The sequence below is a fragment of the Lepidochelys kempii genome, unplaced genomic scaffold, assembly GCF_965140285.1.
Source record: "Lepidochelys kempii isolate rLepKem1 unplaced genomic scaffold, rLepKem1.hap1 scaffold_29, whole genome shotgun sequence".
NCBI lineage: Eukaryota > Metazoa > Chordata > Testudines > Cheloniidae > Lepidochelys > Lepidochelys kempii.
In genome coordinates, this window is record NW_027621931.1 from 152,344 (window position 1) to 223,622 (window position 71,279).

Below are 71,279 nucleotides of genomic sequence, written 5' to 3' on the forward strand. Positions count from 1 at the left end.
TAAACTGGTCACTGGGAAGTTTACACTTGAAATTAGATGAAGGTTTCTAACCATCAGAGGAGTGAAGTTTTGGAATAGCCTTCTAAGGGAAGCAATGGGGGCAAAAGACCTATCTGGCTTTAAGATTAAACTCGGTAATTTTATGGAGGAGATGGTATGATGGGATAACATGATTTTGGCAATTAATTGATCTGTAAATATTCATGGTTAATAGGCCCAATGGCTGTGATGGGATGTTAGATGGGGTGGCATCTGAGTTACTAAAGAGAATTCTTTCCTGGGTATCTGGCTGGTGAATCTTGCCCAAATGCTTAGGGTTTAGCTGGTGCCATAATTGGGATCAAGAAGGAATTTTTCTGCAGCAGATTGGAAGAGGCCCTGGACATTTTTCGCCTTCCTCTATAGCATGGGGCACGGGTCACTGGCTGGAGGATTTTCTGCTCCTTGAGCTCTTCAAATCCTGATTTAAGGACTTCGATGGCTCAGACATAGGTGAGAGGTTTTGCACAGGAGTGAGATTCTGTGGCTTGCTTTGTGCAGGAGGTCAGACTAGATGATCATGATGGTCCCTTCTGACCTCAATATCTATGAATCTATGAATTAAAAACAGGGAGATTATAGCGGGTCCTGCTGAAAGGTGAACTGTCAGGCTGGAGGGAGGTTACCAGTGGAGTTCCTTAGGCATCAAGATTCTACAATCTATTCTGAAGGACGATCCCTCAATCTCACAGATCTTGGGAGACAGGCCAGTCCTCGCTTACAGACAGCCCCCCAACCTGAAGCAAATAATCACTAGCAACCACACAACAAAAACATTAACCCAGGAACCTATCCTTGCAACAAACCCATTGCCAACTCTGTCCACATATCTAGTCTAGGGACACCATCCTCGGACCTAATCACATCAGCCACACCGTCAAATGTGCCCAAATACATTTGTTAGTCTCTAAGGTGCCAGAACTACTCCTCGTTTTGTTTTTTGTTTTTGGGGTTTTTTTGCTGATACAGACTAACACGGCTCCCACTCTGAACTAAATGATTGCATCTCTCCCCAAAAGAGATCTATAAGCACAGAGAACACCCTGGAGACCAGGCCTTTAAACGTTAGGAAACATCAGAGTTAAGGTGACGTACATACTTTGCGCAGTGCTGTTGTGTATGTGTGTTATGATACAGACTCACAAGCGTGGCCTTGGGGTCAATTCCCTGCCCCCCACAGCATCAATTTCCTCCAGACTCCCAAGGGAAGTGGTGCTTCCTCCATCCCTTGATGAGATGCCTTTCTCGAGTCTGCTTTGGTCCAAAACTCGCGACTGCACCATGCAGGAGGCCTGTGATGTGTAGGGGGGCCAGATGAGATGATCTAACAGTCTCTTCTGGCCTTCAAGTCTCCAAATCTCTGCAAAACTGGGTGCGGCACATTGAGCATCCTCTGATGGTTCCACGTGTGGCCTGCGTGAACCCTTGCACGACCACTGAGTGTGTGGGGGTGACCCAGGGGGAGCAGCTCAAACATGCACAGGAGCCGGCTCGGGGCAGGACATGAGCCCTGCAGGGCAGGGGTGGGGGTGGCAGTGACATCACAAGGGCCTTTTGCAGCACCCAGCTGATTGGTGAAAGGCGGTTGGGAGGCGGTGACCTCACAGAGAGTCCACGACAACGGCCAGGGAGGACAGGCTGCAGGGCAGGGGGATCTCAGAGACCCCCAAGGCTTTGCTGCAGGGAGTCTCCTTCTTGAGGTGTCTCCTTGAGGACTGAGAGAGAATTCAGGGTCATGTATGTCTGATATCTGCTAGGAGAGCAATACAGCGGTGCACAGACAATCCAGGAAGTTTTTGGAAACTGTCGGGGACAATTTCCTGGTGCAAGTGCTGGAGGAACCAACTAAGGGCAGAGCTCTTCTTGACCTGCTGCTCACAAACTGGGAAGAATTAGTAGGGGAAGCAAAAGTGGATGGGAACCTGGGAGGCAGTGACCATGAGATGGTCAAGTTCAGGATCCTGACACAGGGAAGAAAGGAGAGCAGCAGAATACGGACCCTTGACTTCAGAAAAGCAGACTTTGACTCCCTCTGGGAACTGATGGGCAGGATCCCCTGGGAGAATAACATGACGGGGAAAGGAGTCCAGGAGAGCTGGCTGTATTTTAAAGAATCCTTATTGAGGTTACAGGGACAAACCATCCCGATGTGTATAAAGAATAGTAAATATGGCAGGCGACCAGCTTGGCTTAACAGTGAAATCCTTGCTGACCTTAAACACAAAAAAGAGGCTTACAAGAAGTGGAAGATTGGACAAATGAACAGGGATGAGTATATAAATATTGCTCGGGCATGTAGGAATGAAATCAGGAAGGTTAAATCACACCTGGAGTTGCAGCTAGCGAGGGATGTTAAGAGAACCAAGAAGGGTTTCTTCAGGTATGTTGGCAATAAGAAGAAAGCCAAGGAAATTGTGGCCCCTTACTGAATGAGGGAGGCAATCTAGTGACAGAGGATGTGGAAAAAGCTAATGTACTCAATGATTTTTTTGCCTCTGTCTTCATGAACAAGGTCAGCTCCCAGACTACTGCACTGGGCAGCACAGCATGGGGAGGAGGTGGCCAGCCTCTGTGAAGGAAGAAGTGGTTCGGGACTATTTAGAAAAACTGGACGTGCACAAGTCCATGGGGCCGGATGCGTTGCATCCGAGATTGCTAAAGGAATTGGCGGATGTGATTGCAGAGCCATTGGCCATTATCTTTGAAAACTCATGGCGACTGGGGGAAGTCCCGGAAGACTGGAAAAAGGCTAATATAGTGCCAATCTTTTAAAAAGGGAAGAAGGAGGATCCTGGGAACTATAGGCCAGTCAGCCTCACCTCAGTCCCCGGAAAAATCATGGAGCAGGTCCTCAAGGAATCAATTCTGAAGCACTTAGAGGAGAGGAAAGTGATCAGGAACAGTCAGCATGGATTCACAAAGGGCAAGTCATGCCTGACTTATCTAATTGCCTTCTATGATGAGATAACTGGTTCTGTGGATGAAGGGAAAGCAGTGGACGTGTTATTCCTCGACTTCAGCAAAGCTTTTGACATGGTCTCCCACAGTATTCTTGTCAGCAAGTTAAAGAAGTATGGGCTGGATGGATGCACTACAAGGTGGGTAGAAAGTTGGCTAGATTGTCGGGCTCAATGGGTAGTGATCAATGGCTCCATGTCTAGTTGGCAGCCGGTATCTAGCGGAGTGCCCCAAGGGTCGGTCCTGGGGACGGTTTTGTTCAATATCTTCTTTAATGATCTGGAGGATGGTGTGGATTGCACCCTCAGCAAGTTTGCGGATGACACTGAACTGGGAGGAGTGGTAGATACGCTGGAGGGTAGGGATAGGAAAGAGAGGGACCTAGACAAATTGGAGTATTGCGCCAAAAGAAATCTGATGAGGTTCAACAAGGACAAGTGCAGAGTCCTGCACTTAGTACAGAAAAATCCAATGCACCGCTACAGACTAGGGACCGAATGGCTAGGCAGCAGTTCCGTGGAAAAGGACCTAGGGGTGACAGTGGACGAGAAGCTGGATATGAGTCAGCAGTGTGCCCTTGTTGCCAAGAAAGCCAATGGCATTTTGGGCTGTATAAGTAGGGGCGTTGCCAGCAGATCAAGGGACGTGATCGTTCCCCTCTATTCGACATTGGTGAGGCCTCATCTGGAGTACTGTGTCCAGTTTTGGGCCCCACGCTACAAGAAGGATGTGGAAAAATTGGAGAGAGTCCAGCAAAGGGCAACAAAAATGATTAGGGGACTGGAACACATGACCTATGAGCAGAGGCTTAGGGAACTGGGATTGTTTAGTCTACAGAAGAGAAGAATGAGGGGGGATTTGATAGCTGCTTTTAGCTACCTGAAAGGTGGATCCAAAGAGGATGGATCTAAACTATTCTCAGTGATAGCACATGACAGGACAAGGAGGAATGGTCTCAAGTTGCAGTGGGGGAGGTTTAGGTTGCATATTAGGAAAAACTTTTTCACTAGGAGGGTGGTGAAACACTGGAATGGGTTACCTCGGGAGGTGGTGGAATCCCCTTCCTTAGAAGTTTTTAAGGTCAGGCTTGACAAAGCCCTGACTGGGATGATTTAGTGGGGATTGGTCCTGCTCTGGGCAGGGGGTTGGACTAGATGGCCTCCTGAGGTCCCTTCCAACTCTGTTATTCTATGATTCTATGAGTCTATGATTCAAATCCCTGACGTAATCCCACTCCGTCCAGTAGCCCCAGGCACATTCCAAACGTTGGATTCGAGACAATGAGTCAGCTTCCTGCAGTGAGTTTCAGCCTTCCCAGAGGTAGTTTGTGGGGGCTCGCCATTTTCGGATGTTCTTGTTTATTTCCCCTCCATCCAATTCAAATGAGTTTGAAATTACTCACGGCAACATTCTTTCACCTACTTTGGTAAACAGAACAGTTATCAAATGTTGTACTGAGAGACCAGTCAGTGGGGAACAGAGCGATAGTCATTTGTAAACCAGTTGCATTAAGAACCACAGGTCTCTGGATGGGGGTAGACCACCGTGGGGATGGGAGTGTCACAGAGAATTTGGAGGGAGGTGGCGGAGTAGAGGGTGGAAGAGGTTGAATTAGGGTACATTTTCCCTTGGCCCCGAAAGGGGCAGCACGACATGCCCAATTAAAAGGGGGTGTCACGCCTGAAGAATTTACAATATCCACCAAAATAACAGTAACAACAAGACAAACACAGAACACAATGTTTTGTTGCGACAGGGGACCCACGGCGTTCTGGGTTTTCTTCCACTGGCACCAGCTTGCCCAGAAAGTGTCTGAAAAAGAAAATAAACATTCCCCAGCCCCTGGGTGGGGACAGATGATTGCTTAAAAATGCCCCTTTCTTTTCACATTTTTTTTGACTGACTGCAGGAAAACCAAAAAATTACCTTTATATTTTGTTTGTTTGTTTTTTCATTCAAAGGATACTTGCTGCATACCTAGGCAGAGGAGGCCTGTCTATGTAAACACGGTCTGTTCCTGAAGTCTTTCCCCCAGCTCATCACTAGATGTGAGGGGGGAGGTCATTCAGGCCTTCCTTACACTTCGTATTTAAAAACTCCTTATTGTTCCTACCTCTGCTGGCCTTAGATTTCTCCTCCTGTCCCTTCTTTGGCAGCTCGTAAGAGGTGGCCAAGTGGTTAAAGTGGTGGGCTGCTAATCATTGTGCTTTGCATGCATGGGTTTGAATCCCATCCTCATTGTGTGCATTTTGTCTTCTCCCCTCCTTCACAAACAACCATCTCCCCTTTGGTACAAGCCACATTGCTTCCTGGAAACAAAAACCTTCTCAGGAACTCAGACCTCCCTTGCTGTCAATAAAACACGTCTAAATCCCAGATTTCTCAAAGAGTTCTTTGTTTCTTAGTATTTATCTCAAAAGGTAACAGCCTCATAACGTCCCCCAAACACCCTGGGACCAGCCCAAATAATTAAAATGCCCCCACCTCAGCCACGACAGTGACCCACAGCTAGCGTGTCTAGGTCAAGGTGCTCTGGAGGAAGCAACTCAAACATTTTCTCTCTGCTTCCCTTGGCGAGGTCTGACTGGGAAAACAAAATTGAAAATTTTCTGCTGGGAAACCAATTCTAGTCTGTTTGGGGACTTTCATTTGAATGGATTATTATTATTCTCTTCTGATCTCTGAATTATTTCAGTTCAGTCTTTGTCCTCCAGATGTGTTGCCAGGTGTTGAGCAGAGTGGGAGTGAGGCCAAGTCATGACGTCTCTTCCCCTCTTCCAACTTGCTAGGAAGTTCCGCTGCCTTGATGTGAGTCAAGCAGTGTCCATTGTCTCCGGGCTTTCTCGGAGGTGTCCGCATTGTACACGGTTCCTGGGAGAGTCCTTGGGAGCGTGGATACCTTTACTGGGCCATCTGTCTCCACTGTCATTTTGTAGCCCTGCAGCCCCAGCCCCAGAAGCCTGAGTCAGCTGCCCCGGGCTCTGAGACAGGTGCCCTGGGTGTTTTAATTGCAGTATAGACATAACATTAGGATACATCTACAGTGCAATGAATCACCCACGCCTGGCCCGTGTCACATTAATCCAGGACACCGGCTTGGGCTGTAAAGTAGCAGGGTACGTGTCTTGGCTCAGGCTCAGGACCCTGCTCTAGGAGCCCAGAAGGTTGGGAGGGAGTTTGGCAAGTGAAAAAGGTAAAACCGCAGTGAAGTATTCCCCTGGACTCAATGGCATTTCTCCATTTCTCTGTCTGCTTCGGAGCAGTGACAAAACAGGTCCTGCTGCATTCGTTATTTCAAAGGGAGGTTTAGGATTTTCATTCTCAGACACGGTGCACAAAGCAGGACTCAACCCTCAGCATAAACTGAATGAGCCGCCCACAGATTCTGGCAGCCCCAATGAGCCACTTGGTGTGAGAGCTCGGACCTGCCCCTGTCCCAGAGGGAGGGGGTCATCTGCGAGGGGACTGGAACACTGGCCTATCAGCCCTTCACACCCAAACTTTCAGTCACTCTATTATCAGTGCCTATGAGTGTAATTTAAACAACAAGAACGGCTACACTGGGCTAGACCAAAGGTCCATCTAACTCTGTTATTTGTCTTCTGATAGGAGCCAGTATCAGGTGCCTTAAAAGCCACTACTGGGAGTTGAACCCAGGATCTCCTGTTTAGAAGACAGGTGCCTTAAACCAGCTAATCCATGGTGCTTTCCTCTGGCTAATGTATGGTGTCTGCCCACACCTGACTCCCTGCCAACCCGCACTGGGCCCTGACAAGCGTTTCTTGTGTTTCGATTCTGTAAAGCACAGAAGCGGGTGAAGTTTTACTCCCAAGGTGTGTGTGTGATTCTTTGGACAGGTCTATCCTACAAAATTAAGTCAGTAACAACATTACTTTGGGGTGTTAAAAATTTTACCTTCCCTGAGCAATGCAGTTATATCAGCCTAATCCCGGTGTAGATAGCACTGGGTTAACAGGAGGACTTCTTCCCACCCCACTCTGCCTCTTCGGCTGAGGCCTGCTGGTCCACCTTTCACTCGCTCCTCTCTCCCCGAGGCCTCCTTGCCGGCTGCTCATTCCTCTCCGCCCCCTACCCCAAGGTCTGCCGGCCACCCACACCTCTCTGACCCCTCCCCTGAGACCCACCATGGCCGCCGCTCCCACCTCTCAGCCCCACCCATGAGACCCACCCAGCCTGCCACCCGTGCCTCTCCGTCCTGCCCTGCCCACCACTTGCACCTCTGTGCCCCTCCCCTGAGGCCCACCCTGCCCACCTCTTTCTTCATGCCGCTGTTGTTATTCCATGACACATTAAAGATGGAATGAAAAGCTGAGTTTCCTCCAGGGTGAGGAAAGGAAGGAGACACCAACCCCCTGGCAAAGCTCTGTGCCCCACAGAAAACCTGCCCCCTGCTATTACAGTCACTGATGTACTGGGGATATGACGGGAAAGGGACTGTCTGAATTATCGAGGCAGGAATTTTACAACAATCTACAGCAACATCACTGGCCACAAACACACTCTCCTCATGCTCCAGCCAGAAGGGAAACGAGCAGGAATTCTTGTTCAGCCCTGGGCACACTTACACAACAGCACAGCAGTGAGTGTGTTGTGGACGCTGGTCTGAGGAAACAATTGGAAACGATCACTAAGTGAGAACAGAACTAGAGTGTCGTGAGAGCGCTCTATAAAGCAAGTAGTTGTGGCTGAGTGGTTAAGGTGGTGGACTCGAAATCCCTTGCGGGGGGGGTCTCCCTGTGCAGGTTTGAATCCTGCCAACTACGGAGGAAGTTGTGGCTCTTCAGTTTCAGTGCCTGAGCATCCTTGGCCCCAGTGGGAGCCAGGCTACGTCTACACGACAGAGTTATGCTGCTTTAGTTAAAGCGTTTTAATTAAGCCGCTGTTGCATGTCCACACTAGGCTGCTTGTGTCACCGGAGCGCATCCAGGCTAGCAGCTCTTGGATCGCCACAGAGAGCAGTGCATTGTGGGACGCTATCCCACTGTGCAACTGGCCGCAGGGTGCTTTGGGAAGGGTTTGCAATGCCTCGTGGGCAGCCACACGAGGCAGGTTTCTCTATCCCATTGTTCCATGGGCATCCGACTCGATTGCCAGCTGCTTTTCAGCTGCCGTGGGCGTGGTGGGCAGAGTGTGTGTGTGTGTTGGGGACAGACAGTGTGTGTGTTCGGGGAGCGTGTGTGTTGTGGAAGAGTGAGTGTGTTGGCACGCTGTCCCTAAGTTCAGACAGCTGCTGGAAGCAACCAGTCCTGAGTCAGGCGGAGGGGGACACCCCGGTCCTGAGTCAGGGGGAGCAGGACAGCCCCGACATCAGCCCCCAATTCTCGCACTGGCTCAGCACAGCTCAGCAGTCTCTGTCACATACACACACTGCTGCCTGCCTGGCTGTGTGTCAGGGTGCAGGACGAGGGGGGTTTAGAGGGCCATGGGCCCAGCACTTTTTAGCAGCCCTAAGAACGGACGACGGAGGGGGGAACAAGGTGGAGCCTTGGGGGAAGAGGCGTTCTGTGGGTGTGGCCTAGGAGGGAGGGGTGGCATCAGGGAGAAGGGGCGGTGTGAGATTGGGGCCTCAGGGAGAAGGGGCAGAGTGAGTGAGGGCTGGGGGGAAAGGGGTGTCATGGGGGCGTCACAGTTCGGACGCCGGTGGCCCCCCCACTGTAAGGAATATTCCACCATCCCTGCTCTGGGTCCTAGGTGTGGTGAATTTGTCAGGTCTGTTGCCGGCACCCAGTGCCGAGAGGCTGAACAACAGCTTGAGTTGGTTCGTTACCCGGTGTGCTACACCCAATAATCACAACGGGGTGGAGAAGCAGAAAAGTTTATTTGCAGCTGCAAAAAGGTACAGGGAGAATAAAATCTCAAATCCTGCACAACAGAGCAGGAAGTTACACAGGCTTTTATACATCCTTTTTCCCAGCATACTTATCCAATAGCAAGCTGCCCCAAGTATCCATATAGCCAGCCAATCCAGTTCCCAGCTAGTTCCCTGATTCTCTGTATCATTTGTTAAACTATACATAAAGCTGCTTTATTCAGCATTGTTCTTCCATATCTCCCCTGTTTGGCCTTGCTTAGTTTCAGGCAGTCTGACTCTGCAACATACTGTTGCAGATTCTCAGCATAACTGCTGTGTGTGCCTCCAGGCGGGCGGGGGTGGGGTAAGGACACCTGGGCCTAGTGCAAGGGGGCTTCATAGACACTCGTGGTCTTCCATCTGCTCGAGTTACCTAGTGGCCATGCCCCAGTGTCCCCAACAGGTCTGAGACAGGAGTTGCTTGTGAATGACAGTGACCCCTTTGCCAATTGGCACCAATAAGCTTTTGTCACACATTGCCACGGGGCAAGGCAAGACGGCTATAGTTAAGTAGTGCGGAACAGGTATTTTAGCCCCAGGCTAAACAAATCCTTGGTACTATGGTAACCAAATGGCAGTTGTTTCAGGTTAATCAAGACACCTGGGGCCAATTAAGATCCTTCTAGAAAGCAGTGGAGATAGCTAGGTTGATTGGAATACCTGAAGCCCATCAAGGCCTGGCTGGAACTCGTGAAAAGCCTCCCAGTTCGTCAGTGAGGCGCATGTGTCAGGATCTGTAGGAGGAAGCCGTGCTGTTGGAGGAACCAAGCAGTGCAAATCCACATCAGGTGCAAGGAAGGAGGCCCTGAGGTAACAGCAAAGGAGATACTGAGTGGGGGCTGCTGTGGGGAAGCGGCCCAGGGAATTGTACACGTCCTATTTCCCAAAAGTCAGCTACCATAGCTGCTACTATTAGGGTCCCTGGGCTGGAGCCCAGAGTAGAGGGTGGGCCCAGGCTCCCCCCTCCCCTCTCCTCGCCTTTCCTCCCCTCCTTGATTAATCATGGATACTGGGAAACAGAGATTGTGCGAGGGAGGGTTGCTTCTCCTCACCTCCCTTGCTGGCTTATGATGGCTCAGTAAGCTGTGGCCCTTGCCTCTAGAGAGAGAGAAGGGCTATGTGGACGGTCACAGTGAGCCTCTGAGGCTAGCAAAATCCACCAGGAAACGTGGGACCCATAGAGACAAGGACAGAGCTTTGTCACAACATGCACTGAGCTATACCCTCACACCCTGATATAATAGAAAGACCAGCAGAAAAAACAGAGAAAGGAACAATAAGATACTAAAATAACAACAGTTGGAACTCTCCATTTCTCTCAGTCTTTGGGTGGATGGGTACGAAGAGCTGTAGCTAGAGTTGAGGAACCAGGCGATCGGACAGCTGGCCCAGCCCTCCATACTAGTACCTCTCTGACATATAGGGAAATGGGTCAAAATTGGAATTCATGTCATGACTCACTTCCCATAGGGGATCGGTCTGTCTCAGGCTCTGTCTATACTTCAAACACTGGAAGTATTCTTCTGACAACCTAACACTGTCTACGCTGGGGCTGAGGTCACATTAACTACTTCTCTCAGTGGAGTGGACTTTTCACACCCCTGAGAGAGGTGGCTACGTCAACATCGCTTTTCAGCATAGACCAGACTTTAGATGGCTTCTTGACCTAAAAGGTAATGGACTTCAGCCTTTTCCTTGGTGGTTGAGGACTGCAACTTTCCTACCTGCTGAACACATCCTATGACAGATGACTTTCCTTTGCAAATTAGAGAAGTGGGGAAGTCAGTGACCCTTACAGTCTAAGTGTAAGAACTTGTAAAAACTTCTACAAATTGTCTCTTCGAATAATTTTGCTTTCACTAGAAATAGACTTTGAAACTAAGCAAAATAAGTTCTATTTGAAACACAAAAATTTAAAATCTATACTAGGCCAATATTCACTTATACACTCTCACACACATTCTTCCACCCCAACCATTGGAGTGAGGTTTTCTACCAGAACTCCTTACACTACAGGGGGTAAATTAAAGCAAATTAACTTTTCAAGATCAGCTGTCACTTCCTGTATGACTAACAAAACAAAAAAAACAAGACACTTTGTTTTACAAAGTGATTCAGATTATCACACAATTAGTCTCCTACTCTTTAACCAATAAATTCTTTTTCATTGGAAACAATAACATATTCAAAGAGCTCAAATTCTTGTCATATGAGTTCATTTTCTTTTAATCCCCGTTGCCAACAACTGAACCTTGGCTCTAGTTCTGGTTTGTCCCAACATAGGTCCCAACCAATTCTCTGAGTTCATATATCGCTGGTTCTTCTAAAAGGCATTTATCGGTATAACTATATTGCTCAGGGGTGTGAAAAATCCAGAGTTGAGCAATGTAGTTACACAGCCCTAACGCCCTGTGTAGATAGCGCTACGTCAGCAGGACATATAGCTTGAGGGGGCTGGACTAATGAAGTCCGACGGCAGAGATCTTTCCCATTGGCTTAGAGCATCTGTAATAGCATGCTACACCAGTGCAGCTACATTGGGGCAGCTGTGCCAACATCAGCTTTATTGTGAAGCCGGAGCATCAGACACAAAACCAGAGAATCAGGACCCAACATGCGAGTATCTGGAAGTCTGAAACTGGAACCAGACACATTCGTTGCCTCATTGGTTGCCATCATTTCCACAGCCTGAAAGTCCTTGTTTCTGTGAAAATAGAATGAATTATATTGAAATTATAATTCATTAAAGAAATGCTACTTGAAGGGTTAGTTGAAATATAGTTGTCAAGAAGAGAAACATTAAGGAGTGTGAGACAATGGGTTCTCAAACTAATTAACTTAGAGCTCCGACTGAGCTGAGAGATTGGTAAACATTAGTATGCAAGTAAGATATGTATGTATATTTGTCAGTTTCTGCTTCCTTTTGTCTCTTATGTTAAATTGGCTTATCCGTATAAATAAGTTAGCTTGAGCCTTTGCAGGGGGCTCACATATCTGGTTGCACTGGCAAAGTGCTTTGCTAATAAACAGAATGGTCTGACAAATTATGTGAGTCCTGAAGCTGACTTTGACATTACCCGATCAGGCACCAAGTTTGGAATCCACGAGGAGGGAATGTCCTATGAAGCACTCTCTCTCTTTGGATCCAAATGGTGAAGGATGATTGTTCTCAATCTAACCCTGGCATGCTTTGGATCTGTAATCAGTGAGTTGTACAAACAAACAATTTTCCTTGGGTCTTTGGTCACCATAGCTTCTTTTACTGGGATGGAAACCAAGAACGGAGCGTGTACTCATTCAACCCCAGTTCTTTCCAAATCCTTGGCCTTGCTTAGGGTAAATGTACACTTCTCTGAAGTAGAATCCTTTACAAAAGCACTCAAAATCTCAGCAGTGTTAGTGAGGAATGGCTTCCTGAAACATGCCCGGCTTTTCTTTAATTTGGTGGCACAATTCCAGGCAAGGGACTGGATACAGGCCTGTTAGTTATCAGAGCTGGAGTTTCTATTCAAAACTAGCTATTTTTCTGCAGCTATTAGATTTCCGACACTGATTTCATTTCATACACTTTTTTTAGCACCTACAAAGGACAAATTCAATAAAAAACCCACTTCTATTTCCTCAACATCTGCATCATGAAGGAGACCATTCCCCATGCCATAGAATTAGTTAGGTTATTTAAAATTTTTTAGTAACCTAGCATCCCCCATAATGGGGGACTAAACAGCCCCTTGCCAGAAGTGGCTTTACCAATTGATGGAACCTGGGATTTAAACTCCAAATGATCACACGGTGCTTGGGATCCATCTGAATTCCCCTTCCAGGTTTTTGACACTTTCATCTCCAGGCATAGCGACTCTGATATAGGATTAAAGAAGTCAAAGCATCGTCTCCAAGCACAGACAGCTGAGACCGCTTCATCACGTGACACTTTGAGAAGTGGAGGGATAGAATGTGACGAAGATCCCTCCTGTCTGAGCCATGCAGAGTTAACAGGTCTGGAGTGATGGGGAAGGAGGGAATCTCTGAGTCACCCCATCTCCTTCCAGTGTCACAGAGGCTGAAATGACACTTCTTTTCCTGCCCCTGCTCCTCTTCCTTTAAATATAATTGGGAAAGTTCCCAATATAACTGCTCTTCAGCACAACCCAGAGCAACGTGAGAACAACTGGCAATGATATAATCTGAATCATTGGTGATTCCGAATAATAATTTTGCAATAGGAGGAATGGTATAGATGTGATGCTCCCTGGTTCCTGATAGGAAGGGCACACTCAAATTATTCATGAGACAATGGAGTAGATAGGAAGGACAAATGGGTCCACCTCAAAACAGGGTGAACTGCAAAAGGCAAAAATGGGCCACTCATTTGGACACGCTGAGGGATAACGGTGCTGCAAACAGTTCAAACAACTTTAAAAGTTATTATGTGGGAATCAGGAAAAGTATTAAAGAAAAAAAAGTACGGATAGCCCTAGAGGTTTTTATGGTGTTGATCTCCTGTGCAGATTCTTGGATGGCTAACATGGGCTGAGTGCCAAGAGAAGGTTTTCCCACACTCATGGCATTCATAGGGCCTCTCCCCTGTGTGGTTCTCTGATGGGTAACAAGGTTTGAGCTGCGATTGAAGGTTCTCACACTCACGGCATTCATAGGGCCTCTCTCCTGCGCGGATTCTCTGATGCTTTATAAGGGCTGACTGGTCATATACGTTTTTCCCACACTCAGTGCATGCATTTTTTGTCTTTCCCCTGAGGATTTCCTGCTGTGTTGTGCTTTCCTTGAGGTCCTTCTGAGTTCCCCGACAGGAAATTAATTTACCCACTTTATCCCTTGGCCGATTTCCCTGCTCGCTCTCTGGTCTGTGCTGAATCTCACAGGATTTTCCCTGCTCATGACTCCTGGACACGTTCCTTTCCGATCTTTGTGATAATGCTCTGTGTTTATCCACTTGCCCAGCATCTTCCTGCTGAGAATTCTGCTCCTCTTTCTCACATGCCATCGCATCACCTGCTGCGGTAGAGACAGAAACCTCAAACAGGGATGGAAAGGGGAAGGCCAACGAAGAAAAGTGCTGGAGACAGGTCAAATAAAAGCAGGAACTGAACTCCTCCAAACACTTCCCCTAAATAGGAGAGAGGAGGGGATCAATTCAGCCTTCACATCCCATCAAATTCATGGGGGGAAGGGAGGAAGCTACTGCCTGACGTCTGCTCGGATCTACAGGAAGCCATGAGCTATAGTTACCCTGAGGTTATGACCCCTGCTTGGGACAATAATGAACTGAGTGACCTCCCAAGGGCTTCGTAGGGCAGCCCAGATGTTTCCTTCAGGCCCTTACAGATTCTGAGTTGGTTTCATGTTTCCTCACCTTTGCAGGGAGCTCTCAGGGTCTGTCTTTCCTCTGAACCCTGGAGCTCTGAGACCCATGGCTCTTCCCCTTCTTCCGGCTGGGAAAACACATCAGGTTTGGAAATGGGAAACCCTGCTCAGATGAAAGAAAACAAAGGAGTTCAGGTGATTGCATAAGACTCTGTCATAAAAAAAACAAAACATTCTATTAATTTCACTTCAGTGCTTAGTGTGACCTGGTGTGCCTTGGGGAGTCCTGACTGAAAACGCTAAGGTCAGGGCAGGCTAAAAAAGGGAGAGAAGATGCTCCCAGAACTGATGGCTAACACTGAAGTTAAAATCACCGACCACTCACAAACTATGCTTCTGATCCCCCACACTGGTTATTGAGAAGCTGAAAAAGATCACACAGCCCCCTTTATTGCATTCCAGTTCTCTGACTCCCAATCAGCACCTGTGTTCGGTACAGTGAGAGCTTATTTAAAAATTCTGGTCACAGAAACACAATGTTCTGACCCCAAAGGGTCAGCCATATTACCAGGTCAGCACAGGTTTGAATCATAGAATCTCAGGGTTGGAAGGGACCTCAGGAGGTCATCTAGTCCAACCCCCTGCTCAAAGCAGGACCAATCCCCAATTAAATCATCCCAGCCAGGGCTTTGTCAAGCCTGACCTTAAAAAAAAGGTTTGGATCTTACCCAAAATACCAGGCTGCCAGCCAATCCTTTAGCCTCTAAACTAAAGGAAAGAAGGAAAGGTCAGATACATTCAGAAATCTATATATCGGGTTCTTCACAGTATTGGTGAGTTCCTGGCTTGAAAGTCCGTCTGGAACACATCCACAGCTTGGATGGGTCATTCAGTCCTTTGTTCAAGGCTTCAGTTTGCAGAGAAGTTGCTCCAGAGGTAGGAAGAGGGATTGAAGAGAAAATGAAGATGATGCAGCTGCCCTTTCTATTCCCTTTGCCTTGTGGCTTGTACTTCCTGTGTCCCAAACACAAGCTTCACAGCACATGGCATGGAAAAGCCCTGGAGTTCTCAGTACACAGGCATACCCCTGCATGTCTTGCTGACTCAATAGGTGTATCCCCTTGGTTCTTTTCATGGGCTCATTGTACAGCTGATGACCCTTGACAGGCCAGTGAAGAGGCTCGGCAGTGCTGATGCCAGTCTGTCCGGGGGTGTCACCCAGAAACACTGCACAAGTCTGGAAATACAGATATACCCTACATGTCTACAACTCACAACACAAAGGTGGTATAAAACATAGAAACAAAATGATCATACTTGGAAAATCATAGCATTTTCACTGACACCTTCCAGGCATATCTAGCATGATTCATTGCAATTTCATCATATTGGTATTTTATTATTAATTATTATTATTAAAGTGTCTCACAATTCCCTACAGTGTCACGCCTAGTAAACCAGTGAATTCCCAGGACCAGCTCCCTGGGTCCCTGAAGATGCTGAGCACTCTGCTTATGAGGGATTGAAATACCCACATATCTGCTGGGGACACACACAGACAGGCACAGTCTGTACCCTGTGACGAAGTTCCTGCTCTACCTTGGTGGGTCTTGCGCTTATTGGCGGATTTGCTCGCCTTGGAGCTTCCCGGCAGCCCTCAGCTTGGCCGTTTTTCTGAACCCAGAGTCCAGGCCGACGACTCCTGTGTCTGACCAGGAGTTGGGAGGATTTGGGGGGAACCCGGGCCCGCCCTCTACTCCGGGCTCCAGCCCAGGGCCCTGTGGAATGCACCTGTCTAGAGTGCCTCCTGGAACAGCTCTGCGACAGCGACAACTCCCTGGGCTACTTCCCCATGGCCTCCTCCCAACCCCTTCTTTATCCTCACCATAGGACCTTCCTCCTGGTGTCTGATAATGCTTGTACTCCTCAGTCCTCCAACAGTCCGTGTTCTCACTCTCAGCTCCTCGCGCCCCTTGCTCCCAGCTCCTCACACGCACCTCACTAACTGAGGTGAGCTCCTTTTTAAAACCCAGGTGCCCTGATTACCTGCCTCAATTGATTCAAGTAGCTTCTTGATTGGTTGCAGGTGTTCGAATCAGCCTGTCTTACTGGTCTCCAGAAGGTTCCTGATTGTTCTGTTACTTTACCCAAGGAAAAGGGACCTACTTAGCCATCTGGCCTGACCCTGTCACAACCCCTATGTTCACTCTTCTAGAAAACTATGATCAATTATTTACATAGTATGGCTTGTTTGAGGTATCATTTGAAAATGCATAATCTACAGAATATTATCCTCCTGTTAAAATATGTGTAGCAACACTATGTAAAATTATGAGATTTTACTGTATCCTATTAGTGAAAAAGTTACAATTCTGTGGAACACCCTCAGACCAGTTCCTCAGAGACAGCAAGGCAAGCAGCTGGTCAAATTGCCATTCTCCAGGAGGGGGAAGGTGTGAAGAAGACATTTACATTCCTTCACAGGGACTACTTGAAGCTCATAGCTACAACAGACAGCCGGTCACCATGATTCAGCTGAGAACTGAAGTTGTTTGTCGTACAAAGGACTGAATTATAAAAAGAGGGGAGGAAAATGCTTGAGACTCTCTCTCTCCCCCTTTTCCTCTGCTCATGACAGCTCCTGAAGAAACTGAACTTGGCAGCAGGGGCGAATTAGGGGGACTTCTGGCTTAAAGGACAGCCAGCCTGCCTCAGGATATAGTGAGAGAAACATTTGCTTTGTACCCGTTTTAGCTTGTTAACTTAGATGTTAGTTTGGGTTTTATCTTGCATTTCTTTTGTAAACAATTCTGGCTTTTATACCTCATTACCTGTAGTCAATTAATATGTTTTTTTTGCCGGTAGTTAGCCATCTCATTTTATTGTTTCATCTAACCAGTGTGTTGGGATTAAAGTGTGTTGGAAAATCCTTTTGGGATAACAAGGCTGGCACGTGTCATTTTCCACTGATGAAATGACAGACTTCATATGACCTTGAGTTGTTCAGTAGTGTGCTGGACAGTGAAAGATGCACAAAAGTCCGGGACCAGAGAATTTTCTGGGGTTCTCCTGTGGTGCACTGTAATTCGTGAGTCGCTGACTAACAGCGCTCAATACTGTGTAGCTGGCAGCGAGTTACATGCTGGAGACTGGGTGTTAACTGCCCAGGAGTGGCTGTTCTCACAGTAAAGCAGTGTAAAAGCCACCCCAGCTTGGGCAACTGAGGGGAAACAGCTGTTCAACCAGTCAAGATTGCACTGTGGTTAATGTCACAGACACTCAATTTCAAAGCATCTCCTAAAACACAGAGAAAGTAAATCCATGTCCAGGAAGTTGAAGACTCCAGACAGAGGACAAGTCTCCCTGGAACTGCTTCTTGCAGAGAGAGAGAGAGGTCCAGACACAACGAGAGAGTCCTGGGGAAGCTGGGAACACTAAGAATGGGCTGGTGGGGTTCAGTGGAGAAAGGGAACAGGAAGGGCAGGGATATCACTGAATGCAGGATCTCAGCAGTCCTAGATGTCAGGATAGCACCTAGTGCAGCCCATTGGAAAACATAATCCCAACTATACATATAAAATGATGGGGTCTACATTAGCTGTTTCCACTCAAGAGAGGGATCTTGGAGTCATTGTTGATAGTTCTCTGAAAACATCCACTCAGGGTGCAGAGGCAGTCAAAAAGCAAACAGGGTGTTGGGAATCATTAAGAAAGGGACAGATAATAAGACAGTACATAACTTGCCTCTATATAAATCCATGGTACGCCCACATCTTGAATATTGTGTGCGGATGTGGTCGGCCCATCTCAAGAAAGATACATTACAATTAGAAAAGGATCAGAAAAGGGCAAAAAAACCCAGACTAGGAGTATGAAACAGCTTCTGTATGAGGAGAGATATGTAAGACTGGGACTTTTCAGCTTGGAAAAGAGACAAGAGGGCATATGAGAGAGGTCTATAAAAGCATGTCTGCTGTGGAGAAAGTAAAGAAGGAAGTGTGATTTACTCCTTCTCAGAACACAAGGACTAGGAATCACCCAATCAAATTAATAGGCAGCAGGTTTATAAGAAACAAAAGGAAGTATTTCTTCACACAACGCACAGTCAACCTGGGGAACTCCTTCCCAGAGGACGTTGTGAAGGCCAAGATTATAATCGGGTTACAAAAAACAAAAAACATCATGAGAAATCAATCGAGGACAGGTCCGTGAATGGTTATTAGCCAGGATGGGCAGGGATGGTGTCCCTAACTTCTGTTTGTCATAAGCTGTGAATGGGTGACAGGAGATGAATCACTTCATGATTCCCTGTTCTGTTCATTCCCTCTGGGACACCCGGCGCTGGTCACTGTCGGAAGACAGGACACTGGGCTAGATGGACCTTTGGTCTGTCCCAGTGTGGCCATTCTGAAATACCAGGGAACCTAGTGAGTCCAGTGCAATGGGAGGGAGTAGGAAAATCCCTGGGTGTGGAGAACACTGGGAAATTAGAAACTATCATTCAGAAGCAACAGACTCTAAATAGTCTAGAAAAGCAGAATGTGAAAAATAAGAATCGGGGTCATGTGACTTCAGGAATGAGGGACTCAAAAAACCAAGTCTGCAGAGAAGGTAGATTGCGGTTAGTGCACATGGGGATGGGGGGAGCAACTCTCCAGGTCTCAAGGATTTTCACCAGCAACCGAGGCCATTGTCCCATGCACGGGGCAATCCGGAGCAGTGAGGAGTTGTGTCATCTGTAATCCCTCTGACACTGACCCCACGGCAGCCACACCCCAGCAGGAGGGACATGGAGTCAGGAACTGGGTTTTCCTCTCTCTCATCCTCGTCTTGTCCACAGGAAAGTGATTCTCCCCACAGTGCAGTAATACATCTGTCTGGGCAGATGAGAGAGCTGGAAATCTCTTTCAAAACTCTTTTATCCCACGGACCCTGTCAGTCTCTCTATCTCCTTTTCCCTCTGCCCTCTCCATGCCTGTCTGCTCGGAAACTCTCATTCCTGGGTTGTTTGCTCCCCCATGGCTGGATTTGCTCCTGCAAATGGCAGGAGAAATGGGGTGGGGGGCTGTTTGTGTAGAGTCATTTTATAGTCCTTCACTGCCTGCCTGGGATTTCCCCATTGCCTGCCTACGACCCCCACCTGCCCTCCACCAGGATCTGCCAGCCCATTTGCCTGGGACCCCCTCCTCCGGCCAGCAGGACCCCCTGACGCTTTACAGGAGGACCCCTCACTCTGCGCCAGGGACCGCCCCACCACAGCTCTGTGCACTGGGCATGGCAATGGTCCCAGGAGCCAGCTGGGCAATCCCAGACAGAGCCCCTGGCACAGCACCAGGCAGCGTCTAATCCCCTGCCCCACCTGCCCAAGAGACCCCCACCCCCACTGGTCTGCAGCCAACAGGCCCCCAGCCATACCCACCTCCAGGACCCATAGCCTTAGGGCTGGGCACATCAGAACTACCCCCCGAAACCCCAAACCCTCCAGAACCCACCTACCTGACTAGGGTCCCCCCTGCCCAGCCACCCAGAGGCCTCCCCCTACCACAATGCCCCTTCAGCTCCCGCTGCAATCTCCCCGCACAGACATGCACCCCCCAGCAACAGTGTTCCCTCACAGTGTCTGGTAAGTGGATAGAAAGTTATCACCACCCCCTGCTGGCCAGTCACACAGGCAGAGGGAGCCCAGGGGGACGCCTCTTTAACAGGAGAAGGGAAGCCATGGAGGGCCAAAATAAGTAAGAAATTTCCATACTCTGTCACTAGCAAATAATGGCCACCGTGGATCCACCCCAGAGTTGGCTACAGCTTTGCACTGCGGGAAGCCCCCCCTCATGGAGACCTTTTGTCATGGGGTTTGGGATACTTCTGAACCACGCTGCACTCAGAGGGACCTCCTCATCCCGTGCCAGCTGGAGAAAAGAAAAGGGTCCAGCCAACTCTCCTGTTACCAACTGGGAACACCCATCCCCCAAACAGGGGGAGGCCCCTGGCTTTGATGGGTATTGAATCTATGGCTAGTCTCATTTATCAGCAAACATTTTTAACAGAGAGAAAGGAGGGAACAAATGATTCTCAAAGGCGAGGGAAAGATGATCATTGTTGCAGGGGGGTTAATTTCCCAACCAGGATGGAGAGGGACTCAGGGCGACAGGTTCCCCCCAAAGAAGGACAAGTTCCTAGGATTTATAGACATGGGGAACAGCCCCAAACCCAAGAGGATTTTTAATTGACATTTGATGATGACATCGTAAAAGGGAAAACTGAGATTTGAGATCAGTGTTCAGAAATGAAAGAGAAAGGTTGGAAATCTGAGGGATTTTGGATCCATTTATGCAAATTATAGAGAGGAAAGTGGAAAATGAGAGGGATTTTATAGCAGTTGTTGATAGGAGGTTGTCACGGAGTCCCTGGGCGATGCTCTGGAAGTGCTCCCTACGAAGCCAGGCAGGACTCTGGGGAAGTCTCCTTTCTGTGAGCAGCCTGTCTGCAGGACACACAGCTCACCCGGCTTCCACCTTCCTGGGTCTGACCTCGGAGCATTCAGCATCCTCTGCCCCTCCATGTGCTTCCCACAGTGAGTCCGCTCAGGCAGGGCTCCTGGGGAAGCCAGAGGGTCCTGCACCCCAACTCCGCAATCAGACGTGACTCTCAGCCAGCCAGTAAAAGAGAGGTTTATTAGATGACAGGAACATGGTCTAAAACAGAGCTTGCAGGTGCAGAGAACAGGACCCCTCAGCTGGGGCCATTTTGGGGGCAGTGAGCCAGACAACCACGCCTGCACTTCACTCCAACTCCCTCCAGCCCCTTCTCCTCTTGGCTTGGTTCCTTTCCCGGGCCAGGAGGTCACTGGATTCCTTTGTTCTCCAACTCTTCAGCTCTCACCTTGCAGGGGGGAAGGGCCCAGGCCATCAGTGGCCAGGAAACAGGGTGTCGGCCATTCTCTGTGTCCAGACTCCTGCACACACATGCCCTCTAGGGCTCTGCAATGGTCATACACCCTTATCGCACCACCTAGATACTTAAAAACTTCATAGGGGAAACTGAGGCACCCCCACACTATTCAGAGGAAACATTAAGAACAGTCCCACTTTGTCACATCTCTCCCCCCTTCGAGATCGAACTGAGCGGGGTCACTGTAGCCGGTGACCTGGGGAAGTTCGAAGCCACCAACGTTCCCATAGGTGCCCCAGCATCTCTCCCATTCCTCGGTAGGAGTTACACCAGGCCCTTCCAGTTTCACGCCCTCCCTTAGGTCGGTGGTGATCGATAGCACTCGCAGGCCACATGTGGGAAGGTTTCTGTGGCCCATGCCCTTTGGCCACCCCAGACCCCAGGGGGTCAAACTGGGAATGGGTCTTCTCCCCAACAAGCTGGCCAAACACAGCCACTTGGTTATGGGACTGTTTAACTTTCTTAACAGCTTTCACTTCATCTGAGACCTTCTCAAAGCTCTCCACACTGGGTCTTTCAACAGGACAGTCAGTGGATCCATTCACAACAGAAAATTTCTGGCTGTTAGGAACTGAAACTTTCTTGATTAAATCACTTTCACACCCGTCAGTGGCAGTAAACTGCTTGCAAAGACTCCATGAGGATTCCTTTCCCTAGGGCTTTTCTATGCAACAATTCACCCCTCCCAGAAATTCTGCCCTTACCCTCTTCACCGAGGGCTTGCTCTAGAGGAACACTTTCCTGAGCAACAACACACTCTTTCTGGGTCTCCCTTACATCCAGAATCACCTCTGGCCCATCCGGCGGATTCCTACACAATCCCCTTTCAGGCAAACTTACAGACTTCCTAGAGAAAAGGTCAGAAGCATTCTCCTTCCCTTTGCCACACACAAGTTCAGGAATCTTTTCCTTCTTGCTACCGGTTTCCACACCCTCAGGAGGTAACACAATCACATCACCTTCCTGCTCTCCTTGTGCCCTGGCTAGGATCTCACCCTGATTAGACAGAGTTGCTACACCCTTTCCAACAACACACTAGCAACAGGCAAAATACAAGCACCAGAATTGTCTCGTCTCTGGGATTTTACATAGACCCTAACTGGATGCGACCTAGTTACAGGGCCATTCTCCCGAGCAGACACAAACTTAGGACCCTTCCCTTCCTGGGCTTTAGCTCAATCCAGAACCAGCTCTGAGACAACTGCACGACCCTCAACCATTACAGGCTGAAAGGCCCCTTCTGTCTGCTCCACAGACAAAGAAGAGCCGGACACACTTTCTCCTTTCCCAGACACCCAGCTTGGGACCTCTCTCCCCTTGTCCCAGCACACAAGGCTGGTCACAGACAACTGCTTGGAGATCAGGGTAGCTCCCTCCATTGGCAAGTCAATACCCCTGACAGACATAGGCATGTTTCCTTCACTGTTAGCTGGGTGGAGAATTGGGACAGGTAAGGTCCAGGGACACTCCTCTTCCACTCTCCTCGACTTCCCACCCTGCTGACTAGACACAGCCATCAGCTCACAAGGCTGCCTAGGCTCATCCAGACTTTCCTTACCCAGCACCTTGCCACTCCCCACAGATCCCCTGCCCTGCCTGTGTCTCCCCCCACTCAGCTGGGGTCTCAGCTCCCCCCTTGCTCAGCACTGCCCTTGCTGTCCCAGTGGGGGTAGGCAGCGAGCTCGCTGCTTTCCTCACAGCATCAGAGCCAGCGTGAGCCCCATCTCCGGTGTGCAAGGGGGGCGGGGAGCATCTCTCTGTCCCACCCAACTCCAGGGGTCTGGTTAAAGTCAGGCAGATAGCTTGAGCCTAGCCGCTCCTCCCTGCTGCCAGCCAGGTCATCTGCATTTGCACTGACCATTTCCCTCTCCACCGATTGGTTCCCCGGATTCAAACCCTTGGCAGTTACAGGAGTAAGGCCTGGATCCTGTCCCAAAGAGACACAGTCACCCCATAACAGGGTCTTGCAGCTGGTGTCCTGGAGAACCCTAACGACCAGCCAGCCTCACCCCTCCTGGGTCTACACAGGGATCTGGGCCATAGGGAAGGCGAGGGGCTTCATCCCTGGGACCCTCACCCAGCTCACACAGCCCCTCAGCCTCTGAGGCTGCACCACCCAGGGTCTGACACCAGTTCTCTCTGTCCCAGGATCTCGCCACCCCAGGAATGTCTCCCCATTCACCATCACCTTCTGCTCCCACTGGGGGTCTGAGGGGCCTGGCCCAAGGAAACTCCACACAGACATACAGGTTGGGACCAGGAGTGGGAGCCTGTCCACCTCCCCACCCATCTGGCTGACGGAGTCTACGGCCTTGGGACCCAGCAAGGGAGCTAGACACCGGGGCTTTTCCGCAGGGTCCCCCGGTTCAAATCTCCAGCCTGCTCAAAGGCAGTGAGGTGGGCATCCACATCCCCCCCCTCCTTAACCAGGAGCAGCAATTTAGTCTCGAGGTTCCCTGCGGAACTGGCCCCCCGGGGTCTAACCCCACTCACCCCTGGGGGGTCCCCTAGGCCTCTCCACTCCCCCATCACCAGTTCATGCTGCTGCTGCTTCTGCAGCTCTTTCTCGGGCTCTTGCTGTCTCTCACGGTCCTCTTGCTCTCTCAGACTCAGCTCCAATCCTGTCCGACTCCGATCCCCGGATGGGGAACCCGATCGTGAAGATCCTCGTCTGGTCGGGGACAGGAGTCTTGGGGATGCCTGGCTACCACTCCAGCTGCTCCCAGATCCTGCTATAGCCCCATTTCGGGTCAGGAATCTGTCCCTTAGAGCGGTCATCCTCCTCCAGCTGCACGATTAACTGTGCTTCGGTGAACTTTCCAACGCTCAACCCTCTCTTTCTGCACAGGGTTACAATGTCCTTCTTCAGGAGACGGTGACAGGCCCTCACTCCGCCCTTCCCAAGTTGTGGACTCACAGGCCTGTGTGCTCTCAGCTCCCCACGGTTTCCAGGGAGAACCCCTAGTGTGCCAGCCCTTCTCGAGGTCACCTCCTCTTTGTCAGGGTCGAGCGGCAGACTGCTCCGTCCCTGGGACCGCTCGCTGCAATCCCCAGGGGAACCCTGTTACTGCAAAAGTCCTTCTCTCTGGTCACACACTTCCAGGAGTTAACCGCCCCCTGAAACTGTCTCTCTCTGAATCTTCAGCACGCCTGGTTCCCGTCAATCCCCCTTCCTTTTACTGCTCCCCAGTCACTTACTGCAGGAAGCGCTGTCCACGGGGTGCAGTACATCCCACCCCTGCCACCAGTTGTCACAGAGTCCCTGGGCGATGCTCTGGAACTGCTCCCCATGAAGCCAGGCAGGACTCTGGGGCAGTCGCCTTTCCGTGAGCAGCCTGTCTGCAGGACACACAGCTCACCCAGCTTCCACCTTCCTGGGTCTGACCTCGGACCATTCAGCATCCTCTGCCCCTCCATGCCCTTCCCACAGCGAGTCCGCTCAGGCAGGGCTCCTGGGGAAGCCAGAGGGTCCTGCCCCCAACTCCGCAGTCAGACGGGACTCTCAGCCAGCCAGTAAAACAGAGGTTTATTAGATGACAGGAACATGGTCTAAAACAGAGCTTGCAGGTGCAGAGAACAGGACCCCTCAGCTGGGGTCATTTTGGGGGGGACAGTGAGCCAGACAAACACGTCTGCCCTTCACTCCATGTCCCAGCCAGCCCCCAACTGAAACTCCCTCCAGCCCCTCCTCCTCTGGGCTTTGTTCCTTTCCCGGGCCAGGAGGTCACCGGATTCCTTTGTTCTCCAACCCTTTAGCTCTCACCTTGCAGGGGGGAAGGGCCCAGGCCATCAGTGGCCAGGAAACAGGGTGTCGGCCATTCTCTGTGTCCAGACTCCTGCACACACCTGCCCTCTAGGGCTTTGCAATGATCATACACCCTTATCCCACCCCCTAGATACTTAAGAACTGCCTAGGGGAAACTGAGGCACCCCACACTATTCAGAGGAAACATTAAGAACATTAAGAACAGTCCCACTTTGTCACAGAGGTAAAAGCTGAGTGTATTTCCCACCACTATTTGGTCAATGAATAGAAATGGGCAACATTGGCAAACGTTTTAGATCCATATTCAGGAATCTGAGAAAAGGGAAAATCTGAGATTTTCGTCGTAATTTATAATTACGGAGACAGGGAAAGCTCTCAGGGGCATATTCAATTAGAAGTAGACAACTAGAGTAAAAGTGGGGCAAACTTTTTTATCAATCTTTGAGACGTACAGAGAAAACGTGTCACAAAACTACGCAACTGAGAACATGGGATAAACGCCAAGACCGGGGGGGATTTTATGTGGCTATTAAAGAACTAGCTGGAAAAGGGGGGACCGTTTGTCATATAAAATCCAGCCTGTCCAAAACATAAACAGAGAGCGATCGTCCTCATCCCCCCGGCCCCGGTCACCTGGGCAGCAGGGAGCCCTCTGAGGGGCTGACTGAAGGGGGCGGGGGGGGGGGGAGCTGGAGGGCTCCCTGGGGGAGGGGAGGGGGCGGAAGTGGGGGATGGGCAGGTGGGGGCTGGGGGCAACGGTGCGGCAGTTGGGGGCATCAAGTGGGACTGGGAAGCCGGGATCGGGGGCAGCCCCATGGGGGACACGTCCCCTCCCTTCCCCGCCCCGGCAGAGACCCGGCGTCTCCTCCCACCCCCACGCCGGGGCAGCCAGGTTGGGGGATGGCTCCGGGCTCCAACTTCCCACCGACACCGGGACAAATCGCTGCGGATAAAACGGGGGAGGAGGAAAATCCCGCCCCCCCGCACGGGAGGAGAGTTTCAATGGACATGTGAGTAGGAGGGAGAGACGGGGGGGGGGGGGATCAGGGGAGACCTGAGAGCGGATCAATGGGGGGTGGGGGGGAGTTTACAACCAGGTGGGAGCTACCGAGAGGGAAAAGGGGAAAACTGGGGGGCATTTGTGCCGGTGGGGGGGGAAGGGGATCCAATTAACTCCCCCGCCGCCCCCCACTTCCCCCCCGGGAATTTCCTGGCTGCACAGAGACAATTCAACCCTCACCCCCCGCAACTCCGGCTTCTCCCCCCAACACCCCCCAAGGGACCCCGCCCGCCGGGCCCCAGTCTCTGCCCCCCCCCAATCCCAGCCGTGCCGGGGGCAGAGAGTCACTTTCCTGCCCCCCCACCAGCGCTCCCCCCCGCGGGGTCTCCCACTCACCGGGTCGGGGGCGGGCAGAGCCCGGGGCTGGTCCCAGCTGGAGAAAGCCCCCCCCGGCCGGGCACGGGGGGGTTAATGACGGGCCCCCCCAGCACAGACCCCGGAGCTGCTCCTCCAAGAGACCCGACACGAGGCAGCGTCTGGGGGCGGGGCCTGGAGCAGACCGGGGGCGGGGCAGCGTCTGGGGGCGGAGCCTGGAGCAGACCGGGGGCGGGGCAGCGTCTGGGGGCGGAGCCCGGAGCAGACCAGGCGCTGCCTCGTGTCGGATCTGTAGGAGGAGCAGCTGCGGCTCCCCCCGGGGTCTGTGCGGGGTGGGGCCCGTCATTAACCCCCCCGTGCTCCGGTGAGTGGGAGACCCCGCGGGGGGAGCGCTGGGCGGGGGGGCAGGAAAGTGACTCTCTGCCCCCTACCTGCCCATCCCCCACTGCCGCCCCCTCCCCGCCCCCAGGGAGCCCTCCAGCTCCCCCCCGCCCCCTTCAGTCAGCCCCTCAGAGGGCTCCCTGCTGCCCAGGTGAACGGGGGCCGTGGGGGAGGGGGACCATCACTTTCTGCTTATGTATTGGACAGGCTGGATTTTATATCACAAACGGTCCCCCCTTTTCCAGCTAGTTCTTTAATAGCCACATAAAAGCCCCCCTGGTCTTGGCGTTTATCCCATGTTCTCAGTTGCGTAGTTTGTGACACGTTTTCTCTGTACGTCTCAAAGATTCCTCAAAAATACCCTCAACGTTTGCCCCACTTTTACTCTCGTTGTCTACTTCCAATTGAATATGCCCCTGAGAGCTTTCCCAGTCTCTGTAATTATAAATTACGACGAAAATCTCAGATTTACACCTTTTCTCAGATTCCTGAATATGGATCTCAAACGTTTGCCAACGTTGCCCATTTCCGCTGTATTCATTGACCAAATAGTGGTGGGAAATACACTCAGCTTTTACCTCCAATCAACAACTGCTATAAAATCCCTCTCATTTTCCACTTTCCTCTCTATAATTTGCATAAATGGATCCAAAATCCCTCAGATTTCCACCCTTTCTCTTTCATTTCTGAACACTGATCTCAAATCTCAGGTTTCCCTCTTACAATGTCATTATCAAATGTCAATTAAAAATCCTCCTGGGTTTGGGGCTGTTCCCCATGTCTCTAAATCCTAGCAACTTGTCCTTCTTTGGGGGGAACCTGTGGCCCTGAGTCCTTCTCCATCCTGGTTGGGAAATTAACCCCCCTGCAACAATGATCGTCTTTCCCTCTCCTTTGAGAATCATTTGTTCCCTCCTTTCTCTCTGTTAAAAATGTTTACTGATAAAAGAGACTAGCCATATATTCAATACCCATCAAAGCCAGGGGCCTCCCCCTGTTTGGGGGATGGGTGTTCCCAGTTGGTAACAGAAGAGTTGGCTGGACCCTTTTCTTTTCTCCAGCTGGCATGGGATGAGGAGGTCCCTCTGAGTGCAGCGTGGTCCAGAAGTATCCCAAACCCCATGACAAAGGGTCTCCGTGAGGAGGGGCTTCCGGCAGTGCAAAGATTTAGCCAACTCTGGGGTGGATCCACGGTGGCCATTATTTGCTAGTGACAGAGTATGGAAATGTCTTACTTATTTTGGCCCTCCATGGCTTCCCTTCTCCTGTTAAAGAGGCGTCCCCCCGGGCTCCCCCTGCCTGTGTGACTGGCCAGCAGGGGGCGGTGATAACTTTCTATCCACTTACCAGACACTGTGAGAGAACATTGTTGCTGGGGGGGGCCGGTGTCTGTGTGGGGAGATTGCAGCGGGAGCTGAAGGGGCATTGTGGTAGGGGGAGGCCTCTGGGTGGCTGGGCAGGGGGGGCCCTAGTCAGGTTGGTGGATTCTGGAGGGTTTGGGGTTTCGGGGGGTAGTTCTGATGTGCCCAACCCTAAGGCTATGGGTCCTGGAGGTGGGTATGGCTGGGGGCCTGTTGGCTGCAGACCAGTGGGGGTGGGGGTCTCTTGGGCAGGTGGGGCAGGGGATTAGATGCTGCCTGGTGCTGTGCCAGGGGCTCTGTCTGGGATTGCCCAGCTGGCTCCTGGGACCATTGCCATGCCCAGTGCACAGAGCTGTGGTGGGGCGGTCCCTGGCGCAGAGTGAGGGGTCCTCCTGTAAAGCGTCAGGGGGTCCTGCTGGGAGGAGGAGGGGGTCCCAGGCAAATGGGCTGGCAGATCCTGGTGGAGGGCAGGTGGGGGTCCTAGGCAGGCAATGGGGAAATCCCAGGCAGGCAGTGAAGGCCTATAAAATGACTCTACACAAACAGCCCCCCACCCCATTTCTCCTGCCATTTGCAGGAGCAAATCCAGCCATGGGGGAGCAAACAACCCAGGAATGAGAGTTTCCTAGCAGACAGGCATGGAGAGGGCACAGGGAAAAGGAGATAGAGAGACTGACAGGGTCCGTGGGATAAAAGAGTTTTGAAAGAGATTTCCAGCTCTCTCATCTGCCCAGTCAGATGTATTACTGCACTGTGGGGAGAATCACTTTCCTGTGGACAAGACGAGGATGAGAGAGAGGAAAACCCAGTTCCTGAATCCATGTCCCTCCTGCTGGGATGTGGCTGCCGTGGGGTCAGTGTCAGAGGGAATCCTCGAAAGGGACTCCTTTGGTTCTGCTTTTTTCTGGGATTGCGTTCAGAGACTTTGTTTTGGGATGCGGGAAGGAGAAAGGAGGTTAAAAGTGTGTCTGTGGGCCTAGCCTGGCAGGAGGGGCAAGGTCTCTGCTGTAATCCAGAGATTGAGCATTTTCTCAGCACGGCAGAATCTCGGATCTCGCTCTGCAAGGAAAGAGCCCGGGGGAAGCGTGATGTGAATTGAACTAATGTCCGTTCCTAAACTTCTACAACAGCCCTTCTTGCCCGGCCAGGTTGCAGAACGACGCTCATGTTTCTTTCCGGTTCATCCCGTCCTCCCATGGGACCAGGGAGTGACATGGCTGCAGAGGAGCCAGCTCAGGTAGGGATTATTGTGGGGGGTTCTGATCTGTTCCTGCAGGAGGGAGAGGGACAGGAAATACACAGGAGAGGGGAAGGTTTGCACCGTCTGGTTTGGAGGTTGGAGTGGGGCAGGAAATGCACAGGGTGGAGAAAGGGAGGAGGCCAGGGGGTGGCAGACCTGCTGGGAGTTGTTTAATAAGTGGCCTAGATTCTCGGAAGAGACCCATGAGGTTCGGAGGTGGAAATGCTCCAATCTGGTGAACAGAAAATAACCTACCTAGATGGGGCTGGGAAAAAGGACCAGACTCGTAGTGCTGGAGCCTGACCCAACTAACCAGCGGGTGCCTTGAAATACGAAGGGGGAGCCACCAGTCAGGCTTAGGGGAGATTCCCCTGCTTCATATCCAGCTCTAGGAGTGGCTAAGTCATTATGCAAGGTAACCTATTTCCCCTTGTTTTTTCCTGCCCCCCCACCCCCCCAACGTTCTTGTTGAACCCTGGATTTGTGCTGGAAATGGGCCACCTTGATTATCATACACATTGTAAGGAGAGTGATCACTTTAGATAAGCTGTTACCAGCAGGAGAGTGGGGTGGGAGGAGGTATTTTTTTCATGATTTGTGTGTATATAAAAAGTTCTTCTACACTTTCCACAGTTTGCATCGGATGAAGTGAGCTGTAGCTCACGAAAGCTTATGCTCAAATAAATTGGATAGTCTCTAAGGTGCCACAAGTCCTCCTTTTCTTTTCACAAGGAAGAGGGTGTTGGGCTTCCTTCAAGAGATCTCTCCCTAGACCCTGCTCGGGGCAGCATCTCCGGTATCAGTCTGTGGCTAGTAGGTGTGTGATGGATCTGCTGGGAGAGAGGAGGGGTGTCTCTTCGCCCCCTCACCCTGGTGTTTCCTGGGTGCTCTGAGTGGGGTGGGGGTGGGACTCTGTTGACTGTGGTCCACCCAGAGTTTCCGTTTGATTGTCTCCTCTCCCCCACGAATAGTGGGGCTGTGAGTGGGGCAGCAGGTCCTGAGTGTGGGGCTCTGGCTCTTTCAGGGGCCGGTGACCTTCGAGGAGGTGGCTGTGTATTTCACCAGGGAAGAGGGGGCTCTGCTGGACCCCGCTCAGAGAGCCCTCTACAGAGACGTCATGCAGGAGACCTATGAGAATGTGACCTCCCTGGGTAAGGATTCCTGTCCCCTCGGTTCTTGGAAGGGGAACGGAAGTGATGAGGTTCACGCCACCCCCACAATGCCACCTCTGCTCTGTCCTGTTCCAGCATCACCCCAATATGCCAGTGACACACACACGACCAGAGACCCTCCCCTGCTGCTGAACGCTGTGGGAAGAGAGCACAGGAGCAGAATCGCACAGTGTCAAATATCTCCTGTTTGCACAAGTAAAACGGGGGGTTAGGTCCAGCATAACGAACAGAAGCTTCCTACCCCTGGCCTTCTCTCAAACCCTGAGCCTTCTCCACCCAGACCAGAATGTGCTTGGGGTGTAAGAAGCAGGCTGCTGGGGTCAGAGCGGCTGGTCCAGGGTTACTGATCACACAGACCTTGAATGCTGGCTGGGGGAATCCAGACAAGGGAGCTCCAGCAGCAGAGCATTGAAACTCAGCCAGGATTACAGATGACACAACTCCTCACTGCTCCGGATTGCCCCGTGCATGGGACAATGGCCTCGGTTGCTGGTGAAAATCCTTGAGACCTGGAGAGTTGCTCCCCCATCCGCATGTGCACTAGCCACAATCTACCTTCTCTGCAGACTTGGTTTTTTGAGTCCCTCATTCCTGAAGTCACATGACCCCGATTCTTATTTTTCACATTCTGCTTTTCTAGACTATTTAGAGTCTGTTGCTTCTGAATGATAGTTTCTAATTTCCCAGTGTTCTCCACACCCAGGGATTTTCCTACTCCCTCCCATTGCACTGGACTCACTAGGTTCCCTAGTATTTAAGAATGGCCACACTGGGACAGACCAAAGGTCCATCTAGCCCAGTGTCCTGTCTTCCGACAGTGACCAGCGCCGGGTGTCCCAGAGGGAATGAACAGAACAGGGAATCATGAAGTGATTCATCTCCTGTCACCCATTCACAGCTTATGACAAACAGAAGTTAGGGACACCATCCCTGCCCATCCTGGCTAATAACCATTCACGAACCTGTCCTCAATAGATTTCTCATGGTGTTTTTTGTTTTTTTTTTTGTAACCCTATTATAATCTTGTCCTTCACAACGTCCTCTGGCAAGGAGTTCCCCAGGTTGACTGTGCATTGTGTGAAGAAATACTTCCTTTTGTTTCTTATAAACCTGCTGTCTATTAATTTGATTGGGTGATTCCTACTCCTTGTGTTATGAGAAGGAGTAAATGACACGTCCTTATTTACTTTCTCCACGGCAGTTTTGATTTTATAGACCTCTCTCATATCCCCCCTTTGTCTGTTTTCCAAGCTGAATAGTCCCGGTCTTTTTAATCTTTCCCCGTACAGAAGAGTTTCATACCTGTAATCATTTGGGTTGCCCTTTTCTGAACCTTTTCCAATTCCAATATATCTTTTTTTGAGATGGGGCAACCACATCTGCAGGCAGTATTCGAGATGTGGGTGTACCATGGGTTTATATAGAGGCGATACGATATTTTCTGTCTTCTTATCTATCCATTTCAGAATGATTCCCAACATTCTCTTTGCTTTTTGACTGCCGTGGCACACTGAGTTGATGTTTTCAGAGAACTGTGCCCAGTGACTCCAAGATCCCTCTGTTGAGTGGAAACAGCTCATTTAGAGCCCATCATTTTATATGTGTAGTTGGGATTATGTTTTCCAATGGGCTGCAATATGGTGCTATCCTGACACCTAGTTCTGCTGAGATCCTGCATTCAGTGAGATCCCTGCCCTTCCTGTTCCCGTTCTCATAAAAGAAGAAGAGCATCCAAATGCGTGTTTACCTTCATTCCCTCAGCGGTCCTCATGGGAATCCCTGATCGGTTCCAAAGTGTATTAAAACCTTTCTTAAAGGGTTACCTCTTGGTGGTTATCAGGTCCTGTGAGTTTGTAGCCCAGAAAGACCCCCCTCAGTCAGCTCAAACTCAGCTGTTTATCCCCCAAAAGTCTGTCGTCTTCAGTCTCCTGAATGAGGGGAAATCCGTCACTTCCCCTTTCTGCGTTGGGTAAAGCTTCAAAAGGTGGAGCTCTGCATAACCAGCCTTGAGATCTGGCATTCATCACCCTGTAGTGATACCAGCTTGCACAGGAAACCCATCCCGCAGCCCTTCCTGGTATCATGTGGCGCATCTCGGCATCATAGTCTGTGAAGAATTCATGCTTTCAAGGGCTGGCTTAGATATACAGATAACAGTCATAATTAGGGCAAGAGTTTGCAGGCAATGAAAACAGAGTAATTGACAAACGTGAGCAATATCTAATCCTTTAAAGCCTGAAAGTGCCTTGCGGGGAGGGGACAGGAGCCGGCTGTGTGGGGGCGGTGGGGCTCAGATACTGGGCATTGAGAGCCTAGAGCCAGCTGTGCGCTGGAGAGACGGGGCATGAACCAGCTGTGTACAGGGGAAATGAGCAGGGGAGAGGTGCTGTGGACACGGCCGCGAGCAGCTGTGAGTGCCGTCCTCTCTGCAGCATGATGAGAGAGCCTGGCGTCCCACTGCCGATCCCAGACTTGTATGAGGAGGGAAGAAATTGGCATCAAGTCTCAACCGCAGCCAGCCTGTGCCCTGGGGAGGAGACGGGTGTCTCCAGGGAGAAATCTGGGGGATTGTGACCCTGCATGCCCCACCCACCCTCTGATCAGCAATTCCGGATATTAACGGTGATTCCAGAAACAAAGAGTAATTTTGGGAAAAAATGCAGTCCTAGCGACAATTTCTGGAAAACACTGGCCTTGGTTGTAACATTAAATCCGATAGTCTCAAGATCTAGGCCTGTGTTGATCAGATCTGCCACTCTGCCTTCACGGAGTTCACTCTGCTGGTGGGTTGTACCCCTTCCCCCATTCTGTGTCTGCCTTGTCTATTTAGATTGTAACTTCTTCAGGACACGGGCCATCAACGCTTCTCGGTTTGTACTGTGCCTAGCAAAATGAGGACCCACTGTTAGTTGGCCCTTAGGCACTAAGGTAATGAATATGATTTATAATAATAATCTCCTGGCACTTTGAGCCAAGGAAGCCGGCCTTGGGACGTTACTACTTAAAAGTGAGCTGGGCTTAAAAGCATGGAATATTCTTTGTGACAAGTATCCCACAAATTCCACTGACCTCCCTTGTTTTCTTTGCCTTGAGCAGGGTTTCCAGTTTCCAGAACTGATGTGATCTCGCAGCTGGAACGAGGGGAGGAGTCGTGCGTCCCAGACCTTCATGACTCTAAGAAAAAAGTGCTCCCGAGAGCTGCCTGCATAGGTGAGGCATTGGTTAAACCAACCCCAAAACTGTCGGTGAATAAAGGAAACATTTGGGATCCCCTACAAAGACCTTGTGAGCTCTCCAAGTTCTGGATTGTTCCCTGCAGATGTAGAATCGTTAGGCTGAGGTCACTCATGGCTTCCCACCTATCCTGACTGACAACTGGCAGCAAGTCCCTCCCCAATCTCGCTGTCCCCTGAGATTTCTTCTGAGATACGGACCCAGAACTGATCCCTTCCTTTCTCTCCTCTGGGGAAGGTTGAAAGGAAAATCAGCTCCTGATAGATTTGATCTGTCCTGTAGACATTTTGGTTCCTTCATCCCTTTTCCCATTCTTCTCTCTGAGATTTGCTTTCTCTCTGGCGCAGGCAGAGACTTACGTCTTGATTCTCTCGGTCTCCCGTCAGGTGTTGGGATGGTGAGTGAAAACGAGGAGGAGCCCCAGCAGGAAGATGCTGAGCGAGTAGAAGCCCATGGGATGTTGTCAGGAAGGTCCAAAGGGAATGATTCTGGGAGCTGTGCACGCCCAGAAAAAACAAAAGCCTGTGAGAGTCAGCAGAGGCCAGAGGAAAACTTCGGTAGCCAGTCAGACCTTATTACACGTGAGAGAATGAACTTGGAAGGAACACGGTACACATGCCTCGAGTGTGGGAAAAGCTTCAAAGGGAGCTCGGACCTTCTCACACATCAGAGAATCCACACGGGTGAGAAACCTTACGCATGCTGTGTGTGTGGGAAATGCTTCAAGCAGAGCTCGCATCTCATTGCACATAAGAGAATCCACACGGGTGAGAAACCTTATGGATGCCCTGAGTGTGGGAAACACTTCAAGCAGAGCTCAAACCTTATTACACATCGGAAAATTCACACGGGTGAGAAACCTTATGGATGCCCTCAGTGTGGGAAACACTTCAAGCGGAGCTCACACCTTATTACACATTGGAAAATCCACACGGGTGAGAAACCTTACGGATGCCCTGAGTGTGGGAAACACTTCAAGCAGAGCTCACACCTTATTAGACATCGGAAAATCCACACGGGTGAGAAACCTTAGGAATGCCCTGAGTGTGGGAAGCACTTCATTGACAGTTCATCCCTCCTCTCACATCAGCGAATCCACACAGGGGAGAGGCCCTACACATGCTCTGAGTGTGGGAAAAGCTTCAATCAGAGCTCTACCCTAATCACACATCAGAGAACGCACACAGGAGAGACCCCCTACATGTGCTCTGAGTGCGGGAAAAGCTTTAATCGGAGCTCTGTACTGACCACACATAGAAGAATCCACACAGGTGAGAAGCCTTATGGATGCTCTGAGTGTGGGAAACGCTTCGATCGGAGCTCATACTTTATCATACATCGGCGAATCCATACGGGTGAGAAACCTTATGGATGCCGTGAGTGTGGCAAACACTTCAATCAAAGCTCAGCCCTTATCACACATCAGCGAATCCACACAGGAGAGAGGCCCTACATGTGCTCTGAGTGTGGGAGAAGCTTCAATCAGCGCTCAACCCTTATTAGACATGAGAAAATCCACATAGGAGTGATCTCTAACAAATGCCTTGACTAGGGCTGGCCAAAGGTGTTTCTTTTTTTAAGAAAAAAATCACATTTGCAAATTCCCACTTAGTGATCTGTGCCCCATCTTCACCGTGGTTACTCAGCTCCCCCAGATGAGTTGCCTGCTTCTGCTTTTTGCAGCTCACCCTTCTTTGGGGTCAGTCCTGTGATGTTTTCTATCAACTCCTTTCCTTTTGAGTCGAAGGAGCGTGTGTCCCTCCAGCCAGGAATGTTCATCATCCAGGTGGGGGAGAGAGGTTTGTTCCCAACAAGCTACACTGAGGCAAAAACTACCCGTGCCATACATCCATTAGGACTGTACATGGCGTTGGCTGCTCAAGTTAGTTATCTTGGTGTTAAAAGACAATTACAGTTGTCGTGCAGATGCAGCCGAGGTGCAGTGGTTGGCATTAGCTTTCCCCTTGACCTGACCTAAACTCCATCACTTTTCCTAGTCTAAACAAACCCTGAGCATCACAGTTATACTGTTCCCCCATTTAAAAACAATTGTTAGTCATCAAGTTCCCCCACCAGGAACATATTGTTTCATTCCCAGTTGTCACAGTTCATCAGAGCGCTGTTGCTTCAGGTTTTCCTGAAGGCAGATATTTTTACTCCCGTTTTCCTCCCTTAAAATATATTGAAGTATAACAAAGAGCAGGAATAGGGAAGGGATAGGGAAAAATGTCTTTTCCCCTCTGTAACAACAGAAGAACATAGGGTAAATCAGAGGGATTCTCCATCACCATCTCTATCCCCCTGTTCTTCAATTGGTAAGGTCAATATTTCCCGAAGGGGCTGGGAAGAGGATTCTCTAGTAAATGATTTGGAACTAAGCAAAAGACCCATTCATTTGCCTCCCAAAGCAGTTGTGGCCCATGCCCTGCAGGAGGTTGCTCCTGAAGATCTTCCCTTCCTAATCAGGTGCATGTTGCCTCTTATTTGGGAAATGCAATCCCTTCCTAGGTAGAGACGGGAAAAATGGAAGTGACATTTCTGTTCAGCTCACTCCTGGGAGATGCTGTAAATGTGTAGGAAATGACATCCATGAGGAATGTGATAGAGCTGCAGAAAGACACCCATTTTGAGTAGATACCTGACATTTGGTGTCTTAGAGGGATTCTAAGCTGCACCTGAATTTAGTCCCTTATTTAAATCTGTTGCACCAGATTAAAGAAACAAAAGGGCATATTTGGGGGAGTTCTACCTCAGTATCGCTACTGGTATGTCGTGTGGTTGGTGAAGAATTCTACGCCAGAGCCGTGTAAAATTGCTACAACTAAGGTCAAAGATTTGACAAGAACTCAGGTAGAAATGAGAGGTTTTAGTGGTTGATTTTCACCCCAGAGATGGACGCTATGGTGACCTGTGGCCAAGGTAAACTGTTTTTAGAATTGCTCACACTTCTAAAGGATGCCATGATGAAACTGGGAACAACTGTCTTTTACCATTTGGATCCCAAGTTTCCTGAAGCACAGAGAGAAACAGCTGATTCCTTCAGAGCCATGCCATGCCTATGGGTCCCAAACTGGCTGCCTTGCTGGACAAGAAGCACTTCTGTGTTGGTTAAATGATGGTAGCCAATGAGGGAATGTAACAGATTCCAAGTTCAGACTGCAGGATACATGAATGCTGAGTCCAGAGTCTGTGGTTTGGTCTCTTAGTTTTGCTCTTGAGTCTAATGCATGTGTCTCACTGTTCCGCCTCCTGCTACTCTGAAAGATTAGAAAGTGTGAAAGTAGAGCACAGGTGGTTTTTCTCATGATGCAGCCTTCCCACGTAGTGTGAGACCCCTTCCACCCACACTTCTGGGAGAAGACCCAGGGAGAAATGAACCCTCAGAAATGGAAGGCTCCTAGGTTATGGTCGAATGTGACTTCACACAGAGCTCACTGGGTGAAAATGGGAATTAAGAGAAAACTGCCCTAAAGGTTTATAGTTTGTAATCTTTGAAGAAATTGTTACCAGCAACAAGGAAATTGCACATGAAGTTTATTAGTGTAAGGTAAGAGGCTGATTCTGTGATCACTTTCAGTGTTACAGTATAATTCAGGTTTTCTTCTAGCCCCCTCCTACAAAATAGCAAATGGTGGCTAATCCTGCAATAAAAACCTGACTCCAAAGGAATCAGGTTTGGGGGAAAATGTTAGAGAAATATCATGTACGAGAATAGAGACCCAGTATAGACTGGAATGATTTCTATTTCAAATGGAATTTATTTGGTAAATTTTAAAATAAATCTTCTGTTGGGAGGAAAACTACTTGAGACAAGATGTGGAACCTTTTCCCCAGTGAGAGGGAAAGAGCCAGAGAGTTCTCCAGGGCTCTTGTTCGCAAAGCAAAGATGTCACATTAGGCAGGAGATGTCAAGATCTACAATGGTGATGGGCGAGTGATGGGAGCTTTTCTGGGTGGTTGTTGTTTGGTTGGTTTTTTTCCATGTAATTTTTGTTTTGTTTTTGCAACTAGTTATTTTTATCGCTGCTGAGCCCCCTTGTCCTTTTGAGCACAGCTCTTTAACTCTCAGGCCTGGCTCTGGAAACCTCAGAACCGGCTTTGCGTTTTTTTTTTCATGTTTGCTATCTTTGGAGTTCGCACATCCACACGACATGCGGTTCACAGCAACGGATACTTTGAGAAACCTGCTGGGTGAAGCAGGCCTTTTCCAAACTGACATTGGCCCAAATTCTGCCTCAATTCAGCTGGATTGGGACACGTCTGTGTCAAAGGAGTGGTTCACACCTGATTTGCCCAGAGACCTCAGAGGAGGGGTAGTTAGATATAGGATAAGTAGGAATTGACAACAATTAAGTTAAATATAAAGGTGAAAGACCCTCACCTTGCAGGTCAACAAGCCTGTTCTGTTCTTTCCCTCCAATAAATCTGGCACTGGTCGCTCTCAGGTAGCACACTGGGCTTGACGGACCATTGGTCTGACCCAGTCTATGACCTGTCGTGCGTTCTTATGGAAGTCCTCTGCAGCCTTGTCTACACGGGCAAGTTTCTGCACAGGAAAGCAGCTTTCTGTGGTGTAACTCCCGAGGTGCGCACTCAGATTTCGTGATGCATGATAGAAAGGGGCCATGACAGGGACACACTGCCGTGCGGGGTCAAAATGAAGGAGCTGTGACATGCCTACCACAAGGTGCAGGAGGCAAACTGCTGCTCCATATTGGGGGCTAACTAACCCCAGCATCACGGCAAGAATCTACCTAGCAGCTGGAGAAAAAATATGAATGAGAGTCAAAGACACCTCCACGTGGCCTGTCTCTTCCCCAATCTCAACACCTGGAAGATTGTCTGGAAGACTCAGAATTTGAACTGCAGAGATTGGTCTCAGGCTGAGAGGGAATTCAGTCTGTGTATTAAGAACTCAACATGGCCTGGAGCAACCAGTGAGTGAGAAAAGCTGTTTGATCCAATTCTTGCTTAGTATATTCAAATTAGAGTTTAGACTGGGAGTCTGTTTTCATTTGTTATGTAACCACTTTTGACCTCTGTGACCAATACTTATACTCAGTTAAAATCTAACTTTCTGGAGTTAATAAACTTATTTTACTATTTTATACTTACTCCTGAGTTTGTCCAAAGTGTTTGGGAAAGTTGCTCACATGACAAAGGCTGGTGCATGTCCCCTTTATTTTTGATGAAGTGGCGAACTAATTAATGAGCTTACACTTTTCAAGAGAAGGACTGAGACGATCGCATTCTGACCTTTTACTGACACTTCTTTAATAACTAAAAAAAGAACAGGAGGACTTGTGGCACCTTAGAGGCTAACCGATTTATTTGAGCATAAGCTTTCGTGAGCTACAGAATGCATCCGATGAAGTGAGCTGTAGCTCACGAAAGCTTATGCTCAAAGAAATTGGTTAGTCTCTAAGTTGCCACAAGTCCTCCTTTCCTTTTTGCAGATACAGACTAACACGGCTGCTACTCTGAAACCTGTCGTCATTAATAACGATTCCCCTGACGTACGTTGCTAAGATAATTTCAATAGCTCCTACACCGATACCTCCTGCCCCTTCTGGCTGGTTCATTGCGCTGTTTGGAACCTGCACCTAAAATTACACCCTCCCTGGGAGCAAGATTCAAAACTGCCCAAGGAAACCCCATTGGGTTTCAAGTGCCGCACAAGCAAGGAGGCAAAGGGACAGTACAGGGTCACAGAGCTTCTCCTTTGTCCCAGGGAGAAGGATCTAGTGGGCTAGATTAGGGGGGCTAATAGTCATGACTCCTGGGTTCTATTCCTGGCTGTGGGAGGAAAGGGGTGTCGAGTGGATTAGAGTGGGTGGGGGCTAGGAGTCAAAGAGAAAACACTTCCCTTGTGTTCAGCTTCAATGCACATTGAACAAGAACATGGCTTCTCATGTCTTAGGTTCTGATGCCATCGTGTGGCCGTTTCATTTCACTTCTTGTGAAAAGGTTTGGGTGCCTTGCACAGACACGTTATTTCCTGGGGAGAGATGGAGAAGTGGAAGCTGCATGGATTTCATCCTCTGAAAAATAGGTTAAAATAATCCCCAGACAGCTCAGGCCCACCCGTCCCAGCTCACTGCTGCCAGTGAAGCTCAGTTCTGGGCCTGGTGTGCAGTAAATGTGGGGGAGACGCTGCCTGCCTGGACTCTTCAGGAGAAAAAGTCAGACACGACGCCATGCCTGGTGCAGGAGATGCAGATGTGTTGCTTGATTGTTTTTCTCATTTTAAATGTACTTGATCATTTCGATGGCAAAAAATCTTTGAAAAAGACCAGGAAAAAAAGAAGAAACCGTGAAAATACCCAAGGGAGAGAGGGGGTTTCTGAGAGCCGGGGTAGAAATGGAGATTTTCATGAAACGGGGACAGGCCAAAGCAGGGAGCAAAGGGGGAGGTTTTTTGTGCAGTTCCATTTTAACCAGCCTCACATCCTGGAGTCCCTAATGTCCCAGCTTACCCGCAACATGTGACCTCGAGACTCCTCCCCACTGCAAAAACTGCAGATCCCCCAGCACTCCTTAACCTAGATGGATCCTCTGGCAACCAGATGTCTCTGCAGAACCGCCGTGGTTACTCTCCTGAGTGTCTGTTCAGGGACAGCTACCGATTTCTCCTGAGAATGCAGTTGAGTAATGGCTCTCCCTTCTCTAGATGCTTTCCTGTGGGCTCTGAGAAGCAGGATGGGGCATGTATGATAAAGTCCACGCAACATTCCCCTTTCATCCCAGCCCTGGGACGTCACCAGTTGCCACCTATCCCCTGGCAGCAGTGAGGGATATTTCCCACTGTCCAGGAGACACCAGCTTTGGACCAAAGGCAGCTTGAGGCTTCTCCTCTCTCCCTTCTTGAATCAAGTTCATGTTTTTTCCAAGAGTTAAAGCAGCCCAAACCCCCAGTGTCTGGATTAATGTCACAAGTTTGCATTCTCTCCCTGCAAGACAACTTCTTAATGAGAGGAGTTAAATGAGATGAGTGGAGTTAAATCAATTCTCAGCCTGAGTCCTTTGCTCTTAATCCTGAGGATATTGTCCCACCGTGGGGCCATTTCCTGCCTCTCTTTCACACAGAAGGACAATTTTCTTTGTGCAGACGCAGGAACATCAAGATCTTTCTCTGTCCCTTGTGGAAAGCAGAGTGTCAAATTCCAAGGAACCTTCCTCTTCTGCGATGGAAACAATGGAGAAGCAGGGGGCCCTGGGCACCTCCAGCCCTGGCCGGGAGATGTTCCCTCCCCGCTTTCTTTATGCTGCTGTTATTATTTCATGGAGTGTCTGGGATGGGGGAAAAGCTGAGTTCACTCCAGGTGGAGGGAAAAGAGGACCCTGAGAATCTCAGGGCCTCAGGGAAAACCCAACCCCTGCTACCGGGATCACGGAGGTGCTGGGGATTTGAGCAGGAAAGGGACTGTGTGAATTGTCCAGGTGGGGAATGAATAACCACCGACAACTAGATCCACCTCATTAACCACTGACACAGGCTAATCGTGCTGCAGATAGAAGGGAAACTGGGAGCAATGCTTTGCTGTCAGCCATGGAAACAGTGACCCGACTGCACTGCAGTGAATGTGCTGGGGAAAGCTGGACTTTACAGGCAGGTGGAAATAGCAGATCCGAGAAAAGCCCCCCCCCGCCAACTTCTTCCACCGGGGTGAGGTGTTGAGCGACTCACAGCGCCCCCCAGCGCCGTTACCTTTCAGCAGGGGCTGGCAGCTCCAGCCAGTCAATGCAGGGGAGAGGGCCGAGTGTATCTCTGCACCCTGAGTCCAGGGCAGGCCCTCTCTCTCCCCCACATAGAGAAACTGGCCCTGCTGCAAAGTGACCCCTGAGAACCAGCAACCTCCAGGACAGAGGGTTTGGCCCTCAGAGCAGGGAATGTGTCCCCCATGCTGCCGTTAGGCCCCTGGAGGCTCTGGAAACAGGAGGGCTCTGAGCGTAACCCATCCCAAACAGCCCCCGTCTGGGGATGTAGCTCAGTGGTAGAGCGCATGCTTTGCATGTATGAGGCCCCGGGTTCGATCCCCACCATCTCCAAGTCTCTTTCACCCTGCTGCTTTGCTCAGGCCCAGAGGGGATGTGGCCCAGCAGGAGTTTCAGTCCTGCTCAGTGCGTAGCAGGTGCCCATTGCACGGAAGGTCTGTGGGGGTTTCTGCTCCTAAGTCACCTTGGTACATTTAAGATTCCCACCCAAGGGGCGGCTTGGGACAGTGGCGGATGAGAAGGGGGAATCCTCCAGCCCTGGAGGGAACGGTCCCGTCTGCCCAGACTGAGGGGCAAGGAGACGGAGGGGCAGTCAGTGCTCAGAGAGGAGAGAGCTCAGTGATTTACACCCATCAGGGGACACTGTCTTTTTGAGGCGGGTGCAGCTGGCTTGGGATGGTGCTGATGATGGACAGAAAACAGGCTGGAGTCAATGACAGATGGGACCACAGAAGGGGAAGGGGAAGGGCATCTCCATAGAAGGTCCTGGGTGCTCAGATACTCCAGTTCTTGGTACCCTGGCCTGTCCCAGAGAGAAAAGACAAAGAGGGGCCCAGCCCCCCGACAGTCATCCCAAGGACAAGAATCTGGTTGGGAGTGGGGTGAAGGTTCCCGCTGGACAAAGGGGAGCTGAAGTCCCGCAGCGTCCTGGAATTTAAGCAATGCAAGCTTCAGACCCTGCATGGGTGGGACCTGAGGGGCACCCGCAGAAGGTTGGGCTGGACAGCAGCGGCAGGTTTCTACAATTTTTGGTGGTTTCCAGAATGGGACCAAGTCCTGCCTCCCCGTCCACCTCCCCCCACATCTGCCTAAGGCTCTGGGAGGGAGTTTGGGTATGGGAGTGAGAGGGAAAGGGGTTGGGCTCTGGGAGGGAGTTTGGGTGTGGGCTGTGGGTTGCGGCATGGGGTTGGGGTGCAGGAGGGAATGCAGGGTGCGGGGTCTGGGCTGGGGCAGGGGGTTGGGGTGCAGGAGCAGGTGTGGGGGCAGGCTCTGGGAGGGAATTGCGTGTGTGGTGTGGGCTCTGGGCTGGGGCAGGGGGTTAGGGTGTGGGAGGGGGTGAGGGGAACAGGCTCTGGGAGGCAGTTTGGGTGCAGGTGTGGGGTCTTGGCTGGGGCAAGGCATTGGGTGCAGGAATGGGTTGGGTTCCCAGGTTCTGGGAGGGAGTTCAGGTTCGGGCTCTGGGCTGGGGAAAAGGGTTGGGGTGCAGGAGAGGGTGCAGATTGGGCTGTGGGAGGGAGTTTGGGTGTGGGGTGTGGGCTCTGGGCTGGGGGAGGGGGTTGGGGTGCAGGAGAGGGTGCAGGTTGGGCTCTGGGAGGGAGTTTGGGTGTGGGGTGTGGGCTCTGGCTGGGGGAGGGGGTTGGGGTGCAGGAGAGGGTGCAGGTCATGCTCTGGGAGGGAGTTTGGGTGCAGGGTGTGGGCTCTGGGCTGGGGAAGAGGGTTGGGGTGCGAGAGCAGGTGTGGGGGGAGGCCTGTGGGAGGAAGTTTGGGTGCGGGATCTGGGTGGGGGTTGGGGTGCAGGAGGGGGTGCGGGCGCAGGCTCTGGGAGGAAGTTTGGGTGTGGGGTGTGGGCTCTGGGCTGGGGCATGGGGGTAGGGTGGAGGAGGGAGTGCAGGGGGTGGACTCTGGGAGGGAGTTTGGGTGCAGGGGGTTGGGCTCTGGGCTGGGGCTTGGGGTGCAGGAGAGAGTGAGGGTGCAGCTCTTAGCTCAGGCATCTCCCAAAAGCGACCCACACCCCCCTCTGGCAGCAGCTCCTAGGTGCGGGGGTCTCTGCCCATCGCTGCCCACGGACACCACCCCAGCAGCTCCCATTGCCACAGATGGCAGAGTCGGCCCTCGGGGCGGGGGCAGCGTGTGGAGATCTCCCCACCCCCGGGGCTGCAGGGACGTGCCAGCCGCTTCCGAGACTGGCAGGCCACACGGAGTGTAAGCAGTGTCAGGGTGAGCCTCACCCTGACATCTGGTGGTGAGGTCTGGCAAGTTGTGGAAAAGAACTTCAGGGGCCAATTTCATTTGCATAGGCACACCCACCCCGCCTAGAACGAGGCCATAGCTGCCCAAATGCTCACTTTGGCTGCTGTGGGATCCCCAGTGTCTCTGTTATTGGGGCAGGAAGAATAAATTGTTATTACCCTGATTATGGGAACTGTGCTGGGAACTGTACTTGGCCTTTTGTTATGGTGGAGGGACTCACCATCAACTAAGTAGCACTCGCTAGGCAAGGGTCATGGGTTCCAAAATGCTGTGAATTGAGAGAGGTTGGGGGTAAGCATTAATACTTGGTGCCATGGGTCCCTTGGTGATGGCCTTACATGCTAATTGCTCTTCCTTTTCTCTCCACTGTGGAATCTCAGAGCTAATTTTGATTCCGTTAGGACTCTAGTTTCAGGCTGCGAAGCTCATTTTGGGCTAATGGTGTCCCAGCACTGAGGCTCCCCTACTACAAGCGGACTTCACCAAAGAGCTGAACTGAGTAAAAGCCGAAATCACTGAGCGTTGTGTTCAGTAGTGGGGGAGCCTGAAGATCTATTGTGGAGAAGTTTGCGGGACGGCTGGAGTGCCCAGTGGACAGGCTGGTGGAGCAGTTCGTGGGATGGCGGGAGCTGCTGGTGGGCTGCGGAGCGGAGCTGGGGAAAGCTGGACTTTACAGGCAGGTGGAAATAGCAGATCCGAGAAAAGCCCCCCCCCCCCCCCACTTCTTCCACCGGGGTGAGGTGTTGAGCGACTCACAGCGCCCCCCAGCGCCGTTACCTTTCAGCAGGGGCTGGCAGCTCCAGCCAGTCAATGCAGGGGAGAGGGCCGAGTGTATCTCTGCACCCTGAGTCCGGGGCAGGCCCTCTCTCTCCCCCACATAGAGAAACTGGCCCTGCTGCAAAGTGACCCCTGAGAACCAGCAACCTCCAGGACAGAGGGTTTGGCCCTCAGAGCAGGGAATGTGTCCCCCATGCTGCCGTTAGGCCCCTGGAGGCTCTGGAAACAGGAGGGCTCTGAGCGTAACCCATGCCAAACAGCCCCCGTCTGGGGATGTAGCTCAGTGGTAGAGAGCATGGTTTTCATGTATGAGGCCCTGGGTTCGATCCCCAGCATCTCCAAGTTCTCTTTTCACCCTGCTGCTTTGCTCAGGCCCAGAGGGGATGTGGCCCAGCAGTCTCCCTGCAGGAGTTTCAGTCCTGCTCAGTGCGTAGCAGGTGCCCATTGCACGGAAGGTCTGGGGGGGTTTCTGCTCCTAAGTCACCTTGGTACATTTAAGATTCCCACCCAAGGGGCGGCTTGGGACAGTAGCGGATGAGAAGGGGGAATCCTCCAGCCCTGGAGGGAAAGGTCCCGTCTGCCCAGACAGAGGGGCAAGGAGACGGAGGGGCAGTCAGTGCTCAGAGAGGAGAGAGCTCAGTGATTTACACCCATCTTTACACCCATCAGGGGACACTGTCTTTTTGAGGCGGGTGCAGCTGGCTTGGGATGGTGCTGATGATGGATAGAAAACAGGCTGGAGTCAATGACAGATGGGACCACAGAAGGGGAAGGGGAAGGGCATCTCCATAGAAGGTCCTGGGTGCTCAGGTACCCCAGTTCTAGGTACCCTGGCCTGTCCCAGAGAGAAAAGACAAAGAGGGGCCCAGCCCCCCAACAGTCATCCCATGGACAAGAATCTGGTTGGGAGTGGGCTGAAGGTTCCCGCTGGACAAAGGGGAGCTGAAGTCCCCCAGCGTCCTGGAATTTAAGCAATGCAAGCTTCAAACCCTGCACGGGTGGGGCCTGAGGGGCACCCGCAGAAGGTTGGGCTGGACAGGGGCGGCAGGTTTCTACAATTTTTGGTGGTTTCCAGAATGGGACCAAGTCCTGCCTCCCCGTCCACCTCCTCCCACATCTGCCTAAGGTTCTGGGAGGGAGTTTGGGTATGGGAGGGAGAGGGAAAGGGGGTGGGCTCTGGGAGGGAGTTTGGGTGTGGGCTGTGTGTTGCGGCAGGGGGTTGGGGTGCAGGAGGGAATGCAGGGTGCGGGGTGTGGGCTGGGGCAGGGCGTTAGAGTGTGGGAGGGGGTGAGGGGTACAGGCTCTGGGAGGCAGTTTGGGTGCAGGTGTGGGGTCTGGGCTGGGGCAGAGCGTTGGGTGCAGGAATGGGTGGGGTGGGCAGGTTCTGGGAGGGAGTTCAGGTTCGGGCTCTGGGCTGGGGGAGGGGGTTGGGGTGCAGGAGAGGGTGCAGGTTGGGCTCTGGGAGGGAGTTTGGGTGTGGGGTGTGGGCTCTGGGCTGGGGGAGGGGGTTGGGGTGCAGGAGGGGGTGCAGGTCGGGCTCTGGGAGGGAGTTTGGGTGCAGGGGGTGGGCTCTGGGCTGGGGAAGAGGGTTGGGGTGCGAGAGCAAGTGTCGGGGGAGGCCTGTGGGAGGAAGTTTGGGTGCGGGATCTGGGTTGGGGTTGGGGGTTGGGGTGCAGGAGGGGGTGCGGGCGCAGGCTCTGGGAGGAAGTTTGGGTGTGGGGTGTGGGCTCTGGGCTGGGGCATGGGGGTAGGGTGCAGGAGGGAGTGCAGGGGGTGGACTCTGGGAGGGAGTTTGGGTGTAGGGGGTTGGGGTCTGGGCTGGGGCTTGGGATGCGGGAGAGAGTGAAGATGCAGCTCTTACCTCAGGGATCTCCCAAAAGCGACCCACACCCCCCTCTGGCAGCAGCTCCTAGGTGGGGGGTCTCTGCCCATCGCTGCCCACGGACACCACCCCAGCAGCTCCCATTGCCACAGATGGCAGAGTCGGCCCTCGGGCAGGGGCAGCGTGTGAAGATCCCCCCACCCCCGGGGCTGCAGGGACGCGCCAGCCGCTTCCGAGACTGGCAGGCCACACGGAGTGTAAGCAGTGTCAGGGTGAGCCTCACCCTGACATCTGGTGGTGAGGTCTGTGAGCCTGAAGATCTATTGTGGAGAAGTTTGCGGGACGGCTGGAGTGCCTTGTGGACAGGCTGGTGGAGCAGTTCATGGGACGGCGGGAGCTGCTGGTGGGCCGCGGAGCGGAGCTGAGTGAAGCAGTTTGTGGGGCGGCTGGTGGGGTGGAGGCCTATGGAGCTGTGGGGCGGTCAGCTTCAGATCATGTAAGGTGCCTTTTACCCCCGCCCCCATCTCCACCCAGGTTGGGAGGTGAAGCTCTGCAGATAAACTTTTGAACTTTGGGGCTGCCCTGACCAGGGACAGAGACTTTTGGGTCATTGGACTTTTGGGACTTTGGGTGATTTGGGGTTGCTGGACTCAAGAACCAAAGGGAAAGGGCATGCCCCAGTTTGCTTGGGGTGGGTTTTTTTTTTGCTCGTGGGTTGTGTTATGAATCCTGTTGGTGCTGTTTCCCCAACATAATGCCACATTGTTTCTCTCTGTTATTAAAAGGCTTTTTGCTACACTCAGACTAGGTGCTTGCGAGAGGGGAAGGATTGCCTCTGGGAGGCGCCCAGCGGGGGTGGTACATATTTGTCCCAGGTCACTGGGTGGGGGCTCGAGCCAGTTTGCATTGTGTTATTGGAATGGATCCCCTAGATATTGAACCCGGCCCTTGTTGCTGCCAACTCTGACGGGCAGAAGGGTTAAACGGAGCGAGGGTGGGCAGGAAGCCGCCTTAGCCCCCTTGTGCTGCCGGTGATGGCGATGGGGGTTCCCGGGCCCTTTTGAATTGCCCGGTGGCAGCAGGCAGGGCTGGGGGAGACACCGGGCCCCGGACTTTGGTGGAGCCAGGCCCCCGTGCTCTTATGTTGCTGGAGCATGGGCACCAGGGGCCCAGATGAGGCGCCTCCCCTGCGGCTGGAGGAGCATGGGTGCTAATCCACGTTTTGGCGGGTTGGTTTTTGGAAGGTTAAATGAAGGCAGCCTCTGCTCTGGGCTCGCCCAGTTTCAGGGCCTGACGCTGCTTTGCACAACGATGAATCTCGGAACAGGCCAGCAATGAAATGACGGCAGAACCTGAGGAACGAAAAGCCTCTGGGTTCGTCTGTGGGCCTTGACGCCGAACGGGAGCCGTAATTTGACTCGCTTTGTGGCTGCGGCCGGTAAAATGTCAGGACAAAGTCGTCCCAGTGACTGTGACACTGGGTTTGAGGCGGCTTTGGTCTTATTAAAATGTAACTAGCATGGAACACTTGTGTTTTTAAAGGTGGCTTCCCCAAGCAATCCCAAGTTGTTCTTCCCAGAGCTGGGTGATGGTGGGCAGCAGGGGATCTCCCCAGTCTGTGGGGAAATCTCTCTGGGCCCCACTGTTAGTTCTCCAGCCTTTCTCCCCCTAACCACGCACACCTCTCCCCACCCATTATCAATGCTTTACAGCGACCCCTCCCTCCCCTTATGGGATACAGCCTCTCGGTGACCGAGACTGACTGGGGCTCCCGTCTGCATGGCCCCAATGGAGAAGGAAAGGGACCGATGGGGGAGGAAGAAGACGGGCAGAAGGAGTCAAATGGGGCTAAACCAGAATAGAGGAGATTTTCTTCCTGTTAAAATGGACTGGAGTCTCATTGCTGGAAAGCCACACCTTGAGTGACGTTTGAACCGGCAGCCTTTCAATTGCCAGGCAAAGGTGCGAACCACAGAGACGGATCACGGCCGACTTCCCAGCGCTGTCCAAGGAGCCCCTGCAGGGGTGCAAGTGGTTAGTGCAAAGGGCAATATTGCTGGGGTTGTGAGTTCAAGCCTTCCCTGCAGCCCTGGTTTCTATTACCCCATGGAGCTTCCCCAGCTTGCTTGTCCTAATTCACATGGAAAGTGCCATGAGAGGAAGGTCTGAAATGTGGACGTTGGTGCAAAGCTTGGGACCCCCCACCAATGCTGCCACTAGCTGTGGATGGGTTGCTCAGGGGCAGGGAGAATTGATTTCTTTGCTGCTGAGAAAGCTGCCAGGACGGGTCTGTGGGCACCAGAGCTCCCCGCTTCTTCCAGCACACGCCAGGCTCTGTCTCTCCTGGAGGAGGGTCATAGAATCATAGAAGATCAGGGTTGGAAGGGCCCTCAGGAGGTATCTAGTCCACCCCCTGCCCAGATCAGGACCAACCCCAACTAAATCATCCCAGCCAGGGCTTTGTCAAGCCTGACCTTAGAAACTTCTAAGAAAGGGGGTTCCACCACTTCCCTAGGTAATGCATTCCAGTGTTTCACCACCCTCCTAGTGAAAAAGTTTTTCCTAATATCCAACCTAAATCTCCCCCACTGCAACTTGAGACCATTACTCCTTGTCCTGTCATCTGCTATCACTGAGAATAGTCTAGATCCATCCTCTTTGGATCCACCTTTCAGGTAGTTAAAAGCAGGTATCAAATCCCCCTTCATTCTTCTCTTCCATAGACTAAACAATCCCAGTTCCCTCAGCCTCTCCTCATAACTCATGTGTTCCAGTCCCCTAATCATTTTTGTTGCCCTTCGCTGGACTCTCTCCAATTTTTCCACATCCTTCTTGTAGTGTGGGGCCCAAAACTGGACACAGTACTCCAGATGAGGCCTCACCAATGTCGAATAGAGGGGAACGATCACGTCCCTTGATCTACTGGCAATGCTCCTACTTATACACCCCAAAATCATAGAATCATAGAATATCAGGGTTGGAAGGGACCCCTGAAGGTCATCTAGTCCATCCCCCTGCTCGAAGCAGGACCAATTCCCAGTTAAATCATCCCAGCCAGGGCTTTGTCAAGCCTGACCTTAAAAACCTCTAAGGAAGGAGATTCTACCACCTCCCTAGGTAACGCATTCCAGTGTTTCACCACCCTCTTAGTGAAAAAGTTTTTCCTAATATCCAATCTAAACCTCCCCCACTGCAACTTGCCATTGGCCTTCTTGGCAACAAGGGCACACTGCTGACTCATATCCAGCTTCTCGTCCACTGTCACCCCTAGGTCCTTCTCTGCAGAACTGCTGCCAAGCCATTCGGTCCCTAGTCTGTAGCGGTGCATTGGATTCTTCCATCCTACGTGCAGGACTCTGCACTTGTCCTTGTTGAACCTCCTCAGATTTCTTTTGGCCCAATCCTCCAATTTGTCTAGGGCCCTCTGTATCCTATCCCTACCCTCCAGCATATCTACCACTCCTCCCAGTTTAGTGTCATCCACAAATTTGCTGAGAGTGCAATCCACACCATCCTCCAGATCATTAGTGAAGATATTGAACAAAACCGGCCCCAGGACCGACCCTTGGGGCACTCCGCTAGATACCGGCTGCCAACTAGACATGGAGCCATTGATCACTACCCGTTGAGCCCAACAATCTAGCCAGCTTTCTATCCACCTTATAGTGCATTCATCCAGACCATACTTTAACTTGCTGGCAAGAATACTGTGGGAGACCGTGTCAAAAGCTTTGCTAAAGTCAAGGAACAACATGTCCACTGCTTTCCCCTCATCCACAGAGCCAGTTATCTCGTCATAGAAGGCAATTAGATTAGTCAGGCATGACTTTCCCTTGGTGAATCCATGCTGACTGTTCCTGATCACTTTCCTCTCCTCTAAGTGCTTCAGAATTGATTTCTTGAGCACATGCTCCATGATTTTTCCAAGGACTGAGGTGAGGCTGACTGGCCTGTAGTTCCCAGGATCCTCCTTCTTCCCTTTTTGAAAGATGGGCACTACATTAGCCTTTTTCCAGTCTTCCGGGACTTCCCCTGATCGCCATGAGTTTTCAAAGATAATAGCCAATGGCTCTGCAATCACATCCGCCAATTCCTTTAGCACTCTCGGATGCAGCTCATCTGGCCCCATGGACTTGTGCACGTCCACTTTTTCTAAATAGTCCCGAACCACTTCTTTCTTCACAGAGGGCTTGCCACCTCCTCCGAATACTGTGCTGCCCAGTGCAGCCGTCTGGGAGCTGACCTTGTTCGTGAAGACAGAGGCAAAAAAAGCACTGAGTATGTTAGCTTTTTCCACATCCTCTGTCACTAGGTTGCCTCTCTCATTTAGTAATGGGCCCACAGTTTCCTTGGCTTTCTTCTTATTGCCAAAATACCTGAAGAAACCCTTCTTGTTACTCTTAACTTCGCTCGCTAGCTGCAACTCCAGGTGTGATTTGGCCTTCCTGATTTCACTTCTGCATGCCTGAGCAATATTTATATACTCATCCCTGGTCATTTGTCCAATCTTCCACTTCTTGTAAGCCTCTTTTTTGTGTTTAAGATCAGCAAGGATTTCTCTGTTAAGCCAAGCTGGTCGCCTACCATATTTACTATTCTTTCTACACATGGGGATGGTTTTTCTCTGTAATCTCAATAAGGATTCTTTAAAATACAGCCAGCTCTCCTGGACTCCTTTCCCCCTCATGTTATTCTCCCAGGGGATCTTTCCCATCAGTTCCCTGAGGGAGTCAAAGTCTGCTTTTCTGAAGTTCAGAGTCCGTATTCTGCTGCTTTCCTTTCCTCCTTGTGTCAGGATCCTGAACTCGACCATCTCATGGTCACTGCCTCCCAGGTTCCCATCCACTTTTGCTTCCCCTACTAATTCTTCCCGGTTTGTGAGCAGCAGGTCAAGAAGAGCTCTGCCCCTAGTCGGTTCCTCCAGCACTTGCACCAGGAAATTGTCCCCTACAGTTTCCAAAAACTTCCTGGATTGTCTGTGCACCGCTGTATTGCTCTCCCAGCAGATATCAGGATGATTGAAGTCGCCCATGAGAACCAGGGCGTGCCATCTTGTAGCTTCTGCGAGTTGCCGGAAGAAAGCCTCATCCACCTCATCCCCCTGGTCTGGTGGTCTATAGGAGACTCCCACCACTGCATCACTCTTGTTCCTCAAGCTTCTAAACTTAAACCAGAGACTCTCAGGTTTTTCTACAGTTTCATTCTTGAGCTCTGAGCAGTCATACTGCTCCCTTACATACAGTGCAACTCCCCCACCTTTTCTGGCCTCCCTGTCCTTCCTGAACAGTTTATATCCATCCATGACAGCACTCCAGTCCTCCGAGTTATCCCACCAAGTCTCCGTTATTCCTTGTGTCCCAGGCTTTGTGCATTTGTATATAGGCACTTGAGATAACCCGCTGATCGCCCCTTGTTCTCAGTATGAGGCAGGAGCCCTCCCCTCTCATACGCTCCAGCTCGTGCTTCCTCCCGGTATCCCGCTTCCCCACTTACCTCAGGGCTTTGGTCTCCTTTCCCTGGTGAACCTAGTTTAAAGCCCTCCTCACTAGGTTAGCCAGCCTGCTCACGAAGATGCTCTTCCCTCTCTTCGTTAAGTGGAGCCCGTCTCTGCCTAGCATTCCTCCTACTTGGAACACCATCCCATGGTTGAAGAATCCAAAGCCTTCTCTCCGACACCACCTGTGTAGCCATTCCTTGACTTCCACGATTTGACGGTCTCTACCCCGGCCTTTTCCTTCCACGGGGAGGATGGACGAGAACACCACTTGCACCTCAAACTCCTTTATCCTTCTTCCCAGAGCTACGTAGTCTGCAGTGATCCGCTCAAGGTAATTCTTGGCAGTATCATTGGTGCCCACGTGGAAAAGCAGGAAGGGGTAGCAATCCGAGGGCTTGATGAGTCTCGGCAGTCTCTCCGTCACATCGCGAATCTTAGCCCCCGGCAAGCAGCAGACTTCTCTGTTTTCCCGGTCAGGGTGGCAGATAGATGACTCAGTCCTCCTGAGGAGAGAGTCCCCGACCACCACCCCCCACCTCCTTCTCTTGGGAGTGGTGGTCGTGGAACCCCCAACCCTAGGACAGTGCATCTCATGCCTTTCAACTGGTGGAGTCTCCTGCTCCCTTCCCCCAGACGTATCATCTGGGTCACTCCCCGCAATGGTACCTGTGGAGAGAACATGAAAATGGTTACTTACCTGTGTCCGCTTTGCTGGTCCATGGACTTTCCCCCTTCTTCTTCTGGAGGTCACATGTTGCCAGATTTCTTCACAGTCCTCCTGTCCCTGCTGCGCAGCCTGCTCTGAATCTTCAGAACCTTGTGCCCATAGAAGCATATCCTGACGTCTGTCCAGGAAATCTTCAGTTTCTCTTATGCAACGCAGGGCCGATACCTGTTGCTCCAGACCTTGAACCTTCTCTTCCAATATGGAGACCAGCTTGCACTTTGTACAGACAAAGTCGCTTCTGTCCTCTGTAAGAAAGACAAACATGGCACATCCAGTGCAGGTCACAACAGTTGAACACCCCCCATCCATATTACCTTCCTACTATGAGCTTCCTCCGGAGATGCAGTAATGCCTCAGAGAAGTCGTTAGGGTGTAAGCCTCAGTGGGCTCACTCCAGGTGAACTCCCAGGCAAACTCCTGCTGTTTGCTGCTCAGCTGGTTCCCCGCTGCTCAGCTGGTTCTATAAGCACCGAGCCTAAAGCTCTTCCAAGCCTTCTTAGCGCAGCGGGCAGTGCATCAGTCTCATAATCTGAAGGTCCTGAGTTTAAGCCTCAGAGAAGGCAACTCTTCTTGCTCCCTGCTTTAGATTTTCTAACGTAAATCAGAGTAAAAAAGACTAGAACTGAGTGGTTTCTAGACACCCTCCCATCCATCTAACACACACACACAGACTTTTCTAACGGTACGTGTACAGTATGAAATTAGTTCAAAATTATTCGATTCGAAATTTCGGGAGCTATTTTAGACATTCAGGCTTCGGTGTCCCCACTGAAGCGCGTGAATTCAGCAGAGTGCATCCACAGTACCGAGGCTAGCATCGAACGTCGGAGCGGGTGCACCGTGGGTCGCTATCCCACAGTTCCCGCAGTTCCCGCCGCCCACTGGAATACTGGGTTACGCTCCCAGTGCACAATGGGGCAAAAACATTCTTGCGGGTGTTTCTGGTGCGTGTCATCAGGAACCTATGGCGGACAATCGTTTCACGCCTTTTTGGCATGCAGACGCCATACTGCTTTCAGCAGAGGGTGCACCGCTTGCTCTCCTGCAACTATGAATCCGCCTCTCATTTCCTCTTCCCTTCCGATGTAATCTCTACTATCTGCTCTTTCTCTTCCTCATCGAACTCTTCTGCCTCCAACTCTGCTCTCCCGCTGGTGCCACGCTTCCGAGCTTCTCCGGGTTGTCTGTCCTGGGCTCCCGCCTCCGTGAAAACCACGGAAGACAACCATTTCCCGCCTTTCTTCGGCTACCACGAACCAAACAGCACCTCTTCCCCTGCCACTCTGCTCTCCTACATTTCGCGCCCGTTTTCCAGGATTACCCGTGCAGGCGCCATGGAGCCCGCTCAGATCTCCGCTGCAGTTTTAAGCATTTTAAATACCTCGCGCATTATCCAGCAGTATGTGCAGTCCCTGCAAAACGGGGCAAGGAAACAACGACCGTGCGATTACTATACTGATGAGGACATGGACAAAGATGGCACGGCGTGTGGCAATTGGGAGATCATGGTGGCACTGGGCCAGGTTCATGCCGTGGCACGCCGATTCTGGGCCCAGGAAACAAGCACAGACTGCTGGGGCCTCATCGTGTTGCAGCTGTGGGATGATTCCCAGTGGCTGAGAAACTTTTGTATGCGTAAGGGCCACTTTCATGGAGCTTTGCGACTTGCTGTCTCCTGCCCTGAAGTGCAAAGACACCAAAATGAGAGCCGCCCTCACAGTTCAGAAGTGAGTGGCCATAGCCCTGCGGAAGCTTGCAACGCCAGACACCTAGCGGTCAGTCGGGAATAAGTTTAGAGTGGGCAAATCTTCTGTGGGGCCTGCTGTGATCCAAATAGCCAACACAATCATTGATCAGCTGCTATCAAGGGTCGTGACTTTGGGAAATGTGCAGACCATTGTGAATGGCTTTAATGCGCTGGGGTTCCCTGACTGCGGCGGGGCGATAGACATAACGCATATCCCTCTCTTGGCCCCGGAACAGCGGGGCGGCCACTACATAAACCGCAAGGGGTACTCTTCCATGGTGCTGCAAGCCCTGGTGGATCACAAGGGACGTGGCGAAAGGGATGCACAAACAATCCAGTTGGGCCATTGCCCACAAGCTCACCCCAAGCAGCTTGGACTCCTGATGACTGTGATGCTGAGGTTCCTTAGACCCCTGTTCATATTTCAGACCCCAGCCGGTGCAGCATCCCTGCCCAACCACTCACCATCGGCCCCAGGAGAACCAGCTGGTGGGCTGCATCCACAGGCAGGTAGTTTATGCCGCTCCCCTCAGAGCAGCAGCCACAGCTGTGCAGCTAATCCCCACATCTGGTTGCCGGGGATCCAGCTGGATTGTTTGGGCATCCCTTTCAAGACTTGCCCTCAACAACCTGGCAGCCCCCAGCTTTCTCATTGCTCTGTGGTTGTTTGCTCTGTGAAAGGGGCCTCTAGGAATTGGTAATTCCAGAGGCATTAAAGAATCATAAAGGAGAAGGAAAAGTTAATGCCTTAGAAAAGTCTGTGTGTCTGTATTAGATGGATGGGAGGGTGTCTAGAAACCACTCTGCTCTCGTCTTTTTTCTCTGATTTCCAGTGGTAATCAAGGTCGGCCATTGCCAGCAGTTGACAAGAACATGTGAGAGCAGTGGGGGCGGGAAATAAACATGGGGAAATAGTTTTACTTTGTGTAATGACCCATCCACTCCCAGTCTTTATTCAAGCCTAAGTTAACTGTATCCAGTTTGCAAATTAATTCCAATGATCACTACAAAAGGTTCCCCCCACCCCACCCGGCTCTCCTCCTGGTAATAGCTCACCTTACCTGATCACTCTCGTTACAGTGTGTAGGGTAACCCCCATTGTTTCATGTTCTCTGTGTATAGGAGTCTCCCCACTGTATTTTCCACTGCATGCATCTGATGTAGCTCACGGAAGCTTATGCTCCAATAAATTTGTTCGTCTCTAAGGTGCCACAAGTCCTCCTGTTCCTACTCATGGTGTTGTATCCCCATAGTGTGGCCGTTTGGTGTCAGTCCTTCTAAATAAACAATGAGTTTTTTTCATAGAAACCATATTTTCCTCATACAGACACAGCAGTAGATTAATCTACAAAGGGAAGGTGATTCCAAGGCAGTTCCGGAGGAGGGAACGTTTTCAGCATCACTAAATTATTGTGTTGTACCTCACACACACACAGAGTGACAATAAACTCAATTAACTGAGCTACCAACACACTGCACAGGAATGAAATAAACAACTTTATGTTCAAGGAGTTCGGTGCATGTAAAGAATATTAAAAATATGTTTTGGGCAACGCATGGAAAAGTCATTGTGTTGTACAACCCACTTGATATAGTTAATACACCACATAATATTTAATGAAGTTAAGAACGATGTGCTTATAAATTAACATGTTGTGCCATTCACACACGCACAAGACCTAGAAAAAACTGAATTATTTGAGCTTCCAACATTTCCACTTTCTCACAGCATGTTAGACCCCCTGCTTTAAATGAAATATGTCTAAAGGCCAGATGTATGAAAGAATTGTCTCGTTCTGTATTTCTTAGCTTTTATCTCAAAAGGTAATAGCCTCATAATCTCCCCCAAACACCCTGGGACCTCTGCAAATTATTAAAATGCCCCTGTTCTCAGCAAGGCCACGACAGTGACCCACAGCTAGAGTGTCTAGGCCAAGCGTTCTGAAGGAGGCAAGTCAAAGATTTTCTCTCTGCTTCCCTTGGCAAGGTCAGAGTGGGAAAACAAAATCCCCCACATGGAAAGTTTTCTGCTGAGAAACCAATACTAGTCTGTTTGGGGACTTTGATTTGAATGGATTATTCTTCTTCTCTTCTGATCTCTGAATTATTTCAGTTCAGTCTTTGTCCTCCAGATGTGTTGCAAGGTGTTGAATTGCGGGGGAGAGAGGCCAAGTCATGACGTCTCTTCCCCTCTTTCATAATTTCTTCCAACTTGTTAGGAAGTTCCTCTGCCTTGATGTGAGTCAAGCAGTGTCCATTGTCTCCGGGCTGTCTCGGAGGAGTCCGCATTGTACACGGTTCCTGGGAGAGTCCTTGGGAGCGTGGATACCTTCACTGGGCCAGCAGCGAGTCTGGCTCCTCCAGCGTCACACCGGAAAGGCTGGCGGTGGCCATTTCCCAGCCTCATCACATATTTCAGTGACGCACCCAGAGCAAAACTCCACCACTTCCCAGACAAGCCTAGCGCACACCATCCACCCAGGTATTAGCCTTCAACAGATCACGACTTTTACAATGATAGCTCACCAGGCCGACTCTGTACAAATCATACCTTAATTCTATGAGAGTGGTGACTATGGGGCTTCCAGGGTGCTGCTTTGAGCACAGCCTGCCACCCCTGGGCTGACACTGCAATGGAGACGTCCCCGTAGAGTCCCTCTCTCCCGGGATAAAGATGGCAGCAGGGCTGGCCTGGGTCACCTGATGTGGGCTTCTGGAGCTCAAGCTGTGGGGCTGAAAAGTGGGGTGCAGATACTGGTGTTCCTGCTGAAGCCTGGGTTTGGAAACCCTCACCCCTCATGGGACCTCAGATTGAGTTCAAGCCCATCTGTCTCCACTGTCATTTTATAGCCCTGCAGCTGCAGCCCCAGAAGCCTGAGTCAGCTGCCCCAGGCTCTGAGACAGGTGCCCTGGGTGTTTTAATCGCTGTGGAGACATAACGTTGGGATATGTCTACAGTGCAATGAATCACCCATGGCTGGCTGGTGTCACATTAATCAGGGTCTTGTGGCTTGGGCTGAAAAGTTGCAGTGTACAAATACAAAGAAACAAGAGCAAAAACCGGTTGCCTTTATTTATTTATGTCATAAATATAAAGGGAAGGGTAAACCCCTTTGAAATCCCTTCTGGCCAGGGGAAAGCTCCTCTCACCTGGAAAGGGTTAAGAAGCTAAAGGTAACCTCGCTGGCACCTGACCAAAATGACCAATGAGGAGACAAGATACTTTCAAAAGCTGGGAGGAGGGAGAGAAACAAAGGGTCTGTGTCTGTCTATATGCTGGTCTTTACCGGGGATAGACCAGGAATGGAGTCTTGGAACTTTTAGTAAGTAATCTAGCTAGGTATGTGTTAGATTATGATTTCTTTAAATGGCTGAGAAAAGAATTGTGCTGAATAGAATAACTATTTCTGTCTGTGTATCTTTTTTGTAACTTAAGGTTTTGCCTAGAGGGGTTCTCTATGTTTTGGAATCTAATTACCCTGTAAGATATCTACCATCCTGATTTTACAGGGGGGATTTCTTTATTTCTATTTACTTCTATTTTTTATTAAAAGTCTTCTTGTAAAAAACTGAATGCTTTTTCATTGTTCTCAGATCCAAGGGTTTGGGCCTGTGGTCACCTATGCAAATTGGTGAGGCTTTTTATCCAACATTTCCCAGGAAAGGGGGGGTGCAAGTGTTGGGAGGATTGTTCATTGTTCTTAAGATCCAAGGGTCTGGGTTTGTAGTCACCTAGGCAAATTGGTGAGGCTTTTTACCAAACCTTGTCCAGGAAGTGGGGTGCAAGGTTTTGGGAAGTATTTTGGGGGGAAGGACGCGTCCAAACAGCTCTTCCCCAGTAACCAGTATTAGTTTGGTGGTGGTAGCGGCCAGTCCAAGGACAACGGGTGGACTATTTTGTACCTTGGGGAACTTTTGACCTAAGCTGGTAAAGATAAGCTTAGGAGGTTTTTCATGCAGGTCCCTACATCTGTACCCTAGAGTTCAGAGTCGGGGAGGAACCTTGACATGGTGCCATAGTGGTGGGATTAACCTGAAATCATTTTGAGATCCAGTTGAGATTTTTTGAACTAGAAATACAGATTTTAAAAAGGAAATTTTTTTTTCCTGTGGAAAGGAAGTCCAGAAAGCAGCTGAAACTGAAAGCAGCTTGGTTTTTCTCTGCTTTGTGGCCAAGCAGAGACAAAAGGGGATTATCTTTGTGAATTGCAGGTTTTCTTTGCCTGGAGGCAGGGTACTTAACTCCTGCAGGGAAATTCACAGTCTTCCAACCCAGAGTTTTTTTTTTTCTTTTCTTCCTAAAAGTAAATAGGGGGTGTGGGTTCTACCCATTTGCCTGGAGACAAAAGTGGCAGGGTTTGTTTTTTTTTAGGATTTTGATTTTTTTGTTTTACAAGGAGCACAGGTTTGAAAAGGAATTTTTTTTTCCTTTGGGCTGCTGGTAAGCAGGTTTCCAAGTAGTTGGAGGTTTTTTGCTTTGATTTGGGCCCAGAGCAGAGACAAGGGAATTGTCTTTTTCTGTAGGCTGACAATCACTATCAGAGAATAGGTATTCTATTCCAGCACAGCAAAATTTTACCGCCAAGTTTTGTTTGCTTATTTCTAAACCTTGGGTGTAAAGTTAGTTAAAAACAGAGAGGTTAGAATGACAAAATCCACGGCTCGACAAAGGCTGGAAGTAGCCAGATTTCAGGCTGCGGAAAAACAAAGGGAACATGAAAGACAGATAGAACTCATGCGGCTGAAAATGGAAGCAAGGGACAAAGAACTGGAGGAGAAGGAAAAAGAGAGGAAGCATGTGGAGGAGGTGGAGAAGATAAAGGCTCAGCGGAATATCCCAACAAACCCTAGCAATCCTTCTCCAAGTACCACTTCCCATCCCAGAAAGTTCCCCACGTACAAGGCAGGTGATGATACGGAGGCCTTCTTAGAAAACTTCGAAAGGGCCTGCCTTGGGTACAACATCTCTACTGACCAATACATGGTAGAGCTGAGGCCGCAGCTCAGTGGACCCTTAGCTGAGGTGGCAGCTGAAATGCCTAAAGAACACATGAACAAGTATGAACTGTTTAAATCCAAGGCGAGAGTCAGAATGGGGATAACACCCGAGCAGTCTCGTCGGAGGTTCCGAGCCCTAAGGTGGAAACCAGACATGTCATTTACCCGACATGCCTACCACATTGTGAAACATTGGGATGCCTGGATATCAGGAGCAAGTGTTGAATCTCCAGTAAATTTGCCCTTCCAAATGCAAATGGAACAATTCTTAGAGGGTGTTCCTGAGGAAATAGAAAGATGCATCCTAGATGGGAAACCCAAAACTGTAATTGAGGCAGGAGAGATTGGAGCCAGATGGGTGGAGGTGGCAGAGAAGAAGAAAACTGTTCGCAGTTGGAGCGGAGACCAGAAGGGACCACCCCAGACCACACCCTATTACCGGGGGCTGCCCAAGGCCCCACCTACCTCCCAAAGAACCCTCCAGACCCCTTATCGTCCCACCACCCCCTTCTCCAGCAACCCTCCTCGCCCCAGTGACCCGTCAGCTGGACGATGTTTTAAATGTAACGAGCTGGGGCATGTAAAGGCCAACTGCCCCAAGAACCCCAACAGATTACAGTTCATTGCACCGGAATCACACCAGAGGTCCACAGGCCCAGATACCTCCCAGATACCCTCCCAGAGCGGAGGGAAACTGTGAGTGTGGGCGGGAAGAAGGTCACCGCGTGGAGGGACACCGGAGCACAAGTGTCAGCTATCCATGCTTCCTTAGTGGACCCCAATTTAATCAACCCAGAGATCCAAGTGACGATTCAACCCTTCAAGTCCAACTCTTTCAATTTGCCTACAGCCAAGTTGCCTGTCCAGTACAAGGGCTGGTCAGGAATGTGGACTTTTGCAGTCTATGATGATTATCCCATCCCCATGCTGTTGGGGGAAGACTTGGCCAAGCATGTGAAGCCGGCCAAGAGGGTGGGAACGGTCACCCGCAGCCAGGCTAAACAAGCCATGAGGCCTAGCTCTGTTCCGGAAACTTCTATCAGGACCCGGTCAGAGGTGATGGACCTGGACCCCAGGCCAATGTCTGCAACAGCAGTAGTGGATCCAGTCCCAGAGACCCAGATGGAACCAGTCCCAGAACCGGAACCAGCCGAACAACCAACACCAGACCCCGTGTCAGCACTGAATCCAGTACTTGCAACCTCAACACCAGAGGGCCCCACCGAACCTGAACTGGCAGCAGCCGATAACCCTACACAAGAGGCTCAGCCGGAGCCTGAATCCCAACATAGTGCACCAGCGGAGAGCGGTTCACAGTCAACAGAAACAGCTCCATCCCCTATATCGCTTCCAGAGGGACCAAGCCTAGGTCCACAATCCCATGAGGAACTGATGTCTCCAGCATCAAGGGAACAGTTCCAGACCGAACAGGAAGCAGATGAAAGCCTCCAGAGAGCTTGGACGGCGGCACGGAGCAACCCACCGCCTCTCAGCTCTTCTAATCGATCCAGGTTTGTTATAGAAAGAGGACTTTTATACAAGGAAACTCTTTCTGGTGGACACCAGGAAGACTGGCATCCTCAGAGACAGTTGGTAGTTCCAACTAAATACCGGGCCAAGCTCTTGAGCTTAGCCCACGATCACCCTAGTGGCCATGCTGGGGTGAACAGGACCAAAGACCGTTTGGGGGGGTCATTCCACTGGGAGGGAATGGGCAAGGATGTTTCTACCTATGTCCAGTCTTGTGAGGTGTGCCAAAGAGTGGGAAAACCCCAAGACCAGGTCAAAGCCCCTCTCCAGCCACTCCCCATCATTGAAGTTCCATTTCAGCGAGTAGCTGTGGATATTCTGGGTCCTTTTCCGAAAAAGACACCCAGAGGAAAGCAGTACATACTGACTTTCATGGATTTTGCCACCTGATGGCCGGAAGCAGTAGCTCTAAGCAACACCAGGGCTAAAAGTGTGTGCCAGGCACTAGCAGACATTTTTGCCAGGGTAGGTTGGCCCTCCGACATCCTCACAGATGCAGGGACTAATTTCCTGGCAGGAACTATGAAAAACCTTTGGGAAGCTCATGGGGTAAATCACTTGGTTGCCACTCCTTACCATCATCAAACAAATGGCATGGTGGAGAAGTTTAATGGAACTTTGGGGGCCATGATACGTAAATTCGTAAATGAGCACTCCAATGATTGGGACCTAGTATTGCAGCAGTTGCTCTTTGCCTACAGAGCTGCACCACATCCCAGTTTAGGGTTTTCCCCATTTGAACTTGTATATGGCCGTGAGGTTAAGGGGCCATTGCAGTTGGTGAAGCAGCAATGGGAGGGATTTACACCTTCTCCAGGAACTAACATTCTGGACTTTGTAACCAACCTACAAAACACCCTCTGAACCTCTTTAGCCCTTGCTAGAGAAAACTTACAGGATGCTCAAAAAGAGCAAAAAGCCTGGTATGATAAACATGCCAGAGAGCGTTCCTTCAAAGTAGGAGACCAGGTCATGGTCTTAAAGGCGCTCCAGGCCCATAAAATGGAAGCATCGTGGGAAGGGCCATTCATGGTCCAGGAGCGCCTGGGAGCTGTTAATTATCTCATAGCATTCCCCACCTCCAACCGAAAGCCTAAGGTGTACCATATTAATTCTCTAAAGCCCTTTTATTCCAGAGAATTAAAGGTTTGTCAGTTTACAGCCCAGGGAGGAGACGACACTGAGTGGCCCAAAGGTGTCTACTACGAAGGGAAATGTGCTGGTGGTGTGGAAGAGGTGAACCTCTCCATGACCCTTGGGCGTATGCAGCGACAGCAGATCCAGGAGCTGTGCACTAGCTACGCGCCAACGTTCTCAGCCACCCCAGGACTGACTGAACGGGCATACCACTCCATTGACACAGGTAATGCTCACCCAATTAGGGTCCAACCTTACCGGGTGTCTCCTCAAGCTAAAACTGCTATAGAACGGGAGATCCAAGATATGTTACAGATGGGTGTAATCCGCCCCTCTGAAAGTGCATGGGCATCTCCAGTGGTTCTAGTTCCCAAACCAGATGGGGAAATACGTTTTTGCGTGGACTACCGTAAGCTAAATGCTGTAACTCGCCCAGACAACTATCCAATGCCACGCACAGATGAACTATTAGAGAAACTGGGACGGGCCCAGTTCATCTCTACCTTGGACTTAACCAAGGGGTACTGGCAGGTACCGCTAGATGAATCTGCCAAGGAAAGGTCAGCCTTCATCACACATCTCGGGCTGTATGAATTTAATGTACTCCCTTTCGGGCTGCGAAATGCACCCGCCACTTTCCAAAGACTTGTAGATGGTCTCCTAGCGGGATTAGGAGCATATGCAGTCGCCTACCTTGACGATGTGGCCATATTTTTAGATTCCTGGGCAGACCACCTGGAACATCTACAAAAAGTCCTTGAGCGCATAAGGGAGGCAGGACTAACTGTTAAGGCTAAGAAGTGTCAAATAGGCCTAAACAGAGTGACTTACCTTGGACACCAGGTAGGTCAAGGAACTATCAGCCCCCTACAGGCCAAAGTGGATGCTATCCAAAAGTGGCCTGTCCCAAAGTCAAAGAAACAGGTTCAATCCTTCTTAGGCTTGGCCGGTTATTACAGACGATTTGTACCGTACTACAGCCAAATCGCTGCCCCACTGACAGACCTAACCAAAAAGAAACAGCCAAATGCTGTTCAGTGGACCGGAAAGTGTCAGAAGGCCTTTAACAAGCTTAAAGCAACACTCATGTCTGACCCTGTACTAAGGGCCCCAGACTTTGACAAACCGTTCCTAGTAACCACAGATGCGTCCGAGCGTGGTGTGGGAGCAGTTTTAATGCAGAAAGGACCTGATCAAGAATTCCACCCTGTAGTGTTTCTCAGCAAAAAACTGTCTGAGAGGGAAAGCAACTGGTCAGTCACTGAAAAAGAATGTTGCGCCATTGTCTACGCTCTGGAAAAGCTACGCCCATATGTTTGGGGACGGTGTTTCCACCTGCAAACCGACCATGCTGCACTGAAGTGGCTTGACACCATCAAAGAAACTAACAAAAAACTTCTTCGGTGGAGTTTAGCTCTCCAAGATTTTGATTTAGACATCAAACACATCTCAGGAGCTTCTAACAAAGTGGCTGATGCACTCTCCCGTGAAAGTTTCCCAGAATCAACTGGTTAAAATTGTCCTTGAGATGTGGAAAATATTGTTAGTCTTTATGTACTTGGTAGTATATTTAGAGATGCATGTGTCTTATTAACTCTGTTTTCCTAGAGCTCCAGGAAGAAATCCCAGCCAGTGTTTCACCCTAGCTGAGATTTGGGGGGCGTGTCATAAATATAAAGGGAAGGGTAAATCCCTTTGAAATCCCTCCTGGCCAGGGGAAAGCTCCTCTCACCTGTAAAGGGTTAAGAAGCTAAAGGTAACCTCGCTGGCACCTGACCAAAATGACCAATGAGGAGACAAGATACTTTCAAAAGCTGGGAGGAGGGAGAGAAACAAAGGGTCTGCGTGTCTGTCTATATGCTGGTTTCTGCTAGGGATAGACCAGGAATGGAGTCTTAGAACTTTTAGTAAGTAATCTAGCTAGGTATGTGTTAGATTATGATTTCTTTAAATGGCTGAGAAAAGAATTGTGCTGAATAGAATAACTATTTCTGTCTGTGTATCTTTTTTTGTAACTTAAGGTTTTGCTTAGAGGGGTTCTCTATGTTTTTGAATCTAATTACCCTGTAAGATATCTACCATCCTGATTTTACAGGGGGGATTTCTTTATTTCTATTTACTTCTATTTTTTATGAAAAGTCTTCTTGTAAAAAACTGAATGCTTTTTCATTGTTCTCAGATCCAAGGGTTTGGGTCTGTGGTCACCTATGCAAATTGGTGAGGCTTTTTATCCAACATTTCCCAGGAAAGTGGGGGGGGTGCAAGTGTTGGGAGGATTGTTCATTGTTCTTAAGATCTAAGGGTCTGGGTCTGTAGTCACCTAGGCAAATTGGTGAGGCTTTTTACCAAACCTTGTCCAGGAAGTGGGGTGCAAGGTTTTGGGAAGTATTTTGGGGGGAAAGACGCATCCAAACATCTCTTCCCCAGTAACCAGTATTAGTTTGGTGGTGGTAGCGGCCAGTCCAAGGACAACGGGTGGAATATTTTGAACCTTGGGGAAGTTTTGACCTAAGCTGGTAAAGATAAACTTAGGAGGTTTTTCATGCAGGTCCCGACATCTGTACCCTAGAGTTCAGAGTGGGGGAGGAACCTTGACACGGGGTCAGACCAAAGGTCCATCTAGCCTGTGTCCGTCTGCCGACAGTGGCCAGTGCCAGGTGCCCCAGAGGGAATGAACAGACAGGAATCATGCCGGGATCCATCCCTTGTCGCCCCATTCCCAGCTTTTGACAAACAGAGGTTAGGGACACCATCCCTGCCCATCTTGGCTAATCGCCATCGATGGACCAAGCCGCCAGGAATCTCTCTAGTTCGCTGTCGAACCTTTTGATCCCAGGACCCTGCTCAGGAACAGTGAAGTACCAAGTTCTAATAAAGAAACAGCTTCTGATACCAGGGCAGCTCTTCTTCCTCCTCCCCTCCCATGGGAATGAGCAGCCCCCACAACTGTCTCTCTGCCCCAGGCCTCCTTCTCTCATCACCCCTTCAGCCTCCTTCCAAATATCCCCTTCCTCCCATCACCTCTTCAGCCCCCCATCACTCCCTTCAGCCTCCCCCAACTGCCCCAGTCCCCCTCCCCTCATCACCCCCTCAACCTTCCCCCCCTTCCCAGGCTCCTCCCTAGCTGCCCTTTCAGTCTTTCCCCCCTACAACCAACTGCCCTCCTTCAGCCTTCCCCCCGAACCCCTTACCCAGCTGCCCCACCTGACCCCTTTAGCCTCCCTCCCGTGCAACTGCCCCTTCACCCCCTCCCCACTCCCCTCCCTCTGCCTCTCCCCAAGTCCCAGCTCTACCATGCTGAGGTTCCCTTCCCCACAACCATCTGCTTCCTTCCCATGGGGAACAGGGGCAGGAAATGCTTTTTGATAAACCTGCTGCCAAATTAAATCTAAAACAAGCCAAGCAAGCCCCTCCCTTGCTTTGTGTGTGGGGCGGGGGTTGTTCGGAGCACACTCTGTTCAGGGAAGGGGTGGAGTTGGCCAAAGGGGCACGTTGAATCCTTAGCAGAGAATTCCTTTCTCCACGATGTTAGCTGAGCGTTGCTGTTAAATGTCAGCCGACGAATGCAGCATTTGAAACCATCTGACGGTAAATCCCTTGCCCTCTCAGTTGCTGGAGTTCTCGCACCCTCTGCTCTTGGGAGGTCCCCATGTGATGTGGTGTCTTATTTCCATAGCGTCTTGGAGATTAGACGGGACCTCAATTTCCACGGTAAAAAATGAAGCGTAACTCCTTCCCTTCCCCCATTTGACTTAGGAAAAATAAATCCTGTCCCCTCCCGCAGCCCCAAACCAGCCCCACAGGAAGTGCTGCGGCCAGGAGAGAGGTGCCTCAGCCCTGGCCCTGAGCTGCTGTGGTAAGAGAGGCCTCGGGTGTGGGGGGTGTGAGTCCTCTTTCCCTGGGGCAATCTGCACCCCAAACCTCTCATCCCCAACTCCACCCTGAAGCCCACACCCCCAGACGGAGCCCTAACCCCCTCCCCCCCCCCGCACCCCAACCCTCTGCCCCATCACCATCTCCAGAGGGGATCACTCTCAGATCCACACCCACCTCTTTGGGAGGACCCCCCACAATGAGAGCAACCCCACCCCACCCACACTCCACACACACCCCTCCTTGGACGGGGGAGGGAAGCAGGGAAAAGGGGGAAAAGAAGCAAGAGAAGAGGAGAAAAGAGGAAAAGGGAAACCAAAAAGGATAAACCCCCAGGTCCCCAGTGATTCCAAGGGTCACAGTCCAAGGTAGGAAATCAAATTCTGCCCCTTAAGCCAGTGTTTTCTGTGCCGAGAATTCTGCCTGCAGCAGGTGCATCAGACCCAACAGGTTCCAAACCTCTCGGAGCCTCTGCCCTTGTCCAAGGGACGTTCGTTTTCTGGCACAACCAGGGGTAGGAAAGGAGAAAACTCCACAGAGGATCCTCCTCACGCTCACAGACGGGAATCCTAATTCTCTCCCCGTCCTCAAGGGGAGACCTGGAGAAGGAGACGTGCAGCTGCAAAGCCGGGGGGGTCTCCGAGACTGCCCTGGCCCTGCACCTTGGCCCTGCCCGCCTGATGTCGGGGTCTCTCTGCGAGGTCACCCCCTCCCCACCACCTTTGCCCAATGGGCTGAGTTCCTGCAAAAGGCCTTGGTGATGTCACTGCCCCACCCACCCCTCCCCTCCAAGCTGATGTCCTGCCCCTGCCCAGCCTCTTTGGAGGTTGGAGCTATTGCCCCTGGATCTCGGGTTGCCAACTTTCGCACCCAACAAAACTGAACACCCTTGTGCCCCCCTTCGCCAAGGTCCCGGCCCACTCACACCATCTCCCTCCCCTCCGTCGCTCCCTCTCCCGCACGCTCCCTCACTTGCTCATTGTCACCGCGCTGAGGAGGGCTGGGGAGGGCCCCTTTTCAACTGGGTGTTGTCGGGACGCACCTGGGAAGGAGGGCTGCCTGCCAAGCACCTTTAGGAGGAGGCGTCTACCAGCAAGTCAAAACACAGGCAGGATTTCCTCATTTGACAATACTGGGGCTGTCTGAGGGTCTGTCCACACTGCACACTGAGCCTGTCTCTATGTGGCCTGGGCTTGCTGACTTGTGTTGCCAAGCCGGTGTTTGAGCATCCAGACTGCAGGGGAAACTCAGGCCTCACACTGTGTCTATCTGTCAAGGTTCCTTCCCCACTCTGAACGCTGGTTACAGATGTGGGGACCTGCATGAAAACCTCCTCAGCTTACTTTTACCAGCTTAGGTTAAAACGTCCCCAAGGTACAAACTATTTTACCTTTTGCCCTTGGACTTTCGCTGCTACCTCCAAAAGTCTAACCGGGTTTTTTATTAGGAAAGAGCCGTTTGGAAACGTCTTTCCCCCAAAAATTCTCACCAAAACATTGCTCCCCCCTTCCTGGGGAAGGTTTGGAAAAATCCTCACCAATTTGCATAGGTGACCACAGACCCACACCCTTGGATCTTAAGAACAATAAAAAACATTCAGTTTCTTAAAAGAAGAATTTTAATAGAAGAAAAAGTAAAAAGAATCACCTCTGTAAAATCAGGATGGTAAATACCTTACAGGGTAATTAGATTGAAAACACCGAGAATCCCTCTAGGCAAAACCTTAAGTTACAAAAAGACACACAGACAGGAATATCCATTCCATTCAGCGCAGCTTATTTTCTCATCCATTTAAAGGAATCAGAATCTAACGCATATCTAGCTTGATTACTTACTAAGTTCTAAGACGCCATTCCTGTTCTGTCCCCGGCAAAAGCATCACACAGACAGATCCAGACCCTTTGTTTCTCTCTCCCCCCAGCTTTTGAAAGTATCTTATCTCCTCATTGGTCATTTTGGTCAGGTGCCAGCGAGGTTATCCGAGCTTCTTAACCCTTTACAGGTGAGAGGATTTTTCCTCTGGCCAGGAGGGATTTAAAGGTGGTTAGCCTTCCCTTTCTATTTATGACTCTATCCTACCGCAGGAAGTCGTCCTAAGTTACGCTGCTCCTGCTGCATGAATAACAGAACTGGATTTGATGTAGCTTTGGTCGACTTCCTGCTGTGTCTACACTGGGCTGGGTCGACGGGAGATGCTCTTCGGTCGACTTCCCTTCCTCCTGCCGTTCCCGGCGCAGTCCCAACGGCGCCTGGAGAGCGCTCTGCTGTCAATTTAGTGGGTCTTCACTCGACCCCCACGACATCAACCCCCAGTGGATCCACCGCAGCAAACAGAGCCTCCCAACCATGCTGCCCCATCCACATGGCACGACTTAGACCCAAGTGGGAAATTCAGCTCCTGTGGGGTGTGTCACCCTCATCCGCTGAAGATGCTCCCCGAGTCTCCAGGGATTCCTGCCCTAACTGCTCTCCAGCCGGTTTGTGTCCATACGCTCCCCGCGGGGAGGCTGTGAGTGGCCTGGTTACAAGCGCTGGTTGCTCAGGCCTGGCAGGGAAGGGAAGCTCCGGGCAGCATTGACAGTCTGGAGATCCCTCGGGGGAAGCACAGGCGGTGGGTGGAACAGGCGGGGAGGCGAAGCTGTGGGGTCCTGCGGATGCCCTGAAACCAGCTCACAGACCCCGGGGGTCACGCTGCCCTACACGCTGTTGCAGTAATGTTTGTACAAGGCGTGACGCTGAAAGAGCAGCTTGTGTCAGAGTGTATTCAGGCCAACGGATGTGTGTGTTAGTAGAGATCAAAGCGACTGTTCAATGTTCAACTGTATTGGGTGTTTAAACCTCCTGAAAACTCGTGGAATGTTGTTTGCACTGTTTTCACGTCTCTGTGTCCTGTTACGCTGTGATAGCAAAGAGTTGCCTTGTGTAGACCCCTGTCACTAAATAGCCCCTCAAAGGAGAATGAAGGTGTGTGGGATGCAAGTGAAGAAAAGGTTCATTTCCAAAGAAGGGGTGGTAAGAAGCAGGATCCCTGGGCGGGGGGCAGGAGGGTGTGGTTTGCACTGTTGTTGCCCAGGGTGGGAATGGGGAACTGGGCTCTGGCTTAAAGCGGTGTCAGGCTTCGAGGGGCTGGGTTCAGAGCTGGAGGTTCGGGTTGGGGTGAGGGTTGGGCTACAGTTTTGGTTCAGGGGTTTCGAGTTGGGGGGCAGGTTATGGGGTCAAGGTTCCAGTTGGGTTCCGGGTAGGGGGTGGGGTTTAGATTTGGGGGGGAGGGTTTGGCCAGCAGCAGCATAGAAGTGCGGGTGGCAATGGGGTGCAGCCAATAGTGATAAGTCGGGGGTCTTTTAGGTCGTTTTAGTGTCAGTAGCACCCTGGGAAGGGGGGAGGGTCATGTTTACGACAGGGGGCTAAAGTGTTGGGGAAGGGGGTGGCAAGTTGACCCATCCCACTTCGCACTTCCCACACGGACACGCACAATACGGCGAATGCGCGGACGCACACACGTCACACACACACGATGACACAAAACAGCACACAACGCGACACACAAAGTAACACACGACACAGACACACACACAACACGACATGGAAAGCATCACACACATGACCCACAACATGTCTCACACACACACACGCTCAACACAACACGACGCACAACATGTCACACTCACACACTCAACGACACACAGCACGTTGCACGTACGTCGCACACACACAACGTCGGACCCACAGTTTGTTGCATGTCGCACGTATCACGTCACGCACAGGTCGCACCACGCACATGCACACGCACAACACGTCACACGCACGCAAACTCTACGTCACAGACACAACACAGACAACACGACACACGACACAAAATGGCACACGACACTGAGACACACACACACGACACTGACACATTGCACATGAAACACACAGCACGTCGCACGTCACACACAAGATGTCGTACTTTACATGTCAGACGCACAACACGTAGCACACAGCACGTCGAGTGTTGCTCGTGCATCACACATCGCAAGTTGTAGACCCCACGTTTCATGTTATACTCACAACACATCGCACACAGCCTGCCGCACGTTGTAGACAGGACGTCACACGTCGCACACACAACACAGTGCGCGTCGCACATAAACAGCACGTCAGGCGAACACTGCACATTACACACGCATAACACGTCTCACGCGCGCACAACACGACACACACCAACAAAACACTCAAGACAACACACACACAACCACATCTCACACACACACACGACACCACATGACACACAATATCTCACACACACAAACACGTCTCTCACACACGCCAACACACACACACAACACACGCCCACACACACACACACGACACATGATGTCGCACACACGCGGACACACACAATGTCTCTCACATGCCGACATACGACGTCTCTCACACACGACACCGACACACACACACGACACACAACGTCTCACGCACACACAACACCGACACACACCACACATGACGACTGACACACACACAACACACGGCCTCTCACACACACACACACCCAACACATGACATCTCACACACGACGTCTCACACAAACACACGACGTCTCTCACAGACACCCACACACGCCCACACACACACAACATACACCCACACCCACACACACACACTCGCCGACACCCGCTGACACACGACATCTCACACGCCCACGACACGACATACGACACGTCACACACACACAAGACGGCAGAGGACACGACACCGAAATCACACGCGACACTGACACGTCACACACACACAAGACGGCAGAGGACACGACACCGAAATCACACCCCGGAGACGACCCCCCGCGGGGGCGAGAGCGGAGCGGGGACGGTCGGGGGAACTCGGTCTCTGGGCGGCGCGTGGGGCCGGTGTGGGCGGGAGGGAAGAGGGCGGCAGGGCCGAGGGCGAGATTCCCAGCCCCCGTCGAGCGCTGTGGAGCGAGGGCTCCGGCTCGGCTCTCGCAGCGGCTCTGGCGAGGAATGGTGCCGGAGCTCTCGCCGGAGGGGAACGCGGCAGGAGGGGCCTGAGCCGCTTGGGCCTCTTTCCAAGGAGGCGGAACCAGGCCTCCGCTCTCTGCCGGCTGCAGACCCGGCTGCCAGGTCGGCGCTTCCAGTTCCTCGTCCGCACTCGCCGTCTTCTCGTGTGTTCGCCAACTCGCTCTCTCCCCTCTGCTCTCCTGGTGCCGTCTCCCTTTGTAGGACACGGGTAGGTGTGCATTCCCACAGGTGAGGTCTCGGGAGCCATGGAGACGTCGGAGCGGAGGAAAATCATGCAGGGCAGTAGAAAGGCTGCAGAAAGTACCTGAAGAGACAAAGGGAATGAGAAGGGGGGAGTCCAGACTAAGACAGGAGTCTAGTCTGTAAAGAGAAACAACGGGAAGTCTAAGCTACAGAAACTCTTCAAGTTGCCAAAAGACATTTAGGATGGGAAATGACTTCTTGAATCCAGTCTCTTTAAGATCTTAGGCTTAGTATGTGGGTGTATTTGTATTTGCTTAGCCATCTGCCTTCTTC

At 51.1% G+C, this 71,279-nt stretch overlaps 4 non-coding genes across 4 annotated transcripts; all 4 read left to right on the forward strand.

The window, feature by feature from the left end:
- Window positions 1-29,220: 29,220 nt before the first annotated feature.
- Window positions 29,221-35,223, forward strand: LOC140904779 (uncharacterized). The gene is made up of 4 exons (XR_013635135.1): window positions 29,221-29,262; window positions 30,290-30,416; window positions 33,534-33,647; window positions 34,019-35,223. It is a non-coding gene; the product is annotated as an uncharacterized LOC140904779 (transcript).
- Window positions 35,224-41,648: 6,425 nt separating this feature from the next.
- On the forward strand, window positions 41,649-41,720 carry TRNAA-CGC (transfer RNA alanine (anticodon CGC)). The gene has a single exon. It is a non-coding gene; the product is annotated as a tRNA-Ala (tRNA).
- Window positions 41,721-44,683: 2,963 nt separating this feature from the next.
- On the forward strand, window positions 44,684-44,755 carry TRNAE-UUC (transfer RNA glutamic acid (anticodon UUC)). Its single transcript has one exon. It is a non-coding gene; the product is annotated as a tRNA-Glu (tRNA).
- An 8,195-nt stretch (window positions 44,756-52,950) lies between these two features.
- On the forward strand, window positions 52,951-53,023 carry TRNAM-CAU (transfer RNA methionine (anticodon CAU)). Its single transcript has one exon. It is a non-coding gene; the product is annotated as a tRNA-Met (tRNA).
- Window positions 53,024-71,279: the final 18,256 nt, after the last annotated feature.